The sequence below is a fragment of the Muscardinus avellanarius genome (assembly GCF_963383645.1).
Source record: "Muscardinus avellanarius genome assembly, chromosome: 10".
NCBI classification, from domain to species: domain Eukaryota; kingdom Metazoa; phylum Chordata; class Mammalia; order Rodentia; family Gliridae; genus Muscardinus; species Muscardinus avellanarius.
Genome location: NC_137796.1, coordinates 56,494,927 through 56,564,703, shown reverse-complemented (window position 1 = coordinate 56,564,703; position 69,777 = coordinate 56,494,927). Strand labels below are relative to the sequence as shown.

Here is a 69,777-nt window from a genome sequence, read left to right as displayed (position 1 = left end):
TTACATAACGCCGTGCATCCTGGGAAACAGCGTCCCGGGACCGGGCCAACTATTAAAGGGCCAGGAGCCCTCTGTTTTCAAAGTGAAAAGTCAGTTTTTTAAAGGAAAAGAGCCTCATAATTCGGCATCCAGAAGCCCCTTTATGGAAGAATCTCAATCCCTCTGCCGAAGAGTCAATGAGTTCCTGACCCGGCCTGCTTCAGCCAGGGCACAGACTCTGCCTGCACAGATGTGAGGGTGGGGCGACGCCTGCTGTTCTTTTCTGGAACTGCGGGGAACTCTGAAGCCTGGTGTGCATTCAAACTTGATCTACTGAGTCCCAGGCACTGTCCTAGGTACTGGGGATGATAGACATAGTTTCTTCTATACCTGCGTGTTATCGTCGGAGAAACCTAGGTCCAGAAACGGATAATACCATATCCCGGTTAACAGGACCCACACACCTGGCACAAATCTAACCTACGCCATTACAGTTATCATTATGAAAATGGTGGTCCATTGGAACCTAAATCAGTGATTCCTAGACAGCAATATTCTTCTCCTGCACGAAACCCTCCCATGATGTCCACCTCAGAGTAAAACTGAAAGTTCATTCTCTAGTTTATTTGTGTGTGTGTGGTACTGCGGATTGGACCCAAGGGCAATCTATCTCCAAACTACACCCCAACCCTACTAATTTATTAATTGCTTATTTATTTATTTATTTATTTATTTATTTCTGTATTGGGGATGGAACCCAGGGGCATTTTATCTTTGAGCAACACCCCCAGCCATATTTCTTATTCTTTATTCTGAAGCAGGGTATTGCCGAGTTGTAACGGCTTCACTTAGTAGCTGAGGCTGTCTGTGAACTGCAATCCTCTTGTTTCAGCCTCCTAAATGCTGGGATTACAAGCATGTGCTACCACGCCTGGCCCTATTTAAATTTTTTTTTTTCTGGCAGTACTGGGGATGGACCCCAAGGGCATTCTACCTCTGAGCGACACCCCTACGCCATTTTTTAGTATTTATTTTGAAATAGGGTCTCACTAAGTTGCAAAGGGCCTCACTACTTAAGTAGCTGAGGCTGTGCACGAACCGCGATCCTCCTGTCTCATCCCCCTAAATGCTGGGATTACAAGCGTGCGCCACCATGCCTGCTTTAATTTTTATTTTTGAAACAGGGTCTCACTACTTGCTGAGGCTGCCCTCGAACCTGTGATCCTCCTATCTCAGCCTCCCAAGTACTAGGATCACCACCCCAAACGTGGGTCACCACCCCAGTTTTTATTATTATTATTGTTATACAATATTGTTATACAATATTGTTATACAATATTGTTATATATACGTTCCCCCATTATCCTAATAAACCTCTTTGTCTCTGAAAAAATAAATAAGATAAAATAATAGCTCAGAGGTAGAATGCCCTTGATTTCAATCCCCAGTACCAAAAAATAAAAACTAAATAGTACTGGGGATATAGCTTGAAGGTAGAATGCCCCTGAGCTCAATCCCCAGTACCGAAAAAAATAAAAAAAGTAAATTCCTATAATCTAGCATTTTTCATATCTGGAAACAGACCATTCCAGACCATTTCTCTGGAACATTTATAATCCTTCTTTATCATGGCCTACTCTTAAACTACTCCCACTTCCCTAAATACACTCCTGATATTTCTTTAAAAGTCCCTGTAGGAGCCGGGCGTGGTGGCGCACGCTTGTGAACCCCGCTTGTGATCCCAGCATTCGGGAGGCTGAGACCTGAAGATCGCGGCTCGCGGACAGCCTCAGCTACTTAGTGAGGCCCGGTTTCAAAATAAAGAATAAAAACGTCGGGCGTGGTGGCGCACGCTTGTAATCCCCGCGCTTGGGAGACAGGAGGATTGCGCTGGTTCGAAGCCAGCCACGCTGGCTTAAGAGACCCTGTTTCCAAATTAAAAAAAAAAAAAAAAAAAAAAAAAATATATATATATATATATATATATATATATATATATATATATAATAGTCTGGGAGTGTAGCCCGGAGGTAGAAGAGTTTCCAGAAACCCCAGTACCACCAAAAAAAAACAAAAACAAAAAACAAAACAAAAAAAGGCCGGGGCTGTCTCTCGGAGGTAGAATGCCCCTGGGTTCCATCCCTAGTACTGAAAAATAAAAATAAAAGTCCCTATAATCTAGCTGTTCTCACTTCTCCAACTCCAACTCCAGCTCCCACTCCTCTCCCCTCGCTTAACTCCAGCTCCCACTCCTCTCCCCTCGCTTCAGGCACTCGGGTGTCCACTGCCCACACCAGGCATGTTCCCTCCCAGGGGTTCCGAGGTTGGTGACCCCGCCCAGCCGGTTCCTTTCCTCCACTGACTAAGACAGTAAGCCCTGTCAGCTGCCCCGCTCCCCTGGGCACTTCTCTCCATCGCCCTCATCACCACTTTATTCCATCTTTCTTACTGTCTGTCTGTTTCCAATTCAATAACAACTCCATGAATTATGGATGTGTGTGTGTGTGAGCCCGCATGTATGCATGTGTTTTACGGGGGATTGAACTCAGGGACATTCTACCTCTGAGCTATACCCCCAGCCCTATTTTTCCTTCCTTCTTCTTTTCCATCTATCTATCTATCTATCTATCCATCCATCCATCATCTATCCATCCATCCATCATCCATCTATCTATTCATCCATCCATCCATCCATCCATCCATCCATCCATCCAACTATCTATCATCTATCAGTACTGGGATTTAACCCAGAGGCAGTCTATATCCAAGCTACACCTGCAGCCCTTTTTACTTCTCATTTGGAAACAGGATCTCACAAGGTTGCTGAGAGCCACACGAAATTGCTGAGGCTGGCTTTGAACCTGCGATCCTCCTGTCTCAGCCTTCCAAGTACTAAGATTACATGCATGAGCCACCATGCCAGGCTCTTTTTTCCTTCCTTCCCCTTCCTTTCCTTTCCTTTTCCTTCCTTCCTTCCTTCCTTCCTTCCTTCCTTCCTTCCTTCCTTCCTTCTTTTCTCTTTCTTTTGTGGTGCTGGGGATGGAACCCAGGGGCGTTATTTTGAAACAGGGTTTCGCTAAATTGCAGAGGCCCTCACTAGGCAGCAAAGGCTGTCCGCAAACCTGCTAGCCTCAAGACTCAGCTTTCCAAGTACTGGGATTATAGGTGTGCATGGAGCCCAGCAAATGGGCCTTTGTTTATATTCACTACTATAACCCTAAGAATGCAAGCCTAAGAATGCTTGAACACATAGCAGATAGTATTTTTTAGGTTAACATTTGTAAGCTGAATGAAAAAAAAATCACTATTCTTTGATGTCCTATTTCCCCTTTGCTTTAAAAGGATGAGTATAAGCCGGGTGTGGTGGCGCACACTTGTAATCCCCGCGCTTGGGAGGCGGAGACAGGAGGATCATGCATGTTCAAAGCCAGCCTCGCTAGCTTAAGAGACTCTGTTTCCAAATAAAAATACATATATAAAATAGGTCTGGGAGTGTAGCCCGGAGGTAGAAGGGCTTCCAGGAACCCCAGTACCACCAAAAAAATTTGAATTTCTCGCTAGGTTGCTGAGGCTAGTGTCAAACCTGTCACCTTCCTATCATCATCTCAGCCTCCTAAGTACTGGGATTATAGGTGTGCACCACCACGTAATGGTAATCTGGTTTGACAAACTATATTTCAATTTTCGACCTGTATTTTGCATTCTTTTTGAAGTGCCAAGGATGCCTTTGGGGCTTTAGCTATTCTTGGACTCATAATTCAACCAGTCTTTTTTCCCCTACACTTTTTTTTTTTTTGGTGTGGTGATACTAGGACTGAACACAGAGGCATTCTAACTTCAAACTACACTCCCAGCCAGATTTTATTTCTTATTTGAAAACAGGGTCTCCCTAGTTGGTGAGAGTCTCACTACTTGCTGAGGCTGTCCTTGAACATGTGATCCTTTCGTCTCAGCTTCTCAGGTACAGGGATTACAGGCTGTGCCACCACACTGGGCTTTCCCTACACTTTTTTTTTCCCCCCGGTATTGGGAATCCAGGGGCATTCGACCTCTGAGCTATACCCATTGCCCAACTTTTTATTCTTTATTTTGAAACCGGGTCTCACTGAGTTGCAGAGGGCCTCACTAAGTAGCTGAGGCTGTCCGCGAACTGTGATCCTCCGGTCTCAGCCTCCTGAATGCTGGGATTACAAGCGTGCGCCACCGCGCCCGGTGATCCTCCTGTTTTAGCCTCCCAAGTACTGGGATTACAGACATGTGCCACCATGCTGGGTTCTGGTTTATTTTATATTTTGAAACAGAGGCTTGATATATTTTTAAGGATGGCTACAAGTCTGTGATCCTCCTGTCTCAGCCTCAAGTACTGGAATTACAGAAGCACGCTGCAACCAGCCTAATATAAAAAAAATTTTTGTGTTTATTTTTACTATTATTTCCCATTTCTGGCAAGCAATACTGACTTCCTTTCAAGGTGGGGAAATATGTGTGTGTGTGTGTGTGTGTGTGTGTGTGTGTGTGTGTGTGTATGTGGTGCTGGAGATTGAACTCGGGGCATTCTACCTCTGAGCTACACCCCCACCCTGATTTTTTATTCTCTATTTTGAAACAGGGTCTCACTAAATTGCTGAGTGCCTCATTAAGTAGCTGAGGCTGTCCGAGAACTCAGATCCTCCTGTCTCATCCTCCCAAATACTGGAATTACAAGCATGTGCCACCATGTTCAGTTGAAATAACATTTCTTTATAAAATATATTTGTAAACTGGGTGTGGTGGTGCACACCAGTAATCCTAGTACTTGGAAGATTGAGAAAGGAAGATTCAGGTTCCAGGACAGCCTCAGCAAGAAGTAAGACTCTCATCAACCTAGCCAGACCCTGTTTCAAAATAAGACATAATTATCCAGGTGTGGTGGCGCACGCTTGTAATCCCAGCATTTGGGAGGCTGAGACCAGAGGATTGCAGTTCAAGGACAGCCTCAGCTACTTAGTGAGGCCCTCTGCAACTTAGTGAGATCCTGTTTCAAAATAAAGAATTAAAAATAAGGCAGGGGGTGTAGCTCGGAGGTCGAATGCCCCTGGGTTCCATCCCCAGACCTGCAAAAAAAAAAAAAAAAAAAAAGAAGAAGAAGAAAGAAAGAAAGAATTGAGCTGGGTATGGTGGTACACACTTGTAATCCCAGGATTTGGGAGGCTGAGACTGGAGGATTTTTTTAAATTTACTTTTATTGGTGCATTGTAATCATACATCACATTGGAATACAAGACTTGAGAGGATATACAAGCACACATCATCCAATTAGCCCTCATCCAGTCCCCATCCCATTCCCTCCCCCTCCCTCAATCCTATGCTTGTTTGGTGATTAACTTTGATACATATGTTTATGTACCTCCTGCCTTTTAAAGAGGCTCCATCCTCCCCTATTCCACACCCTCTGATTGGTCACCTTAATTGCTTCACTATAGGGCCCTTTCTATAGTTCGACCATTTCCTGTTGCCCGTTTCCTCCTAGTTATTGCTGATTAGGGGAAGCATCTGGTTTTTATTTTCTGTGATATTTCTCTGTGCATGCCGCGTTGCAAGTACCGATCCCACTCTTGACGGCCCCAGTAGTGGCCTGGCTACCTGGTGGACTGCTCCAGACCTCGCTGGCTCAAGCAGCGGCCTTGCCTCATGGGAGGCCCCAATTCTGGTTTGCTGGCCCCTACACTGCCCTAACCCCTCAGCTGGCTCTGATCCCGGCCTCGGAGGCCCCAGCACCGGCCTTGCGTCATGGCAGGCAAGACTGGAGGATTTGGGTTTGCTGATAGCCTCAGCTACTTACTAAGGCCTTCTGCAACTCAGTGAGACCCTGTTACAAATATAAAGAATAAAAATTCGGGCTGAGGGTGTAGCTCGAAGGTAGAATGCCCCTGGGTTCTGTTAAGTAAAATAAAAAATAAGTGAGTACGGCGGAGTGTGAAAAACACGAGAGAGGTCCTGTACATGTGGCATGTAAAGTTTTAATGGCACGGCTCTCCCGGGGATCAGGGCGAGGCACCGTGGGGCCCGTGCGCCTGTCTGAAGCTAGAGGATGCGGCTCTCCTTTTCAAGGTATGCATCTTGTGAAATGGGGGTTTACTCACGGGAACGCTCTCGGGGGGGGGGGGGGGGGGGTTTGGCCCCTCCCTGCCCGTGCAGAGGTCTTGTGATGCAAAGTCACAGGAGTGCAGGACCCAACTTATCAGGTTCCATGCCTAGTACCACAAAAAGAAAGAAAGAGAGAAAGAAAGAAAGAAAGAAAGAAAGAAAGAAAGAAAGAAAGAAAGAAAGAGGGAGGGAGGGAGGGAGGGAGGGGGGAGGGAAGGAAGGAAGGAAGGAAGGAAGGAAGAAAAGAAAAGAAATAGTGCCTGGTGTGGTGGTGCATACTTGTAATTCAAGCACTTGAGAGGCTGAGACAGGATGATCACAGGTTTGAAGACAGCCTGGGCAATTTCGCGAGACTCTCTGCAACTTAGCCCTTGTTTCCATATAAGAAATAAAATCAAGAGCCGGTCATGGTGGTGCATGTTTGTAATCCCTGCACTTGGGAGGCTGAGACAGGAGGATCGCACAGGTTCCAAGCCAGCCTCAGCTACTTAGTGAGGCTCTCAGCAACTTAGTGAGACCTTGTTTCCAAATTAAAAAAAATTAGGTCTGGGAGTATAGCCCGGAGGTAGAAAGCCTATTATTTATTTATTTATTTTATTTTATTTTTTGGTGGTACTGAGGGTGGAACCCAGAGGTCTTCTACCTCTGGGCTATACTCCCAGACCTATTTTATATTTTTATTTTGAAAGAGGATCTCACTAAGTTGCTGAGAGCCTCACTAAGTAGCTGAGGCTGGCTTCCAATCTGTGTGATCCTCCTGTCTCAGCCTCCCAAGGGCAGGGATTACAAGTGTGCGCCACCATGCCTGGCTAGAAAGCCTATTTATTTATTTATTTATTTATTTATTTATTTATTTATTTATTGGTGGTACTGGGGTTCCTGGAAGCCCTTCTACGTCCGGGCTACACTACCAGTCCTATTTTTATATTTTTATTTGGAAACAGGGTCTCTTAAACCAGCGAGGCTGGCTCCGAACCAGTGTGATCCTCCTGTCTCCACCTCCCAAGCACGGGGATTACAAGCGTGCGCCACCACGCCCGGCTAGAAAGCCTCTTTAAAAAAAAAGAAAGAAAGAATAGCCAAGCATGGTGGCACCTGCTTATAATTCCCGCGCTTGGGAGGCAGAGACAGGAAACCAGCCTCACTGGTTTAGGAGACCCTGCTTCCAAATAAAAATATAAAAATAGGTCTGGGAGTGTAGCCCGGAGGTGGAAGGGTTTCCAGGAACCCCAGTACCACCAAGAAAAAAAAAAAAAAAAAAGAAGAATGAAAGAAAATCAATCAACCCAGTCCTGGTGGCGCACACTTATAATCCCAGCATTTGGGAGGCTGAAATAGGAGGATCACGGTTCAAGGACAGCCTCAGCTACTTAGTGAGGCCCTTTGTAACTCAGTGTAACCCTGTTTCAAAATAAATTAAAAAATAGGGCTAGGGGTGTAGTTTGGAGGTAGAATGCCCCTGAGTTCCATCTCCAGTACTGGAAAAAAAAAAATCAGGTTGGGGGTATAACTTGGAGGTAGAATGCCTCTGGGTTCAATCCTAAGTAAAAAAAAAAAGAAGAAGAAGAAAGAAAGAAAGAAAGAAAGAAAGAAAGAAAGAAAGAAAGAAAGAAAGAAAGAAAGAAAGGAAGGAAGAAACTTGGGTTGGGAGAGATGTAGTTCTTCTGGTCTTCTGGGTCTAATACCACAAAATAAATAAATAAAATATATTTCTGTTTTATTTATATATTTATTTTGCAGTCATGGTGATCAAACCCAGGGGCATTCTATTCTCCCTGTGAGCTACACTCCTAGACATATTTTTATTTTGAAACAGGGTCTTGCTAAGTTACCATATAGTAGCCACAAAGCTGCGATCCTCCTGTCTCAGCCTCCCAATTATTAAGAGTACAGGCATGTGCCACCATGTCCAGCTATTTATTTGTGGTGTTGAGGATGAAACACAGAGACATACATATAATAGACAAGTGCGGAACTGCCCAGTCCCATCTTTATTTTTTATTTTTTAGTGGCATTAGGGGTTGAACCCCATGAGTGTTCTACCACTGAGCTACACGCACAGCCCTGTTTTATTTTTATTTTTGTGGTACTAGGGATGGAACCCAGGGGCATTCTACCTTCGACTACACCCCCAGCCCTATTTTTTTTCTTTATTTTGAAACAGGGTCTGAGCTGCGCGTGGAGGCGCATGCTTGTAATCCCAGCATGCAGAGACCATAGGATCATGGTTCAAGGACAGCCTCAGCTACTTACTGAGGCCCTCGGCAACTTAGTGAGACCCTGTTTCAAAATAAAGAATACAAAATAGGGCAGGGGTTGTAGCTCAGAAGTTGAATGCCTCTGGGTAATTCTCCTGTCTCAGCCTCCCAAGTACTGGGATTACAAGTGTGGGCCACCATGCCTGCCTTTTTGTGTGTGGGGGGGGGGATGGGGATTGAACCCAGAGGCATTTGACCTCCGAGCTACACCCCCTGTCTTATTTTTTATTCTTTATTTTGAAACAGGGTCTCACTGAGTTGCAGAGGGCCTCACTAAGTAGCTGAGGCTGTCCACAAACCGCAATCCTCTAGGTCTCAGCCTCCCGAATGCTGGGATTACAAGTGTGTGCCACCACGCCCGGCCATGTCTGGCTTTTTATTAACCAATTTAAAGAAAAAAATTAGAGCCAGGCACGTGCCTATAATCCCTGTACTTCAGAGGCTGAGACAGAAGGATTGCAGATTCAAAGCCAGCTTTAGCAATTTGCTGAAACCCTGTTTAAAAAAAAAAAAAAAGCCGGGCGTGGTGGCGCATGCTTGTAATTCCTGCGCTTGGGAGGCAGAGGCAGGAGGATCAAGGCCAGCCGCTCTGGTTTAAGAGACCCTGTTTCAAAAATACAGAAAATAGGTCTGGGAGTGTAGCCCAGAGGTAGAAGGGCTTCCAGGAACCCCAGTACCACCAAAAAAAAAAAAAAGCAGTGCATGGTGGCACATGCTTGTAATCCCAGTACTGAGGCTGAGACAGGAAGATCGCAGGTTCAAAGCCATCCTTGGCAATGTAGAGGCTCTCAGAAACCTAGTGAGACTCTGTTTCCAAATTAAGAAATAAAATTGGGGTGGAGTAGAATGCCTCCAGGTTCAATTTCCAGTACCAAAAAATAAATAAAATAAAATAGAGACTAACACGGTAGCACAGGCCTGTAATCCTAGTACTTGGGAGGCTGAGACACGAGGATCACAGGATCCAGGACAGCCTCAGCATGTAGTGAGACTCTCAGCAACCTAGTGAGACCCTCTTTCAAAATAAAAATATAATTGGAATGGGATGTAGCTCAGAGGTAGAATCCCCTTGGGTTCAGTCCCAATGTCACAATACCAAAAAATAACAGCAAAACAGGTAAATAGAACAATTGGTAGAGGGTCATGAAGGAAACAGGAAGGTTATGACTGGCAACAGCAGCTTCTCTTAACTGAGAATTTATTGTGTGTCAGGCCCAGTGCCCAGGAATTTACAGGTAGGCATAGATAGGGGGACAGTTTTCCATTTGAGGGGTGAAGTCACTTGCTCAAGGTCACAGCCAAGATTCAATCCGGGGTCTGTGGGTTTTTAAGACTCCAGCCCTCCCTGCTACCTCCTCCCCAGTTTAGTTTTGGAACCTGGGGCCCACAGAGGTCAGGAGCTCTGTACTTGGTTTCCAGGCATTGGGAACAGAGAGCAGTGGGAGATGTGAGAGGTCCAGCAGAATAGACATGGCTTCCTGGCTCTTTGGGTGTGGGAGATGAAGGAGAAGGAGTCCAGGCTCTGGGTGTCGGGGCCTGGTGACAGTGGGAAATGGGGACATCCCTGAGTTGGAAGTCGGGAAGGATGAGGAAGAAGTCTGGATGTGTTTGGGGGATGAGGAAGTCTTCCAGAAGGTCACTGAACAGTTGGGTCTGGGTCTCAGATGAGCTGGCTGCGCAGCTGGCAGAGGGTGGAATCCATTAGTGACGTCTGCCTGGGATACAGGCGTGGAAAGTGGTTGCCATGGTTTGGCTAGCCCTGGGATGGTGATCTGTCAGCATCTTTCCCTCAACCATTTAATAATCTAAACAGATGATAGGGGGGCTTCTTGCGCAGAGATTGGGAAGGTTCTCCTGGAGTGTCGTTAAGTGCTTTTCAGTGCAGGAAGCTGAAAGCTGGAGGGCGCTCGAAGCACAGGAGGCCTTGGGTTTTCCACAGGAGTCTTTATTACAGTGTAAATCCAAGCTCAGGCCTACCTTGGGCCCCATGCAAAGCCCCTGCATTGGGGCTAGTGGCGTCGAGGAGACAACAACCCCTCACAGCGCCTTCAGCGGCGGGGCACGGAAGTGCAGGGCGGAGCCCTGCCTAGTCTACTACAAATCCCAGCAGGACCCGCGGCCAGGATGCCTTGATTTTGCTGGACTCTGAGAGAAGAGCCTCTTGGGAAATGTAGTCCTGGCGTTATGCCGCTTTGAACTGATTCCCTGGTGGAAGGGATCCTGACACCCACCGGGAAAATCTCGGGCTGGCGGAACTGAATCGGGAGAGGGTGGGGATGTACTGGAGATGGAGCGGGGCAGAGGGCTGCTGGGAGTGGGGACAGGCGTCCTGCGGGCAGAGAGGGCCCTCTCATTCAGCTTTGGCTTTGGATCCGGAGACTGTAGCTGCTGCTGAGGCCAGGGCTCCCGTGCCTGGGATCTTAGCTCTGATCCTGAGGGAGAATCGTTTGGGTCACCAAGTGGAGTGAGAGGTGGCGGGGGCACGGGAGGCTAAGGGAAAGCTGGATGGGGAACTAGCTTAGTACCCAGAGTCAGCCCCTGCCCTCCACCTAATGGCCTGCTGTTGGAATGGCCTCTAGCCCTGCTTTGAGAAGCAGGTATGTGGCCCCAGGAGATTTAGGGGCAAGAAATGCACAAAGAAAAAATTTCCAAAGAAAAAATGCCCCCTCCCTCCCTCCATCTCTTCCTCAAGCCCTTACTTGGCTTTGATGTGGCTCAACTGATTGGTCACCAATCCCACATACTGGTCGATCTGTGCCTGGGGAAAGAGAAGGAATCAGAGAGGTTTTTTTTTTTGTTTTGTTTTTTGTTTTTGTGGGTACTGGGGATGGAAGCCAGGGGCATTCTACCTCCAAGCTATACCCTCAGCCCCCACCCCGTTTTTTTAATTCTTTATTTTGAAACAGGGTCTTACTGAGTTGCAAAGGGCTGAGTTGCTAAGTAGCTGAAGCTGGCCGTGAACCTCCTGTCTCAGAGCCTCCCAGATGCTGGGATTACAAGAGTGCGCCACCATGCTTGGCTCAGAGAGGTTGTTAATTCAGTAGCTGGGGGCTACTTCTTCCCCCACCTCTAAATCTGAAGCTGGAGGAGTCGTCCACCTCTCCACTCTCCCCTCGAATAAAATTCCTTTCTTTCTTTCATTTTTCTTTTTTTCTTTTTTGTGGCACTAGGAGTTTGAACCTAGGGGTTACCTACACTCCACTGGGCTACAGTCCCAACTTTTTTTTTTTTTTCCTTTTGGTGCTGGGGATTGAATCAGGGACATTCCACCTCAGAGCTAAACCTCCAGCCCAATTTTTTTTATTCTTTAATTAGAAACAAGAGTCTCACTAAGTAGCAGAGGGCTTCACTAAGTAGCTAAGGCTGGCCTAGAACCCAGATCCTCCTGTCTGAGCCTCCAGAATACTGAGATTCCTTTTGGCCTGATTCACCAAGATCACAAAGTCAATTAACATTGTGAATCAGGCCAAAAGGAGTCACTTAGGTCAATTCCTCTAGCAGGCCCTCATTGTTTGGCTGTCAGCTGGGCTGAGAAGGGAGTGTTGGTCCATCAGACTGCCCCTGGATAGGATGGATATCAGGCAGTCCTGGCTATGTTAGTGTTCCACGCAATATCTACCCCTCCCAATTTTTTTTTTTTTTTCCTACAGGTGTTGAACCCAGGCAGGGCTCGCCACACTCACCTGGTGCTGCCGATATAGTAGAGGGATGGTAAACAGAGCGATCACGCCTGTGGGTCCAGAGATGGGGGTCAGGAGATTGACAGCTCCATCTGGAGCCCTGTCCCCCGCCAACCTCCACAACGCGCCTCTCCACCCTGCGTTTCTGGCCTCCCTGGCTCACCCAGAATGAGAAGAGTCAAGCCATTGAAGACGGCACCCACGAAGGTCAGGATGTAGAAGAGGAGAGCGAGCTGGGGGTGAGGGTCAGGGTCAGCGGGGCCCACAGGCTGCCGACCTGCCCAGCTGGGCTCCCACCCCCCAGGGGCACCGAGGTGAGTGTGGGGGGACCCAGGAGGACAGGGGGCTTCCGGTACCTTGAGGGAATCCACGAGGTCTTCTACCAGGAAGAAGTGCCGCAGCTGTGTGGCCGTAGAGACCACGCGGGAGGCGATCTGCTGAGACAGACGGTCCGACTGCTCCCGTGTCAGGGTCAGGTCCATGTCCAGGTAGGCCCTGAGGGACGAGGGGGTGTGGCAGTGGCCCAGCGTGTGGGTGGGGCTCAGGCTTGGGGGTGTGGCCGAAAGGAAGGCAAGAAATGGGGGTTAGGGAGGTCAGTTAGGATTGGGGGAAATGTCAGAGGGACCATGTGAAGAGGGCTAGGTCAAAGTCAGGGTCAGGGATCAGAGATTAGGGTTGGGGGGTCAGGGGTCAGAGTTGACTTTTTATGTGGTACTGGGTGTTCTAACTCTGAGCTACAACCTCAATCTTATTTTCTTTTTTATTCTTAAAACAGGGTCTCACAAAGTTGCTGACAGCCTTGCTAATTTGCTGAGGTTGGCCTTGCATTTGCGACCCTCCTGTCTCAGCCTCCCAAGTACTGGGATTACAGGTGTGCGCCACCACACCCGGCTCAGAATTTCCTTAAAGTCAGGGTCAGATTAGAGACTCAGATGTGAAACAGGACGAGTTGGGGTCGGGTCAGGGTGAGAGTTAGGGCCTGACAGAGGGTTGTGGGTCAGGTTTTAGGGTCAGTGCAGGGGGCGGACAGGGACTGGCTGGGGCGGGGATTCTCACTGGAAGGGGTTGGCTCCATCCCCCCGGTGCACAGCCTGCAGCACTTTGCGGTAAACCCTGAGAGAGATGGTGCCGCAGAGCAGCAACAGAGCCGCGTGGGCGGCCACCGACACGATGCTAAAGTGCAGGAGGCAGAGAAGGGAGACCATGAGGCCGGTGAAGACCACTCCCGACGTCCTCGTGTCCTTCCAGTAGAGCAGGTCCGCCACTGTGGAGGGGGAGGCATCAGGCTGGGGCTGGGACCCGGCCTGGCTGTCTTGGGTCCCCACTGCCCATCCCACAGCCGACCGCGCCTCTCAACCGCCCACCCGAGTTCTAACCCAATTTCCAAATTTGGAGAATCCCCTTTTCCGCATACTTTTTCTGCAAAACCCAAGTTAGACACCCAGTTAGTTCTTTAACCTTACACCTGCTCATACAGGTTTTTTTCTTTTCTTTTCTTCTTTCTACCTTTCACGGTATGAGAGATTGAATCCAGGGGCGTTCCAGGTCTGAAATACACCTCCAGCCCTATTTTATTTATTTATACTAGGGATTGAACCCAGGGGTATTCTACCTCTTAGCTATACCCCAGCCCTTTTTATATTTACTTACTTACTTATTTAACTATTTATTTAATTTTTGCGGGTCTGGGGATGGAACCCAGGGGCATTTGACCGATGAGCTGCACCCCCTGCCCTATTTTTTAGTCTTTATTTTGAAACAGGGTCTCACTAAGTTGTGGAGGGCCTCACTAAGTAGCTGAGGCTGTCTGCGAACCGCAATCCTCTGGTGTCAGCCTCCCAAATGCTGAGATTACAAGCGGGCGCCACCACGCCCGGCTTTATTTATTTATTTATACTGGGGATTGAACCCAGGAGCATTTTACCTCCAAGATCAGCCCTATTTTATTCTTATTTATTGATTTATTGATTTATTTTTTGTGGTGCTGGGGATGGAACCCAGAGGCTTTCTATCTTTGGGCTACACTCCCAGACCTATTTTCTATTTTATTTGGAAACAGGGTCTCACTAAGTTGCTGAGAGCCTCACTGAGTAGCTGAGGCTGGCTTCGAACCTGTGTGATCCTCCTGTCTCAGCCTCCCAAGCACTGGGATTACAAGCGTGCAGCACCACGCCCGGCCTTTTATTCTTATTTTGAAGCAGGGTCTTGCTAGGTTGCTGAGTCTCACCACGTTGCTGGCTGATCTTGAACCTGTTGACCTCCTGTTTCAGCCTTCCAAGCACTGGGATTACATGTGTACACCACTATGCCTGGCTCTAATTTTGTTTTTATTATTTATTTACTTTTGTAGTACTAGGGATGGAACCCAGGGGCTTTCTACCTCCAGGCTACACTCCTAGACCTATTTTTATATTTTATTTGGAAGTAAGAGTCTCACTAAGTAGCTGAGGCTGGCACGAACTTGCGATCCTTCTGTCTCAGCCTCCCAAATGCTGGGATTACCAGCATGCACCACCGCACCCGGCAATTTTGTTTTAAGACAGGTTCTCTCTAGGTTGTTCAGGCTGACCTCGAATTTGCAATCCTCCTGCCTCAGCCTCCCAAGTTGCCGAGATCACAGGCATTTAGCACTGCCCCCAGCCCTACCCTTATGTGTAAACACACAAATACATACCCACACTCTTTGGCCATTATTTTTGAAAAATGAAAAACATATTTCTGTAGGAGATATGTCTTGCTCCACTGTCTCTCCTAGTCAACTGAAATAGTTGTGTGTGTGTGTGTGTGTGTGTGTGTGTGTGTGTGTGTGTTGAATCCAGGGGCATTCTGCCTCTAAGCTATAACCCCAGCCCTTTTATTTTAAAATTTTAAAGTTTTTACTTTTTGTTTCAAAACAAGGTCTCAAGGGTTGCTCATTATATTGCTGAGGCTGGCCTTGAACCTTTGATCCTCCTGTCTCAGCCTCCCAAATTCTGGATTACAGGTGCACAGTTACTATTGAAATAGTTCTTAATTCATTCTCTTTTTTTTCCCCCCCCTTGGTACTGAGGATTGAACTCAGGGGCTTACAAACCCCCAGCTACACTCCCAGCCCAATTTTATTTTTTGTTTTGAAACAGGGTCTTACTAAATTGCAGAGGGCCTCACGAGCTTGCTAGGACTGACCACAAACCTGCCATCCTCCTGTCTCAGCCTCCTAAATACTGGGATTCCCAACATGTGCCATCATGCCTGGCTTAATCCATTCTTTTTAAGAGTCATGTGATATCCTCTGGTGTGGCTACCCCATCTTTTTTTTTTTTTTCACCCTGTACTGGGGATGAAACCCAGGAGCATTTTACCTGAGCTACACCCCTAGCCTTAGTTTTCTTTCTTCCTTCCTTCCTTTCTTCCTTCCTTTCTTTCTTTTTTCCTTCCTTCTTTTCCTTTCCTTTCCTTTCCTTTATTGCGGCACTGGGGATGGAACGCAGGGGCATTCTACCTCCGAGCTACACTCCCAGTCCCAGTTTTTATTCTTTATTTTGAAACAGGATCTCACAAAGTCGCAGAGGACCTCACTAAGTAGCTGAGGCTAGCCGTGAACCTGGATTCCCGAATGCTGGGATTACAAGTGTGTGCCACCATGCCCAGCTTGCCCCATCATTTTATTTCACTCTTTACTTATCTCTGGGTCCTAAATTTTGTTCCTAACCCCTCCCCCACCAAACAGTGTGGTAAGCAACATCCTACAGATAGTCTTACCTCCTGGAGCTTCTATTTCTAAGTAGGAATCCCAGGAGTGAAATTGCTGCTTGGACTGGTTGTTATTTATTTTTTCAGTACTGGGGATAGAACCTAGGGGCATTCTACCTCCGAGCTACACCCAGACCTATTTTTTTTAATCATTATTAGTCTTTATTTTGAAACAGGATCTCACTGAGTTGCAAAGGGCCTCACTAATTAGCTGAGGCTGTCTTCTAACTGCAATCCTATCGTCTCAGCCTCCCAAAAGCTGAGATTACATATTTCTTTTTTTTTTTTTTTTGGGGTACTGGGGATGGAACCCAGGGAACTTCTATCTCTGGGTTACACTCCCAGACCTATTTTATATTTTATTTGGAAACAGGGTCTCTTAAACCAGGCGAGGCTGGCTTCAAACCTGTGCGATCCTCCTGCCTCAGCCTCCCAAGCGCTGGGATTACAAGCATGCGCCACCACGCCCGTCTTATTTCTTTTTCTTTCTCTCTTTTTGTGGTACTGGGGATGGAACTCAGGGGCCTTTTACCTCTGGGCTGCACCTATAGATCTATTTTGTATTTTATTTTGAAACAGGGTCTCGCTAAGTTCCTGAGAGCCTCACCAAATAGCTGAGGCTGGCTTCGAACCTGCGCGATCCTCCTGTCTCTGCCTCCCAAGTGCGGGGATTACAAGCGTGCGCCACCACGCCTGGGCCATGTTTATTTCTAAAGGTCATAAATTTTGTCAGATGCTTATAACAACACTAACAATTCTTATCTTCAGGAGCAATCTAAGAGTGATCTTTTTCCAACATCCTGCCCTGAGATGGGTGATGTTGATTTTCATTTTTGCCAACAAGACGGTGTGTAGAGATTACTCTCTTGAGAGCCTTACTGGCACATTTTTCTATTGTACTGGGAATTGAACCCAACAAGGACATTCTACCTCTCAGCTACACTCCCAGCCCTATTTTATTTATTACTATTATTATTATTATTTTGTGTAGGAGGTACTTGGGACAAAACCCAGGGACCTTCTTCTTCCTGGCTACACCCTCAGACCTATTTTATCTTTTATTTGGAAACAGGGTCTTGCTATGTTGCTGAAAGCCTAAATCTCTGAGGCTGGCTTTGAACCGGCAATCCTCCTGTCCTGGCCTTCCAAGTACTGGGTTACAAGTGTGCACCACCTCGTCTGACTTGTTTACTTTCTTCTTATTTATTTATTCATTTATTTTGCAGTACTGGGGATGGAACCCAAGGCCATTCTACTTCCAAGCTACACCACCAGCCCTATTATTTATTCTTTATTTTGAAAGAGAGGCTCACTAAATTGCTGAGTCTGGCTGTGAATTTTGTAATCCTCCTGCCTCAGCCTCCCAATTACTGGGATTATAAGCATGTACCACCATGCCTGGCTCTGTTTTTTATTATTTATTTATTTGTGGTGTTAGGGATGGAACCCAGGGACATTCTACCTCCGAGCTACACCCCCAGCCCTATTTTTTATTCCTTATTTTGAAACAGGGTGTCACTGAGTTGCAAAGGGCATCACTAAGTAGTAGCTGAGACTGGCCTTGAACTGCGATCCTCCAGTCTCAGCCTCCCAAATGCTGGGATTACAAGCGTGCGCCACCACGCCGGGCTATTTTTTATATTGAAACAAGGTTTTGCTAAATTGCTAAGGCTGGCCTGGAACCTGTGATCCTCCTGTCTCAGACTCCCAAGTATTGAGATTACAGGTAAGCACCACCTTACCATGCTCCTTTTAAAACCCTAAGTGTGAGAGTGTGTGTGTGTGTGTGTGTGTGTGTGTGTGTGTTGCTGGGCATTGAACCCAGAGGCATTCTACCTCAGAGCTTCCCCTCCAGACCCGTTTTTTATTCTTTATTTTGAAACAGGGTCTCACTAAATTGCTAAGGGCCTCACTAAGCAGCTGAGGCTGGCCTGGAACCTGCCGTCCTCTGGTCTCAGCTTCCCAAGTACTGGGATTACAAGCGTGCGCCACCACTCCTGGCTCCTAACTCAATTTCTGACCCCTTTCAGGGCCCCTAAACTCACCCTCCAAGCCCAACTTGTGCCCTATCAGTGACCTCCAGACCCTGAGTCCTAACCAGAGCCCTCCAGACCCCATCATTTCATCACGTCCATCTAAACTATCAGTTCTCCCAATAATCCTGTCCTGGTTCCTTCCAGACCCTCCCATCTCCCCTCCAAAGAAACCGATCCGTCCCACCCACCGATCCTCCGGAGTCTCACCCTCTCACTCCTGTATCCTCCCAATGCACCTCCTCCCACGTACCCCTAAATAGGGGCAGCCCACCTCTCTCTCCAATGCAGGGCCCTCGGGGCAGGCTCCCCCAAGGAGATGCCAGCGGGTGGGGGAGGGGCCGGGTCGCCCGAGGCGGGGGCTAAGTTTAGGCACGCTGGGGGGAGGGGGCCTCCCCGCAGCTGTGCTGGCGCGTCCAGCCCTGAGTGACAGCGCTGCCTGGGCCCGAGGCTGGGGGAGGGGATCTCTCTGTTCCCAGGCCCCAAAGCCCTGGCTTGGGGATAACAGACCCCAAGTTCCGTCCACAGCCTCCCTAGACGCCCCCTCAAGCCCCCCAGCCCCAGGAAGCCGCACTGGTGAAACCAAGGCCAAGAGGAAACAGGCTCCGGATTGGAGGAGGATAAAGGCAAATCCGGACCCCGTTCTGCTGCCCCCCCCAGCCCCAGTCCCAGGCCAGCCGGCAAGCCCACCTTTACTCCCCATCTCGGCTCGGAGGGAGAGGCCGCGGACGCCGCTGCTTCTCGGGGGAGCTGGCTTCTCGGTGAAACCCACAGGAGCTGGAGAGGGGCGGGGCCCCTTTGTGCCCCGCCAATGGCTGTCCATAGAGGTGGGGACAAGTCCAAAACTAGAACTCTTGAAAACAGCCAAGAACAGCGAGGTCTACAACTAACCCAATGGCTGACCCAGGCTGGAGGCAGAGCGTATTTCAAAGTAAGGCTGAGTCTATTTGTAACTGGCCAGTAGCTATGGTAAGGGAGGAGAGCTCTTATTTATTTATTTATCTATCTATCTATTTATTTATTTTGCGGTACTGAACCCAGGGACATTCTACCTCTAAGCTACACCCCCAGCCCTATTTTATTCTTTATTTTGAAACAAGGTCTCATTAAGTTGAGAAGGGTCTCACAAAGTAGCTGAGGCTGGCCGGGAACCTGCTATCTCAGCCTCCCAAGTACTGGGCTTCAAGCATGCGCCACCATTCCCAAGGGAGAAGAGCTTTTATTTATTTATTTATTTATTTATTTATTTACTTATTTATTTTATATATTTGCGGCACTGAGGATTAAACCCAGGGGCATTCTACCTCAAAGCTACACCTCCATCTCTATTTCTCATTCTTTATTTTAATTAATTAATTAATTTTTTTTTTTTTTTTGGTGGTACTGGGGTTCCTGGAAGCCCTTCTATCTCCGGGCTACACTCCCACACCTATTTTTACATTTTTATTTGTAAACAGGGTCTCCTAAGCCAGCGCGCGCGAGGCTGGCTTCGAACCTGCACGATCCTCCTGTCTCAGCCTCCCAAGCGCGGGGATTACAAGCCTGCGCCACCACGCCCGGCGCTCATTCTTTATTTTAAAACAGGGTCTCCCCGAGTTGCAAAGGGCCTCACTAAGTAGCTGAGGCTGACATCGAACCTACGATCTTCCTGTCCTGGGATTATAAGTATGAACCACCACACCAAACTGGAATAGGGTTGTTAAAAGTTGTAGCACTGAATTATAAAAACCCTGGCCACATCTAGGGGAGCCTTGTATTATTTCAGATATTTGGCCTGTCCACAGATAGCATGTAGAGGAAATGCGCCAAAAGAGAAATAATTAATTTTTAGCAATCATCTGGTCCTAATGCTTTAAGGAGGGCAAACTATTTTTTTTTTCCCCCATTGGGTTACGGGGGATGGCATCCAGGGGCATTCTACCTCCGAGTTACACCCCCAGCCCTAGTTTTTAATCTTTTTTATTTTTGAAACAGGGTCTCACTGAGTGCAAAGGGCCTGGCTAAGTAACTAAGGCTGTCCAACAAGCTAGATCCTCTGGTCTCCGCCTCCCGAATGCTGGGATTACAAGCGTGCGCCACCACGCCCGGCCAAACTTCTTGATTGATTGAGGAACTGTATAGGAAAAGCCAATGGTAATCTCAGATGATGAGAAATTTTGCTGAAGGGCCGAGTTGATAATGTCTAGCCAATAGCAATACCTCTTTCTTTCTCCACAGTCAGTCCTCTGCGGAGAGGACAGAGGACACTGGTCCCTGTCCAGGTTGGTTTCTTTAAATTCCAATCCTCCAACCCTTTACCGATGGAATACCTGCACCCACACTGGGTTTTGTTTGTTTTTGTTTTTTGGAGTAAGAGGGAAGGTGGTTTGACCCTCTGAGCTACACTCCTTTTTATTTTGAACCACGGTCTTGCTAAGTTGCTGAAGCTGTCCTTAAACCTGTGATCCTCTAGTCTCAGCCTCCCAAGTACTGTGATTATTGACGGGTGCCATCATGCCTGGCCCAGGCTGCTTACCCAGAAGGTGTGATTCTAGTGTGAATTCTGATTGGTCTGTGCTATCGAGGTACTGTCCCGTGATTGGCTCATGCTCCGGTCCCCACAGCTCTTCCTCCTCGTCCAGCGAGGGCTCATCAGGCCCAGAGTTCGAATCTTGGGATCCAGGTGGGGACAGGATTCCAGCCTGGAGTGTTCCAGTGCCAGGGCTGGGCTGGGGAGTCAACACCTCGGGTGATGAGGACTGCACAAGTTGGAGTTGTAAGTCCAGTTCTGCCACAATAGAGAAAGCCGTGAGCTTCCTCCTTCGAGATGCCCTGAGACTACCCACCCCTCGTGGCTCTGGTCACAGCACCTCAGCCATCTCACCTTCCACAGCCTCTCCTGCCTCCAATCCCTCGGGTGTGGGTTCCTCGTCCTCCAGCGGGGTGGAGCTGCTCGTGGCAGAGTCCTCCCCGGACCCTGCTCCCCTGGCAGCCCAGCCCAGCTGGTCCAGCCTTAGCTTCAGGTCTTCCGGCGGTCGCTCAGCTGGAGGGGCCGCGTCAGGGTCACCACGGCGCCCAGGCTCCGGGGACTGGCTCAGGCTGGGGATGCTCTCCAGGCTGTCTCCCAGGCCTGGCTGAGGGGGTGGGTCTCGGGGTTCTGAGGCTGAGCGGCCCTGGGGTCTGGGGCGGCGGGCAGCTGAATCCCTTCGGCCCCCGGAGCCCACTACGCCATCGAAGGCGATGTAGGAGAAGGTCAGCTCCCGGGGGGTGCCCCAGTCCTGCGAAGTGGTCTCCTCGTCCTCGTCTTCAGAGAATTCCCGGGCTGTATGCAGCTCCCGAAAATCCGAGTCCTCGTTCCCTCCTGCAGTGCACAAAGGAGGGCCATGAGCTTCTCTGTGCAGAACCCTGATGGATCTAAGCAGGGCATGGTGGCGCACGCTTGTAATCCCCACACTTGGGAGGCTGAGACAGGAGGATCACGCAGGTTCAAAGCCAGCCTCAGCTACTTAGTGAGGCTCTTAGCAACCTAGTGAGACCCTGTTTCCAAATAAAATATATTTATTTATTTATTTATTTTTATTTATTTATTTTTTTTGGTGGTACTGGGGTTCCTGGAAGCCCTTCTACTCTGGGCTACACTCCCAGACCTATTTTTATACTTTTTTATTTGGAAACAGAGTCTCTTAAGCCAGTGCGGCTGGCTTCGAACCTGCGCGATCCTCCTGTCTCCGCCTCCCAAGCGCGGGGATTACAAGCGTGCGCCACCACGCCCGGCAAATAAAATATATTAAAAAAAAAAAAAAAGGTCTGGGAGTATAGCCCGGAGGTAGAAAGCCCCTGGGTTCCACCCCCAGTACCACCAAAAAAAAAAAAAAAAAAAAAGAACCTGACGGATCTAGCCGTGAACCCCTTCAAGTGCCTCTGTTACGTCTCCCCTGTGCTTACCTTCTGTGGAATCAGGTGTAGAGGAGGCCGTAGATGGAGCTTCTTCTGCAAGGGGGAAAGAATCAAAAGCTCTCAGATGCTTTAGACTGACTCACAGAAGTGTGCCAGTCCTGGAATTGTGCATAGTTCAAACTAAGGAATCTTAGCGTATTTGAATCATAGCCAGGGTGGTGGCACATTCTTGTAATCCCAGTACTTGGAAAGCTGAGACAGGAAGTTGCAGGTTCAAGGACAGCCTCAGCAAGTAGTGAAACTCTCATCAACCTAGGAAGACCCTGTTTCAAAATAAAATTTAAAAAAATATATATAGGACTGGGGGTATAGCTCAGAGGTAGAATGCCCCTGGGCTCAATCCCCAGTTACACGCGTGCGCCCAAACACACACACACACACACACACACAGAATATTTGAATCATGGGACCATTAGGACATTCTGAATATAGACTAAGACCTTATAAAGCCGTAGTGTCACTACCATCAGAAGCTCAGAGTCTTAGAAGTTATAACTAGGAACCTTACTCTTAGAGCCTTCAAAGGGATCTTGGGAGGTTTCAATTCTTTCAACAACCATTTTCTGAGCACCTACTATGTGCCAAGTACTGTTCTAGGTCCTGGGAGTACAACTCTGGACAAAACCTCTGCCCTCAATATGGTTTATACCCAATGAGAGAGACAATAAGCTATATTGTGCGGTATCTTAATAAGTATGGAGAGAAAAATAAAGCAGAATAAGGGTAGAGAAAGGAAAGTGATGCTGTTTCAGACAGCGTGTCCAGAAGCCTTCTTTAATCAGATGACATTTGGTCAGAGACCTGAATAAAGTGGGAAGCCGTGTGGCCTCCCAGGCAGAGGGGAAGCCAGTGCAAGTCCCCCGAGGCAGGCCCTCCGCTTGGTTGGCATCTGTGAGGAATAGAAGTTGTGCAGGTCTGCCGGGCGTGGTGGCGCACGCTTGTAATCCCCGCGCTTGGGAGGCAGAGACAGGAGGATCGCGCAGGTTCCAAGCCAGCCGCGCGCGCTGGCTTAGGAGACCCTGTTTCCAAATAAAAATGTAAAAATAGGTCTGGGAGTGTAGTCCGGAGATAGAAGGGCTTCCAGGAACCCCAGTACCACCAAAAAAAAAAAAATAAAATAAAATAAAAAAATAAATAAATAAAAAGTTGTGCAGGTGTGACCAGACCGAATTCCTACGTGGAATGGAGTGGGAGATAAGGGCAGGAGAGTGGAAGGAGGAGAAGCTAAAGCACTGAAATCGCCGATCCTTAGAATCCTGGACATTCAAAACATGCAAGTGGCTAGATGTGAGAGTGTTGCCATCTCTAGCTGTCTGAACCACACTGCGTGGGACAGAGGATGGTAAACACGGTCTGCTAGAGCCTTGGACTCAGAGATGGAACTAGGAGGATCAAACGAGGCGTTTTCCATCGGGAATCCAGCCCCTCTTAGCCAGCTTGGGAATCTGCACACAGATGCTCAACACAGTTTGGAAATTGGGGCCGGACACCTCCTGCCCCCACACTGTCTTCTCAGCTGGGGAATCAGAGGTCTGGAGCGGAGTGGGTCTTCCCTAGGATTACCACGAATGAGTGGAAAAGCCCGCTAAAGACCCAGAAGTCCTGGCGCCAACCCAGGGATGGCTATTCTCTGAGGACAGGGGATTGGACAATTTGGGTGAGGCTGAGGATAGGATGCCTCTTGGGTAGAAGGATGGGTGACGGGGAGTCAGACCCTTCTCCATGGCTTCTGGCTCTACCCTCTTCATACCAACCCCTTCCCGCCAGCTGCGGCCAGCACCAGGGCCCAGGGACAGCTCCCCGCGCGCCTCCCCATCCCCAGGCTGGGCGGGGCGACACATCCCGGCGCCCAGCGCGCCCCCGGCCAGGCCAGCGATCTCAGTGCCCCCACCTCCGCCCAGTCTCACCCAGGGCCCCCAGGCCAGGCTGCCCCCGCCGCCGAGCTCGCGGGGGGAGGGGAGAGCTTCCTTTGTCTCCTTCGCCTCCTCCCCCCACCCCGGCTCTCCTGCGGCCAGGCGTGGGAGCACACCGGGAGGACCCCACTCGGGCCTCCGGACCCACAGCAGGCCCCAGCCTCGCTCTACTCACTGCAGTGGGCGAAGACCGGCAGGACCTGCCCCATGGCCCCCCCCGGGCCTGCATCGGGACCCCAGCCCACTCCGGCCGCGCCGCCCTGGGCCCGGGGCCGCGGGCGCTCATCTCCACCGCGCCCAAGCCGCCGCGGCCATCCCCGCCGCCGCCTCCGACTCCCGGGCTGCCCCAGCAGCCGCCGCCGCCGCCGCCGCCGCCCTCTGCTCCGCTCGGCGCGGGCGGGCGGGGCAGCCGCGGGGAAGGCACTGCAGCGCGGGGCCGGGGGCGGGGTCTGAGGGCGGCGAGGGGCGGGGCAAACGAGGGCGGGGCGGGGCCTCCTTACTAGACGGGCGGGTCTTGATGGAATGAAACCAGTCTTAGGGGAGGGGCCTAGGCGGGAGCGGGCTCAGCCTTTAGACTAAGAGGGGCAGACTGGGTGGGGATGGGGTGGGGGTACCCAGGGCTAGAGGATGGGGACCTGCATCCCCGAGCGGGATGGGGCAGATCTAGGGTGGCTTTTTGGGAGGGATAGAAAGAGTCAAGTGCCCTGAAAGTCCGAACCTAGACGCACAGAGAGTGGAAAAGGGAAGGAAAGAAATTTTTTTTTTTTTACTTTTGGTACTCGGCTTTCTGTCTCTGAGCTACACCACCAGCCCTGTTTTATTTTTTCATTTAGAAACACAGTCTAAGCTACTGAGAGCCTCACTAAATTGCTGAGGCTTGCCGGGCGTGGTGGCGCACGCTTGTAATCCCAGCATTCGGGAGGCTGAGACCAGAGGATCGCAGTTCGCGGACAGCCTCAGCTACTAAGTGAGACCCTCTGCAACTCAGTGAGACTCGTTTTCAAAATAAAGAATAAAAAACAGGGCAGGGGATATAGCTCGGAGGTCGAATGGCCCTGGGTTCCATCCCCAGACCCGCCAAAAAAAAAAAAAAAAAAAAAGATTGCTGAGGCTGGCTTCGAATCTGTGATCCTTCTGTCTCAGCCTGCCAAGTACTGGTGTTACTGGCCACCACGCTCAGCTGTATTCAATTATTTATTTATTTATTTATTTATTTATTTATTTATTTTTGGTGGTGGTACTGGGGTTCCTGGAAACCCTTCTACCTCCGGGCTACACTCCCAGACCCATTTTTATATTTTTATTTGGAAACAGGGTCTCCTAAACCAGCTCGGCTGGCTTCTAACCTGCGCAATCCTCCTGTCTCCGCCTCCCAAACACGGGGATTACAAGCGTGCGCCACCACGCCCGGCTGTATTCAAATTTTTGAGGAAAGGGGGAGGAGCTTGTGTAGAGTGGGACTTATACCTATGTAGACTTATTTAAATAATTGGGCGGGATCAGCCGGCACAGCCCAGAAGGTTGCCACCACCTGGAAAGCTAGCCAACTTTGACCAGAGTCTGAAGGCTGCCCTGGAGTTGAGGGTAAATTGGAGGGGGATGCCAGAATTTGGAATATGGGAAGATTTGGAGAAGCTGGGCGTGGTGCCGCACGCTTTTAATCCCAGCATTTGGGAGGCTGAGACAGGAGGATCGCGGTTCACAGTCAGCCGCAGCTACTTAGTGAGGTCCTTTGCGACTCCGTGAGACCCTCTTTCAGACTAAAGAATAAAAAATAGGGCTGGGGGTGTAGCTCAGAGGTAGAATGCCCCTGGGTTCAATCCCCAGTCCAAACACACACACACACACACACACACACACACACACACAGGCTGTGGGCTAAAACTGATGAACGAGAAGAGAAAGAAAGGAGAATTCAGTTAAGTACTGTATTTAAAGGTTTTGAAACCAGGCACAAATCTGTAATCCCAGTACTTGGAAGGCTGACAAAGAAGGATCACAGTTTCAATACCAGCCTCAGCAATTTAGCGATACTCTCAGAAACCCTCCCCTCTTTCTTCCCCCCTCCTCCTCCTCCTCCTCCTCCTCCTCCTCCTCTTCCCCCTCCTCCTCCTCCTCCTCCTCCTCCTCCTCCTCCTCCTCCTCCTTCTTCCTGGGGATTGAACCCGGGAGTATTCTACCTCTGAGCTAAACACCCAGACGTATTTTTAACTCTTTATTTGGAAACAGGGTCTCACTAAGTAGCTGAGGCTGGCCATGAACATGAAATTCTTCTGTCTCAGCCTTCCAAGTCCTGGGATTACAAGGGTGCGCCACTAGGTTGGGCTAGGAACCCCGTTTCAAAACAAAAAATAAAAAGGGCTGAGGATGTATCTCCGAGGTAGAACGCGTCAGAGTTCGATAGCCTGTGCCATAAATAAATAAAGGTTTAGAGGCTGTGGGCTGAATCGCTGAGGTGGGTAAAGTTTGGGTTGAGTAGGGCCAAGAGTGTTCTGTTGAGAACAGATTCTCGAGCTAATTGTTAACACCACTTACTTTTTCTGCGACTTCGTTTCCTCTCCTGTGAGTTGGTGATGGTGACATAGAGTAGCGTGTGGAATATGGTAAATACCATGTAATCGTTTGCTACTTCTATTATTATTATCATCCCCTGACAGACCCCCACACCGCACTTTGAAGATGCAGGGGAAAGACTTCTCGTGAGCCGACCTGAGGGCAGGTCAAGGGGCAGGCAGGAAAGTAACTTAATGGGTTTAAAATCTCGCAGCCAAGGGATTAACATCGGGGAGGGGAGGTGCCGAGAGTGGAGTCTTCCTGATCCCCGGGGCGGGCGGAAGGATGGCGGCCCTCCATCGCCTGCTGGAGTGCCTCCTCTGGCCCGCTCGCCGGGAAGCGGAGGCTGGAGAGGACGGGGAGGAGGAGCAGGAGGAGGAGGAGGAGCGGGGCCGCGTCCCCGACGGGCCCCCGTCTCTGCTGGCTTCGCCGCGCTGCTTCCAGAGGCCGCACGGGGGCGCCGCCGCGTCGTGGGGCCTGCGCTTCGGCGCCAGCGCGGCGCAGGGCTGGCGAGCGCGCATGGAGGACGCCCACTGCGCGCGGCCGGCGCTGCCCGGGCTGCCCGCGGGCTGGGCTTTCTTCGGCGTCTTCGACGGCCACGGCGGCGCGCGGGCGGCCCGCTTCGGGGCGCGCCACCTGCCCGGCCTGGTGCTGGAGGCGCTGGGCGCGGCGCCCGGCGAGCCCGAGCCCGTGCGCGGGGCGCTGCGCGGCGCCTTCCTGGCCGCCGACCGCCGCCTGCGCGCGCTCTGGCCCCGCGGCGAGCCCGGGGGCTGCACGGCGCTGGCGCTGCTCGTGTCCCCGCGCTTCCTGTACGTGGCGCACTGCGGCGACTCCCGCGCCGCGCTCAGCCGCGCCGGGGCCGTGGCCTTCCGCACCGAGGACCACCGGCCCCTGCGGCCCCGGGAGCGCGCGCGCATCCTCGACGCGGGGGGCACGATCCGCCGCCGGCGCGTCGACGGCTCCCTGGCCGTGTCGCGCGCCCTGGGCGACTTCGCCTACAAGGAGGCGCCGGGGCGGCCCCCCGAGCTGCAGCTGGTGTCCGCCGAGCCCGAGGTGGTGGCGCTGGCCCGCCAGGCCGAGGACGAGTTCGTGCTCCTGGCCTCCGATGGCGTGTGGGACGTGATGTCCGGCGCCGGCCTGGCAGGGCTGGTGGCTTCGCGCCTCCGCCTGGGCCTCGCCCCGGAGCTCCTCTGCGCGCAGCTGCTGGACACGTGTCTGTGCAAGGTCCTGGGGCGGCGCGGGCCGGCCGGGGGGTGCGGGGCGCTCGTAGCTGCGGGGGACCTAGGGGCGGGGAAACTTGGCTGCAGAGACGGGAGGGGGGAGGGGCCACCTAGAGAGCGGGGATGGGATGGGAGGGGGCAAGATTCGGAGAGGACGGAGCCAGAGGAAGGCTTTAAGGCACTCGGGGAGTTTGCAGTGCTTAGCTAGGTAAAAGCGGAGAGATTTAAGATCCACGGCTTAGCGCCGGGCGTGGGGGCGCACGCTTGTGATCCCCGCGCTTGGGAGGCGGAGACAGGAGGATCGCACGGGTTCGAAGCCAGCCGCGCTGGCTTAAGAGACCCTGTTTCCCCCAAAAAATGTAAAATAGGTCTGGGAGTGAAGCCCGGAGGTAGAAGGGTTTCCAGGAACCCCAGTACCACCAAAAAAAGAAGAAGAAGAAGAAGAAGAAGAAGAAGAAGAAGAAGAAGAAGAAGAAGAAGAATCATCATCATCCAGGGCATATTTTCTTTCTTTTCTTTTTTTGTGTGTGTGGATTTAGGGGTGGAACCCAGGGGCATTCGACCTCCGAGCTACACCCCCCTGCCCAATTTTTGTATTCTTTATTTTGAAACAGCGTCTCACTAAGTTGCAGAGGGCCTCACTAAGTAGTAGCTGAGGCTGTCCGCGACCCGCAATCCTCCGGTTTCAGCCTCCCAAATGCTGGGATTACGAGCGTGCACCACCGCCATGTCCAGCTCAGGGCATGGTTTTTGGGAGTTGGTCTGTGCTAGGAAACAGAGGTCCAGCTCGAGGTATTAGTGTTAGAAGAAGCAAGAGCCCCTAGACAGCAAAGAGGCCAGAACTTCAGATAAAGGGCGTAGTTATCTTGACAGTGGAGCCAACAATGAAGGGGTGTGGTCTAAGATGCTGGTCCACGTGAGAAAGGGCTGGGTTCTTTCTTTCTTTCTTTCTTTCTTTCTTTCTTTCTTTCTTTCTTTCTTTCTTTCTTTCTTTTGCGGGTCTGAGGATGGAACCCAGGGGCATTCGACCTCCGAGCTACACCCCCTGCCCTATTTTTTTTTTCTTTTTTTGAAACCGGTCTCAGTGAGTTGCAGAGGGCCTCATTAAGTAGCTGAGGCTGTCCGTGAACAGTGATCCTCCAGTCCCAGCCTCCTAAATGGCTGGGATTACAAGAGCGAGCCACCACGCCAGGCTCTATTTTTTATTTTTTTTATTTTTGGTGGTACTGGGGTTCTTGGAAACCCTTCTACCTTTGGGCTATACTCCCAGACCCATTTTTATATTTTTACTTGGATACAGGGTCTCCTAAGCCAGTGAGGCTGGCTTCGAACCTGTGCTATCCTCCTGTCTCAGCCTCCCAAGCGCGGGATTATAAGCGTGTGCCACCACTCCCGGCTATTTTTTATGTTATTTATTATTTGTGGTACTTGTGATTTAGCCCAAGTACCTACACCCCCAGCCCTATTTTATTTTTATTTTAAAACAGGGTCTGTGTCAGTAGGTTGATGAGTTTCACTACATGCTGAGGTTGTCCTCAAACCTGCAATTCTCCTGTCTCAGCCTCCTGAGTACTAGGATTAATGGCTGATGCCATCACGCCCGGCTTTTTTTTTTTTTTTTTTGTACTCAGGATTGAACTCAGGGGCATTCGACCTCCTAGCTTTGCCCCTGGCCCTATATTTTATTCTTTTTTTTTTTTTTTTTTTTGGTGGTACTGGGGTTCCTGGAAGCCCTTCTACCTCCGGGCTACACTCCCAGACCTATTTTTGCATTTTTTTTTTTATTTGGAAACAGGGTCTCCTAAGCCAGCGCGCGGGGCTAGCTTCGAACCTGCGCGATCCTCCTGTCTCTGCCTCCCAAGCGCGGGGATTACAAGCGTGCGCCACCACGCCCGGCTTATTCTTTATTTTAAAACATGCTCTCACTGAGTTGCAAAGGACCTCACTGAATTGCTGAGGCTGGCTGAGAACCTGTGATTCTCCTGTCTCAGCCTCCCAAGTACTGGGATTACAAGTGTGCGCCACCACGCCCAGCTTTTTTTTAAGCTTTATTATAATTATTATTATCGTCGTTGTTGTCTTTTTTCTTTTGATACTGGGCATCGAACACAGGGCATTGTCCATACAAGGCAAGTGCCTTTGCCACGGAGCCACCTGTCAGCCCGTGAGGGGCTGGCTTTAGACCGTCAGATGGACAGCACTTGAGAGAGATGGGCATGACCAGATTGGGGAGGGGGACTTGAAATCACTAGGATTGTTGGGAAGGTGCGCTTCTAAGAGAATGAACCCTGTGTGTAGCCTTCAACCCTCTCCCACCAGGCTCTTTTCTCCATTATCCAGGGCAGCCTGGACAACATGACTTGCATCCTGGTCTGCTTCCCAGGGGCCCCCGGGGCCTGTGAGGAGGCCATCAGGCGGGAGCTGGCGCTGGATGCAGCCCTGGGCCGCAGAGTCGCTGGTGAGCAGGCACCCAGGTCCCACGGGAGGGGCACTGGCAAGTGGGGGGCCGCTCATAACCCTTCCCTCCTCTCAGAGCTGTGTGCCTGTGCTCAGGAGCCGCCCAGCCTAAGCAGGGTGTTCAGGACTCTGGCCTCAGAGGACATCCCAGACTTGCCTCCCGGGGGAGGGCTGCACAGCAAGTGAGTTGCGGTGGGATGAGGGGGTGGGGAGGGGTCATAGGAGGAGGATGCTGAGGGCCTTCCTCTTCCATCTAGGGCTGGGATCATCGCCGAAGCTTATTCTAAGCTCTCCAAGGCCGCAGAACTGTGCCGGGAGGTAAGACCTTTCTGGTTTTTGTTTTTTCTTTTGTGGCACTAGGTCTTGAACACAGTACCTTGTGCACGCTAAGCCAGTGCTCTACCACGAGCTATGACACTGTTCAGGCCCTGCACCCTTGAGTGTTTGCCTCAAGATCCTATGACCTAGCTTAGGATGGGGAATTGGAAGCCAATAAGGGAAAGGAACTTGCCTGACTTTCTATTTTCTTTCTCTCTCTCTCTCTCTCTCTCTCTCTCTCTCTCTTTTGCGGTACTGGGGATTGAACCCAGGGGCATTCTACCTCCGAGCTACACCCCCAGCCCTAGTTTTTATTATTTATTTGGAAGCAGGGTCTCACTAAGTTGCGAGGGCCTCACTAAGTAGCTGAGGATGGCCTTGAACCTGTGATTTTTCTGTCTCCGCCTCCCAATTATTGGGATTACGAGTGTGCACCAAGCCTGGCTTCTTTCTCTTTCTTTTCTTCCTTCCTTTTTTCCTTTGATACTGAAGATTTAATCCAGGGGTATTCTACCACTCAGCTATACTCCTCCCCTTCTTTTAATACTGGCAATGGAACCCAGGGGTATTCTACTTCTGAGCTGTACCCCCAGCCCTTTTTATTTTGAATTTAGGATCTTGCTAAGTTGTTGAGGGTCTCACTAAGCTGCTGAGGCTGGCCTTGAACCTGCAATCCTCTTCTCTCAGCCTCCCAATTTCTGGAATTACAGGCCTGTGCCTCATACCTGCCTGATGGAGCGCGCGCGCGTGTGTGTGTGTGTGTGTGTGTGTGTGTGTGTGTGTGTGTGTGTGTGTTACTAAGGATTTAGCCCAGGGGCATTCTGCCCCCAAACTACACCCCCCAGCTCTATTTTATTTTTATTTTTGAAACGGTCTCACTAGGTTGATGAGAGTCCCACTACTTGCTGAGGCTGGCCTGGATGTGTGATCCTCCTTTCTCAGCCTCCCAAGCCCTAGGATTCCAGGCAGGCATGCATCACCACACCCAGCTTTGCCTGATGTGTTAACACATGCTCCCTCCTGGCCCTGAAACAATGTGCTAGGCATGATGGCAGATACACATGCAGAGAGAGTTGTGCTTGCCTGCCAAGAAATCCAACCTGCACTGGGCCCAGTGGTGCACAGCTGTAATCCCAGTTCTTGGGAGGCTGAGACAGGAGGATCGCGCAGGTTCGAAGCCAGCCTCAGCTACTTAGTGAGGCTCTCAGCAACCTAGTGAGACCCTGTTTCCAAATAAAATATAAATTAGATCTCGGAGTGTAGCCTGGAGGTAGAAAGCCCCTGGGTTCCATCCCAGTACCCCCCCCAACAAAAATATCCTGGGATTGTGGCTCAGAGGGTCTCGCTAATCTCTCCTGGGTTCGATCCTCAGTAACAGAGGAAGAGAAGGGAGGGAGGGAAGGAGAAACAAAGAGGGGAAATGGCTCCCACCACACTCTGTAAAGTCCCGTCAACCCAAGTACCATCTTCTCCATCCAGGAATAAGGCAAAAGAATTCAGGGAAGGTTAATGACCAATTCCAAGGCACAGCAGACACCAGCAGGATATTTTTGAGAGTGGCCCAGATATTTTCCCGGAAGTGAAGGAGAATTTGGCGATGTACAAAGAGATTGGAGGGGACTAAGTCCTGGGGTACGAGGGTCAAGGGGGTTAGTGTGAGGAGGGAAGGCGGGGCCAGAGCCCCAAGGCATGGGGCTTCTCTGCTTGGTGGATAAGGGAGTTTGATCTGCTCCCAGATGATGATGGTTGATAATTTTTCAACATCAGGAATTTTTTTTTTTTTTTTGGCAGTACTGGGGTTGAACTCAGGGGCATTCTACCTCTGCACAACATTCCCCCAGCCCTAATTTTTATTCTTTTTAAATTTTTATTTATTTATTATTATTATTACTTTTTGTGGTACCAGAGATGAAACCCAGAGGCATTCTACCTCAGAGCTACACCCCCAGTCCTATTTTTAATTAATTAATTTTTTTTTCGGGTCTGGGGATGGAACCCAGGGGCATTCGACCTCCGAGCTACACCCCCTGCTCTATTTTTTTATTCTTTATTTTGAAACAGGGTCTCACTGAGTTTGATTGGGCCTTGCTAAGTAGCTGAGGCCGTCAGTGTAACCACAATCCTCCCGTCTCAGCCTCCCACATGCTAAAATTACAAGCATGCGCCACCACACCCGGCTTATCAGGAGTTATTTATTTTTTGTACTACTGGTTGATGGAACTCAAGGGTATTTTACCTCCGAGATCTACCCCCAGCCCTATTTTTTATTCTTTATTTTGAAACAGAATCTCACTGAGTTGCAAAGGACCTCACTAAGTAGCTGAGGCTGGCCACGAACCCGGATCCTCCTGTCTTAGCCTCCAAAATGCTGGGATTACAAGCGTGCGCCACCACGCCTGGCTTATTTTATTGCTTTAACTATACTTTTATTGGTGCATTGTAGTCTTACATCATAATATAGTTCAGAGTGATAGGGACATGCATCCACACGGCACCTGGTGAGCTGCACCTTGGCTCCCTCTTTCCCCAGACATGATATTGAGATTGTAATTGATAATTTCACATATGTACTTAACATCAATAGAAGTGGCTCTGTCATTAATTCTCTTTCCTCCCCAAGAGAGAGTTATTAGCAGCCAGACATGGTGGCGCAGATTTGTAATCCCCGCGCTTGGGAGGCTGAGACAGGAGGATGGCGCAGGTTTGAAGCCAGCCTCAGCTACTTAGTGAGGCTCTCAGCAACTTAGTGAGACCCTGTTTCTAAATAAAGTATAAAATAGGTCTGGGAGTGCAGCCCGGAGGTAGAAAGCCCCTGGGTTCCACCCCTAGTATCTCACAAAAAAAAAAAAAAAAAAAAAAAAGAGTTATTAGCCAGGGTGCTTTGAGTTGTGAGTGACAGAAACCCAATTCAACCAGGGAAAGCACAGTGGGGAATTTACCAGGCATGTAATTGATGAGTTCAGGGATTTCAGGCATGGCTGCATCCAGCTGTCAGATGATGTCATTAGGAACCATCTCTCTTTTCTTTTCTTTTCTTTTCTTTTCTTTTCTTTTCTTTTCTCTTCTTTCTTTCTTTTCTGGTTTTTGTTTGTTTGTTTGTTTTCTCCTGCTTTTCAGAATTGGCTTCAGTCCCATGCAAAGTCTCCTCGGTAGGTAGCAGAGAGTCACAGGCCCAGACTCCTACGCCCCCAGCCTACTGCCCCCAATGGAGAGAGCTTGCCAATTTCCCAGTAGTTGCAGCTGCTCTCAGAGCTGCTTCTCTTGACCAGTCAGGTGCCTGATTGGCCATCCTGGGGTCATATGCCCAACCCTTCAGGTTGGGGTCCACTCCACCCAAATCGGATGGATTAAAGATAGGGTAGGGCAGTCCTCAAAAGAAAGTAGGAAAGCCGGGCATGGTGGCGCACAATTGTTATCCCAGCATTTGGGAGGCTGAGACTGGAGGATTGCAGTTCACGGACAGCCTCAACTGCTTAGTGAGGCCCTTTGCAACCCAGTGAGACCCTGTTTCAAATAAAGAATAAGCCAGCCATGGTGGCTCATGCTTGTAATCCCAGCACTTGGGAGTCTGAGACAGGAGGATCGCACAGGTTCAAAGCCAGCCTCAGCTACTTAGTGAGGCTCTCAGCAACTTAGTGAGACCCTGTTTCCAATTAAAGTATAAAATAGGGAGGCTAGCCGGGCATGGTGGCGCATGCTTGTAATCCCAGCATTTGGGAGGCTGAGACCAGAGGATCGCGGTTCACAGACAGCCTCAGCTACTTAGTGAGGCCCTCTGCAACTCAGTGAGACCAGGTTTCAAAATAAAGAATAAAAAATAGGGCAGGGGGTGTAGCTCAGAGGTAGAATGCCCCTGAGTTCCATCCCCAGACCCGCAAAAAAAAAAAAAATAAAAATAGGGAGGCTGAGACAGGAGGATCGCACAGGTTCAAAGCCAGCCTACTTAGTGAGGCTCTCAGCAACTTAGTGAGACCCTGTTTCCAAATAAAGTATTTAAAAATAGGTCTGGGAGTGTAGCCCGGAGGTAGAAAAGCCCCTGGGTTCCACCCCTAGTACCACACACACACACACACACACACACACACACACACACACACACAATAAATTTTTTAAAAAAGAATAAGAAATAGGGTTGGGGGTATAGCTCGGAGGTAGAATGCCCCAGGGTTCCATCCCCAGTACTAAAAAAAAAAAAAAAGTAGGAGTGGTGCTTCCAGAAAACAGGGGAGGAGGTACAGAGAAACAAGAAGGGGTGGTTATTTATTCTCTCTCACATTTTGTGTTACCAAAGGGACAGGATGGGGCCGGGAAGCCCAGCAGCGCCTGCTTGAACCCTGCCTTGAACTCAGAGGCCTGAAAGCTGTTGTCCTTTGGGAACCTCTGCGCAGCTGGGGCCCCAGCAGAAGCCAGGACGAACGCTGCCCCTTTCTCAGCTCTGCGAACCAGAGGAAGGAAAACCAGCCCATGGAGGGAGGAACCCTAGAATACTTATTTCCCCTTTTCCTACTTCCCCCTCACAGAAAAGTCTTATGGGGGGGGGGATTCCACCACCAACCAGGCCAAAAGTAAAAATAAAAATAAACACCCAACCAAATATATATCTTTTTAATATTTAGAGCTGATCAGGGTGATTGCCCAGCTCAGGGGAGTTTTGATTATTAAATTTTAATTACAAGCCAGGCGTGGTGGTACATACCTGTAATCCCAGTACTTGGGAGGCTGAGACAGGAGAATCCCAGTTTTGAGGACAGCCTCAGCAACTTAGTGAGGCCCTCTGCACCTTAGTGAGACTGTTTCAAAACAAAGAATAAAAAATAGGGCTAGGAGCTGGGCATGGTGGCGCACACTTGTAATCCCAGCATTCAGGAGGCTGAGACAGGAGAATAGTGGTTTTGGACAGCCTCAGCTACTTAGTGAGGCCTTCTGCAACTCAGTGAGACCCTGTTTCAATATAAAGAATAAAAAATAGGGCTGGGGATATAACTCGGAGGTAGAATGCCCCTGGATTCCATCCTTAGTATTGTCAAAACAAGCAAGCAAACAAACAAACAAACAAAAAAACCCCAAAATAATAAAATAGGGCCGGACGTGGTGGCGCACACTTATAATCCCAGCTTTTGGGAGGCTGAGACATGAGGATCATGGTTCACTGCCAGCCTCAGCTACTTAGTGAGGCCCTTTACAACTCAGTGAGACCCTGTTTCAAAATAAAGAATAAAAAATCGATCTGGGCTGTTAGTTGGAGGTAGAATGCCCCTAGGTTCCAGCCACAGTACTGCAACAAACAAACAAACAAAACAAAACAAAACAAAATAATAAAATAGGGTTGGGAGTATACCTCAGAAGTAGAATGCCCCTGGGTTGAATCTCCAGTATCATTGCTCCCCAATTTTTAAAAATTACATAATACCAAATACATTTTATTTTCTATTTTTTTTCTTTTTGTGATACTGGAGATTGAACTTAGGGGTGTTCTACCTCTGAACTATATGCCCAGCCCTATTTTTTTTTTTTTTTTTTTTTTTTGGTGGTACTAGGGATGGAACCCAGGGGGCTTTTACCTCTGGGCTACACTCCCAGACCTATTTTATATTTTATTTGGAAACCGGGTGTCTTAAACCAACTGAGGCTGGCTTCGAACCTGTGTGATCCTCCTGTCTCAGCCTCCCAAGCACGGGGATTACAAGCGTGAGCCACCATGCCCGGCTCCCCAGCCCCATTTTTTATTCATTATTATTATTATTACTACTACTATTATTATTATTATTATTATTATTATTATTATTGTGGTACTGGGGTTCCTGGAAGCCCTTCTACCTCTGGGCTACACTCCCAGATCTATTTTATAATTTTGAAACAGGGTCTCTTACGCCAGAGCAGCTGGCCTCGAACCTGTGCAATCCTCCTGTCTCCGCCTCCCAAGCATGGGGATTACAAGCGTGCGCCACCACGCCCGGCTACTTTTTTTTTTATTTATTTTTTTGGTGGTACTGGAGTTCCTGGAAACTCTTCTACCTCCGGGCTACACTCCCAGATCTATTTTATGTTTTTTTTTTTATTTTTTTATTTGGAAAGAGGGTCTTTTAAGCCAGCAAGGCTGGCTTCGAACCTGCAAGATCCTCCTGTCTCTGCCTTCCAAGTGCAGGGATTACAAGCGTGCGCCACCATGCCCGGCTTTATTCTTTATTTTATTTATTTATTTATTTATTTATTTATTTATTTTTGTGGTACTGGGGTGGAACCCAGAGGCTTTCTACCTCCAGGCTATACTCTCAGACCCATTTATATTTTGTTTGGAAACAGAGTCTCACTAAGTTGCTGAGAGCCTCATTAAGTAGCTGAGGCTGGCTTCGAACCTGTGGATCCTCCTGTCTCAGCCTCCTAAGCACAAGGATTACAAGCATGGTCCACCACGCCCGGCTTTTATTCTTTATTTTAAAACAAGGTCTCAATAAGTTGCAGAGAGCTTCACTAAGTAGATGAGACTGATCATAAACCTGAGATCCTCCTGTCTCAGCCTCCCAAGTACTAGGATTATAAGCCTGTGCCACCATGCCAGGCTCTGTTTTTGTATGTATGTATGTATGTATTTTTGCGGCACTGGGGACTGAACCACCTGAGATACACCCCCTGCCCTATTTTTTATTCTTTATTTTGAAACAGGGTCTCATAAGTTGCCAGAGGGCCTCACTAAGTAATTGAGGCTGTCCTCAAACTGGGATCCTCCAGTGTCAACCTTCTGAATGCTCTGATTACAGGTGTTCACCACCAAGCCGACTTTATTCTTTATTTTGAAACAGGGTCTCACTAAATTGTAGAGGGCCTCATTAAGTAGCTGAGGCTGACATCGAACCTGCGATCCTCCTATTTCAGCCTCCCAAGTACTGGGATTACAAGAGTGCACCACCACGTCCGGCTTATGTTTTTATTTGAAACAGGGTTTGCTAAATTGCTGAGGACCTTGCTAATTCACTGAGGGTGGCTGCAAACCTGCAATCCTTCTGTCTCAGCCATTTTTTTCTCCTCCTCCTCCCCCTCCTTCTTTTTCGAAGGTACTAGGAATTGAACCCAGAGTGCTCTACCACTGAGTACACCCCCATTTTTTTTTTTTTTTTTTTACTATTTATTTTAAAACAGGGCTGGGCTAAGTTACTGTGCACTGGCCGAACCTGCAATCTTTCTGTCCCAGCCTCCCAGGTACTGGGACACACATGTACCAGGGTCTCTTGTTAAGTTACTGAGGGTCTCACTAAATTGCCCAGGCTGTCTTAGAGGCTGAGATCCTCCTGCCTCAGCTTCCCTGGTACTGCAATTGCAGGCATGCACCAAGGTGCCTAGTGGACTTTTTTTTTGGGGGGGGGGGCAATGAACCCAGGGACATTCTATCTCTGAGCTACAAGTATTCAGCCCTATTTTACTTTGCAGTATTATCTCATTAAATTGCTAAAGGCCTCGCTAAATTCCTGAGGCTGCCCTCCACCTGTGATTCTCCTGTCTCAGCCTCCCAAATACTGGGATTATAGGTATGTGCCACCAGTCTTGGAATGCTACTTGGTTACATACGAATTAATGTCAGAGCGTGGCCTGGAAGGATGAGGTGTCCCTCAGGGAAAAGTGGTAGGAGGGCATCCAGAAAAGGACTGGGTTCTGCGAAGGCTGGCAAAGTTGATTTGCCTAGTAAGCAGGGGCTACAGATTTGGTTTTACACCCAGACCTTGCTCTTCGGGTTTCTGGAGGTTTGGACAATAGATAGGGTCTTAGGCCAAGGTGTGATTCCTTGCCTCCAGCCTCAGTTTACCGACTTGTCAAATTGGAACTGGTGATTTCCCAGGGCCAGGGCTCTCACCTAGACCAGGTGGCGCTCTTCGGAGGGCGTGGCGTGTGGTGACGTCACGAGGGGCGGGGCTTGCTGCTGCTGCTGTGGGGGGGTGCGGGCTCCTCCTCGAGCCGGAGTTGGGAGGGCGGGGGCTGCTGGGAGCCGACCCCGGGGAGGGTCTCCCAGCCCTTGTGCCCGCCCGATTGCTGAGACAGTCCTGCCCTCGATTGGCGGAACTAAGTCCTAAAGGGGCGTGGAGGGGAGGGGGTCCGGGCTTTATTCACGCGGAACCAGAACCAGCCCCAACCCGGGCAAGCACAACGCCCCCCTCCCCGCCCATCCCCACCTCCAGCCCCGACCCCGCGGCTGTGAGTCAGCGGCCGGCCGCGCCCCCTCGGCCCACTTCCTCACCTACCCCGGCGGCCGCGGGCTCGGAGGGGTGGGGCCCCGCCCGCCCCCCTCCACGTGCCGGAGGAAGGGCTCACCCCTAAGTAACCCCTCAATATTTGGGGGCGATGGGAGGTATGAGGGTGTACAGAAGTGGGGTTTAGGGGAGAAAATTTTACAGGCCACTTTGCTTAGCCAGAGGGTCTTCCTCGCCCCCTCCCCCGCTCCAAACTGAGGACGATATTAAGAAATGTTGAAGTGGATGGGGAGAGTGGGACGGGGGTGGGGGGGGAACGGTCCCCACTGGGATCCCGCTAGGAAGTCCCCTAGTGGGAGGGAACCGCAGATCGAGGAAGCGCCCCTTCTCCTCGGCAAGCTGGCCCCCAGCTCTGGGGTAAGGCCAGGCGCACCCCTGTGCAGCAACGTTGAGGAAGGAGGGAAATTGCGGAAGCCTGGGGTTCCGCGTCGCCCTTTTAAGCATCCTCCATCCCCCGCCGGGAGGTGCGCGCGGCCCCTTTAAGGCGCGGGGCATTGTGGGTGTGGGGAGTGGAATTTTGGAACGAAATGTAGCGAAGAGAAGTACAGTAGTAAGAGTAACAGTGTGGCCGCCGGCGGCGCGGGGGGCGCGCCCGGAGGGACCCTCGCCAGCTCCCGGAGAGGGAGGCGCCGGCAGCCGCGGCCGGCCCGCGTCCCCAGGAAGCCGGACTTCATGGGGCGGGAGCCGGGGGGAGCCTGAGCCGCCGAGCGCCGTGGGCGTGCCGCCGCCGCAGCCATGAGGTGAGCCGCCCGCCCGCCCGCCCGCCCGCCCGCGCCCCCGGGGCTCCGCTCCCCCGACGGCCGGCGCCGGGCCTCCCGGGCGGGGCGCTCCGCGGGCGCCCTGAACCTGCAGGCTCTTCCCGGGGACCCCCAAGTTGGCGGACACTGCCGGAGGACTGCCCGCTCTGAGCCGGGCTCAGCCCGCCCCGGACCCCCGGCCGCGGCCCCGGAGGGGTGGGGGCTGCGGGGGCCCCGGGACCCGGGGGACACCGAGGCACCCCCTGATTTGCACGGCCCCGGCTTCTGCGGCGCCGGGAAAAGTCCCCGGGCGGGACCGCGCGCCCCAACTTAGGGGTACTTCCCGGTCCCCGCGTCCGGGGGCCCTGGGACCCGGGGTGGGGGGGTTGTGCACCGGCCCTGGCGCAGCCCCCGGGGGCTCGCGCAGACTCCCCTCCCCCGCGGCTCCGCACGCCGGGTCCGCCCGAACCCGCCGAGCCTAGGGCCGAGCGGTGCCGGGGCGGCTCCCCGGCCCCAGCCCCGAGGGCGGCCCGCTCCCACCTGCCGGCCCGGGAGGGCGGGGGCGCGGCAGCTGGGGGAGGGGGCCTTTGTCTTCCTGACTCACCTGTCGAGACAGCTGGTGTGGGGGGCGGGCCGGGAGCGCCCGGCCGCCGCCTGTCCCACCACGTCCCCTCCCCCTGGGCTCCGCACCCCCCTCCCCAGCCTCCCCGAGCCCCGGGATTGGAGGAAGGGGCGCTGGAAGGCTTCAAGGTCATAGCCTGCTCCCCCAGGGACTCAGGCTTGCCAGACAGATCCAGCTAGCTTCCCAGGAATTTAATCCTGGGGTGAGGGACCCAGGGATTTTGTCTTACCCGGGCCTCTCCCAAACTCCTGGGCTCACCTGAGGGCGGGGCCAGCGCCAGCTGGGCCCCCCTCCTCCCTCCTGATCCCCCCTAATCTCTCCCTGGGGGCCGGAGCCTGACAATACTATCTCCCTTCCTCCACTCTCTCTGGGACTTCCTGCCCCCTAGCCCCCGGCCTGAGGAGGAGGCCTCTGGGGATGCCTGCGATTAACCCCTGGATGCCCACATCCTCCTTCCCGCTCGTCCCCGCCCCTGCCCTCCGACATGGGGTAACATTCCTTTTTGGGACCACTAGTGAACTCTCCTCCTGGGTGGGGAGATTCTTTTGCGAAAGGGATCGTGGGATGATTTGGGGCCAGCGGACACCCACCGCCGCCCTCCAGGCTTCCTGCCCGGCCTGCCCCCCCCCCCCCCGAGCGGCGTCCCTGGGGAGGGGGGCGGTGGCGCGGGCCGGCCCTCCGCCTCACCCTCTTCCCCGGGGACGCCGCGCTCCCACTCCCCCAGCCCCCGCCCGTTTCCGGTCCCAGGCACCGTGGAAGGCGGATGGCGGATGTCCGAGTGAGTGCCGCTTCACTCACTGCGAGACCGTAAAAGGGCAGGAGCGGTGTCTGGGCGGCCCGCCCTGCCCCCAGCCCCGCGGCCCGGCCAGCCCACCGGCCGTCCTGCAGTGGCCGGCCTCGTGGGGTGGGGAGAAGACTCCAGTTCCGCCCACCGGAAGGTTATGCCCACCTTCTGAGGGGTCTCCCTCCCCCGTGGTCACAGCGAACTTCTTAGGGTGTGTTCCTTCTCCCAGGACAGCTCGGGTTCTAAACGACCCTTACCCCTGTTTTCAACTAGGGAAACTGAGGCTCAGAGAGAGGAATGGCCTGGGGCAAGATCCCTCAAACTCTTAGGCAGTGTTGGGGGAGGGGAGGGAGCCAGGATCATGCTCTTTTATGGCTCTTTGGCTGGGGACAGCCTTGGGGGCAGTTGGGAAGAGAGGATGTTAAGATGGAAAATTACAAGATAGAGTTCTTTTTCCTCCCCGTTTGACAAATATTTGTTGAGGGTTTGCTGTATCCGGGAGCTGGGCTTCTGGGAAGGCAAGGGATGGGGGCAGAGGTCTGAGAATTCCCGCACAAGGGATTTAGGAAGAATTAGGGTCTATTTCTTTCTCCTTAGGATAATAGTAGAAATTATTGCTCTTATTTCATTTTTAATGATGAGATCATTTGTTTATACATGTACTTTGGACCAGGTATTGTATGAGGTGTCTGATTAGGTTTAACCCCACAACAATTCTAAGATCATGACTATTAAAACCTTGCATCCCTGTCCCACTCCACAGCAAACAGATGGGGGAAAAATGAGCCACAGGAGTCGTTAAACATATTTTCCATTATGTTATATATGTTTCCATATTTTCCATTAAAGTTAGTTTGGAAGTGGCCGAGCTTGAACTTGAACCCAGGACTCTCCCTATCATGCTTTTAAAGAAAAAGGAGAGCCGAGCACTTAGAATACCAGTCCTTGGGAGGCTGAGACAGGTGGATTTCAGATTCCTGCACAGCCTCAGCATATATATATATATTAAGACCCTGCTTCAAAATAAAAAGTGCTGGGGGTATCACTCAGGTAAAATGCCAAAAAAAATTAAAGTTAAAAAAAAGGGAGAACGAGAAAGAAATGAATAAAAAGGACCCAGGTGGTAGTAAAACGCCTGCCATCCTAGCTACTTATGAGGCTGAGGCAGGAGGATAGAAAGTTAAAGGCCAGCCTGGGCAACCTAGTGAGAACGGCTCAAAAACTAAAAAGAGTTTGACTAGCCGGCGTGGTGGTGCACACTTGTAATCCCAGCATTCAGGAGGATCACGGTTCGCAGACAGCCTCAGCTACTTAGTGAGGCCCTTTGCAACTCAGTGAGACCCTGTTTCAAAAGAAAGAAGAAAAAGTAGGGCTGGGGTATAGCTCAGAGGTAGAATGCCCCTGGGTTCCATCCCCAGTACCTCAAAATAAATAAATAAATAAATAAATAAATAAATAAATAGGTTTGGTTAGGGTTCAATCCACTATATGGAGGGGGGTGGAGAAAACCTTTAGTGATTAAGTATAAAGTAACATACTTTCTGTGAAACATACACAAGATAATTCAGGTAAGAAAAAAAAAAAAAACCCAAGTAGGAACTTTTGCCCTCCTGCCCCTGTATGGGAAACTAAGGCCCACTAGAAAGGAGGGACCAGAGAGAAACCCACAAGCCACACACATTTTAGGCTGATTCTTTACCCAGGAGTGTGTCAAAAATTTAAAGTCTGGGGAGGTTTTTTGTGTGTATCACAATTTTTTAAATTAATTAATTAATTAATTAATTTAACTTATTTATTTATTTGTGGGTTTGGGGATGGAATCCAGGGGCATTTGACCTCCGAGATACACCCCCTGCCCTATTTTTTTTTTTTTTTTTTTTTTTTTTAGTCTTTATTTTGAAACCGGGTCTCACTGAGTTGCAGAGGGACTCACTAAGTAGCTGAGGCTGTCCAAGAACTGCGATCCTCCAGGTCTCAGCCTCCCGAATGCTGGGATTACAAGCGTGCGCCCCCACGCCCGGCTTGTATCACAAGTTTTCTGGTGTAAGGAGGCTGTGGGTAAGTCTTGGGGGAGAGAGTAATGAAGGGCGAGACTGGAATCACTGCCTGGTTGCCTCCAGCCATGGGAAGCACCTCTCCGGTTCTGACTCAGCTGCTCAGTTTCCAGGTTCTGAGTTTAGGGCTCTGTGTCCATGTCTCTCCATTTTTACAACAACCTCAGGACTGGAAACTGAGGCTCGGAGAAGTGGAGCTGCACAGCAAGAGGATGGCTTGCTGGAGCCGAGGGTCCTGGGCCGGCTGCTCAGTGCGGGGAGGGCGTCAGAACCCAGGTGGCTGCTGGAATCAGTCTCCTCCTCACAACATACTCTCTCGCTGTGGGATTTTCCATGAATGCCTAGTTTAGGTTTTTTGTGTGTTTTTTAACTTGAGTAATGAGGTTTCTACAGATAATTCTAGCCTTTGATAGAAAGAAGAAAAGAGAGTGAGAGAAAGAAAGAAAGAAAAGAGCCTGGTGTGGTGGTGCATGTCTGTAATCCCAGTATTTGGGAGGCTGAGACAGGAGGATCTCAGGTTTGAGGGTAGTCTCAGCAATTCATTTAGACTCTTAACAACCTAGCAAGACCCTGTTTCAAAATGAAATAAAGGGCCTGGAGTATAGCTCAGAGGTAGAATGCCCCTGCGTTCACTCCCCCCCACACACACACAAGATAAGAACTCATGAAGCCATTCAGAAGGGTAAAAGGTGTGGAATGTCTGTTTTTTCCTTCCCTAGGTCCCATCCTGCCTTCAGGCAGCCACAGTTAGTCTCTTGATAAGCCTGTGCATGTATCACCACCCTGGGTGCAGATATATTTATATCCTTTCCACCTTTTTTTTTTCTTTAAAAAAAAAAAACACCTCTGATCTGCTTGTACCTTGTTTTTTAAAAAAAATCAGCTTAGCCATGTTTTCATCTTTAAAGGAGGTTAAGAACTTGGGTGGAGCTGGGTTCAGCACGGGACCCTGTACTTACTCCATGTGTGATCTGTAGCATCTTCATTCACCTCTCCCTGCCTGTACATTATCTGTTAAAAGAGTAAGCGAGCAAGCCGCGGCACAGGCCCATAGCTCCAGTCCTCAGGAGGGTTACCGGTTCGAGGACAGCTTGTGGTAATTTCATGAGACCTTGTTTCAAAATAAAATAGAGCTGGGGGCGTGGCTTGGAGGTAGTAGCTCCCTGGGTTCTGTCCCCAGCATCAGAAAAGGGGATGTGGGGGGAAAGCTTCAGAGTCTGACCCAGGGAGTTCCAGAGCTGTGCGGGGTAGAAATAGGATCCTCTGTCTAGAACACTGTCTGGCACCTAAGCTAACTGATAAATGTCAGCTGTCACGGTCAGGAGTTTGCCTTTTTAACTGGCTGTTTATTGCCTATAATCCCAGTACTGGGGAGGCTGAGGCAGGAGGATGGCAGGTTCGAGGACAGCCTCAGCAAATAGTGAATCATCTAGCGAGACCCTGTTTCCAAACAAAAAGTAAAACAGAGCTGGGATGTGCCCAGAGGTAGAATGCCTCTAGGTTTCATCCTCAGTACCACATACACACAAATAGTTTGCCTTATTTGCAGATGTGTTTAACAACTGTTGAGTGCCTACTGAGTGCTGGGCACTATTCAAGGTTCTGGGGACACAGCACTGGTCAAAAAGGAGAAAAGCCCCCGTCCTCCTGGACCTGATATTTTGGGTGAAGAGACAGCAGGTAAATATTGTCAGGCAGAGATGCTGGCCCGCTCTGAGGTGCACAGGAGATGGAAGACGAGCTTTTCCAGGCCGAGGAGTGCAGGAGGGCCTCTCAGCAGAGGTGACATCTAGGCAGAGCCCCAAGGACGGGAGGACCCAGGCTCCAGGAGGAATGAGTGTGCAGGCCTGCTGCAGGAATGTCCCTGCCGGGTGAGGAAGGGGCTGGGACCAAGGGGGCCAGAGAGCTCAGGGACGGAGAGGACAGGCGAGATCTGAGAACACAGCGCACCCTCTGATGCAGGCGAGGACTGGGCCTTCCTTCTGCGGGAGCCAGAGTGTCTTAAGAAAAGGGACTCTGCCCCATGTTTTGACAGGATCCTTCTGCTCTGGTGGGGATGTTAGGCCTGGAGAAGGGCGGGGCCAGCCCAGGTCACCCTTCAGCTCGCAGACCAGGGCCCAGCCACCTGGGAGAGCAAAGTACAGCCAGGGTGGAGCCACGCCAGCCCCGGGCTCCTGGCCAGTCTGCTCTGGGTGTGGGTGGCAGGTGTGGGTGAGGCCTTAACCCTGCCCTGCCAGGGGCACGGGAGCCAGAAACAGCCCTTGAGGCTGCGCTTGTCTGGAAATGGCACCTGGCTTTTAGGGAGGGCCCACGCAGGCCCCTGTGGTTAAGACTGTGGCCTCTGGAGCCTGGTGGCCTGGTTCGGAACCCCTCTCTGGGGCTAGGGATGTGGCTCAGTGGTGGAGGGCTTGTATAGGCTGCGGAGCCCTGAGCTCCCTCCCCAGGGCTGCAAAAATAAGTTTCGCCTATTTATTTTGCTTCTGGGAATCGAACCCAAGCATTCTACCTCTGGGCCACACCTTTAGCCCCTTTCCCTTTTTTCATGGTACTGGGGATTGAACCAAGGTGATCCTTTCCCTCTGAATTATATACCCCAACCCTTTTTATTTTTTTATTTTGAAACAAGGTAGCGCTAAATTCCTAAGGCAGGTTTCAAATCTGCAACCCTCTTGTCTCAGCCTCCCAAGTGTTGGGGCTATAGACTTGAATCCCCATGCTCAGCTACCCCCCAGCCCTTCTTATATGTTTATTTTGAGGAAGTCTCACGAGATGCCGAGGCTCTCACTAAGTTGCTAAAGCTGGTTTTGAACCTGAGACCCTCGTGTTTCAGTCTGCCAAGCATGGTGCCCAGCTCCAAAGAAAGTTTTTTTTTTTTTCTTTTTTTTTTCTTTTCTTGTGGTACTGGGCATTGATTTCACGGGTATTCTACCTCTGAATTACACACCCAGCCCTATTTTTATTTTTATTTTTGAAACAGGGTCTTGCTAGGTTGATGAGAGTCTTGCTAAGTTGCTCAGGCTGTCCTGGAACCTGTGATCCTCTCGTCTCAGCCTCCCGAGTACTGAGATTACAGATGTGTGCCACCATGCCTGGCTCCAAAGAAAGGGTTTAAATTGTCACTCTGCCATGCCATAACTGTGTGACTCTAGGCAGCTCACGTGACCTCTCTGGGCCTCTGTTGTCAGTCTAACCTGCAAAATGAGGAGGAAATGGGGTTCACCCTGAAGGGCTGCAGTGGGAACATGACTAGGGGCTCTGGGCAGCTGACCCGTCTGAAGGGTCTATAAGAGCTGCCACTCTTAGCAGAGCTGAGGCACCAGGCTCTGTCCCTGGCCCGGGGACCTTCTCCGGGCCTGCAGCAAGGGGCTTTCCCTGCACACACTGTATCGCATCACGCCCCAGCCCCACAGACACAGAGCTACTGTAGGATGTAATTTTTCTCCCCGGAAACCTCTGACCACCAACTTCTTCATTTTTGGAAAAACCAGCTGGGGCGGGGTGGGGAGTACCCCCCTCACTTCCCGTCTCTGTGTGACCTTGGCCAAGTCACTTCCTGTCTGGAAACCTGAGTTCCCTCATTGGGGGAGGGGGACTGAACCTCCTAGAAGGACCCACAGTAGCCCCCAAAAGGGGTAGAGCTGCCCAGGGCCTCGAGGGCTCCTGCTTCACGGTCCCGCAAGACTGCTGCCGCCGGGCGCCGTGCCAAGCGCTCCAAGTGCCTGGGCTCATTTGCTGTCACCCACTGCCCTGGAGGCCGGGCGGGGCCAGCCAGTTTCCCCGTTGGCAGGCGAGGAAGATGAGGACCGGAGGCTGGTCACTTGCTTGAGTCATGCAGGGGGGTGTGGGGCATCAGGATTTGAACCCAGATCTGTGTGATGTTGGATCCAGAGCTTGGAACTGACCCTTGTCCTGCGGCCCCCTGAGGCCAAGTCAGAGGAGGTCACTCCAGGAAGTCCTGCCTGACCCTGGGCGGGGCGCCTTGGTCCTAGCCTGAGTGGTCAACCTCTGTCCATGCCCCCCACACACACACGCACACACTTGCACTGGACTGTGAGCTCTGAGCGGGTGGTGCCCCGGCCTCTGTCTGGGGCTATCAGAGTCACTGCCGTGTTGTCCCCAGCCCCACCCAGCATGGGTCTGACCCTGTGCAGGGAGTGACTGCAGTGTGGCCGTCCACTCAAGCCCTGGGAGCCTGCCTTAGGGGGTGGCAGCAGGAGCACCCTCGGGGAGGAGCCTGGGGGCTGGGAGCAGGCCTCTGCCTTCCCCTTCCTGAGCCTCAGCTTCCTCGTCTGAGCTGGGTGTGGGGGCCGTCCATGCGCGCTCCGAGCTGGGGAAATGGTGGGCAGGGGCTGGTCCCTGGGGCCGCCTGGCGCCTCCCTCAGCTCTGTAATCACCTGAATCTCCTGCTGTCTCTGGCTCATTCTTTTTTTAAGTATATGTGCTGAAAGAAGCAAGCACTGCCCTCTCTTCCATCTTTATCCTTTATGCCTATCTGTCCTTCTCTTTGTCTATTCTTATTGTCTTTCGTGCCCCTTGCCTTTGTCCATATTCCCCTCCCCCCTCTCTCTTTCTCTCTCTCTGGGTACTAGAAATTGTACTCCAGGGGTGTTCTGACTCTGGGTTACACCCCAACCCCAATTTATTTTATTTATTTATTTATTTATTTTTTGCCATACTAGGGATGGAACCCAGGGGCATTCTATCTCTGAGCTACACCCCCAGCCCTATTTTTTATTCTTTATTTGGAAACAGGGTCTCACTGAGTTGCAGAGGGCCTAAGTTGCTGAGGCTGTCCGCGAACCGCGATGCTCTGGTCTCAGCCTCTCTAATGCTGGGGTTACAAGCGTGCGCCACCACACCCAGCTCTCAGCTTTATTTTTTTTTAAATAGTGTCTTGCTAAGTTGCAGAGGGCCTCTCTAAGTAGCTGAGGCTGGCTGTGAACCTACGATCCTCCTGTCTCAGCCTCCCGAATGCTGGGATTACAAGCGCACGCCACCATGTCTGGCTCCAATTTATTTTTTATTTGGAAACAGGGTCTTGCTAAGTTGCTGAAGCTGGCCTCAAAACTGTGATCCTCCTGTCTCAGCCTCCCCAGTGCTGGGATGGCCGGTACTGTGCCTGGCTTCGCCTGTGTCTTCCCAGCACCTCTTCGGTTTCTGTCTCCACTCTCTGTCTTACTCTGCCTTCTCAACTCTCTCCACATCCGTGTGTCAGTCTCTTCCTCTTCCTGCTTCTTTCTGTGCTCTGCTTTCCCCATCTGTCCGTCTTACCTCCCCTGGCTGTGTCTTCCTCCCTCTCCTCATCCACCTGTCTTTCTCTCCTCATCTCTGGTGTCCTGGAACACACCGTGCACCCTCACTCCCTGCCTCCCTGGTGAGCCTCACTGAGCTGTGCGGGACCTAGATGGAGAAGGTGGCCGTGCTAGCCGGGCGTGGTGGCGCACGCTTGTAATCCCAGCATTTGGGAGGCTTAGACAAGAGGATCGTGGTTCACGGACAGCCTCAGCTACTTAGTGAGGCCCTGTGCAACTCAGTGAGACCCGGTTTCAAAATAAAGAAAAATAGGGTCGAATGCCCCTGGGTTCCATCCCCAGACCCGCAAAAAAAAAAAAAAAAAAAAAAAAAAAAGAAGGTGGCCACGCCCTCTCACTTTTCTCCCCCTTGCAGCGAGACAGTCATCTGCTCCAGCCGGGCCACCGTGATGCTGTATGATGACGGCAACAAGCGATGGCTTCCCGCCGGCGCGGGTCCCCAGGTCTTCAGCCGCGTCCAGATCTACCACAACCCCGTGGCCAACTCCTTCCGGGTGGTCGGCCGCAAGATGCAGCCGGACCAGCAGGTGCAGGCTCCCCCCACCCTCTCTGCAGGCCGAGCCCCCGCTCCGCCCCCCTCACCTGCTCCTCCCCTCCTGCCAGGTGGTCATCAACTGTGCCATCGTCCGGGGTGTCAAGTACAACCAGGCCACCCCCAACTTCCATCAGTGGCGCGACGCCCGCCAGGTCTGGGGCCTCAACTTTGGCAGCAAGGAGGATGCGGTGCAGTTTGCCGCCGGCATGGCCAGCGCGCTAGAGGCCCTGGAAGGTGGGTGTGGGCAGCAAAGGGAGCGCTGACCCGGCCCTGGGTCACCCCGTGGCTCGCCTGCGCTGGGCCTCAGCTTATTCAATCGCAAAGCTAAACTCATTCATGGCTCTTCTGGAAAAGTATGGCAGGAATTTGATGGGCTCCTGTGGGCGCCCAGGGTGCCCATGTGTAAAATACACACAATCCCTAGCTGGGCATGGTGGCAAACACTTATAATCCCAGTACTTGGGAGGCTGAGGCAGGAGGATCACAGGTTCAAGGTCATTTATTTATTCCAGGGACATTCTACCTCCAAGTTATACTCCAGCCCTATTTTTTATTCTTTATTTGGAAACAGGATCTCATTAAGTTGTGGAAGGCCTCACTAAGTAGCTGAGGTTGGCCACATTACCTGCAATCCTCCTATTTCTGCCTCCCAAGTACTGGGATTACAAGGGTATACCACTATACCCAAATTTATATATATATATATATTTTTTTAATTAACTGTGTGTGTGTGTGTGTGTGTGTGTGTGTGTGTGCATGCGCGCACACGCACGCACACACATACGTGTTTGATACTGGAGATGGAACCCAGAGGCCTTCTACGTCTGGGCTATAGCCCCAGACCTTACTATAGTTTATTTGGGAACAGAGTCTCACAAAGTGGCTGAGGCTGGCTTCAAACCTGTGATCTTCCTGTCTCAGCCTCCCAAGTATTTGGTACAAGCATGCACCACCATGCCTGGCTTACTTTATTCTTTTATTTTGAAACAAGGTCTCATTAAGTTGTAGAGGGTCTCACTAAGTAGCCGAGGCTGGCCACGAACCTGCAATTCTCCCGTCTCAGCCTCCCAAGCAGTAGGATTACAAGTGTCCGCCACTACGCCCAGCAATGCACAATTCTTAGACAGTATGCCAAGAACGTGCAGTGTGCGCATTCTGTGTGACCGCCCGGATCAAGACATACTGCCTCCAGCTCCAGGAGGCTCCCTGTGCCCTCCCCCTAGGTGGCTGTGTGCTGGCTTAAGTTATCAAGTCCTTTTCAGGCATTAATATTAAAAATCAGCCGGATATGGTGGTGCACACTTGTAATCCTAGTACCTAAAAAGTAAAAACAAAGAGTCTCCAGTTAGGCTGAGTCCCTTGGTGTTCACCTTTGATTTCAGTGACTCTGGAGGCCAAGGCAGAAGGATCCCAAGCCTGAGGCTAGTCTGAGCAATTTAGTGAGACCATGTCTCAGAACAAAAAAAATTAAAAGGACTGGGGGTAGTGGGGTGTGGTGGTGCATGCCTGTGATCCTAGTGCATAAGAGGCTGAGAAAAGAGGATCGCAGGGTTGAGGCCAGCCTCAGCAACTTGACAAGGCCCTGAGGAACTTGGTGAGACCCTGTTTCAGAATAAAAAATAAATCCGGGTGTGGTGACACACACTTGTAATCCCAGTACTTGGGAGGCTGAGATAGGAGGATTGCAGGTTCGTGGCCACCCCGGCTACTTGGTGAGGCTTTCTGCAACTTCATGAGACCCCGTTTCAAAAATAAAAAAGAAAGCCGGGCGTGGTGGCGCAGGCTTGTAAATCCCAGCATTCGGGAGGCTGAGACGAGGATCGTGGTTCCCGGACAGCCTCAGCTACTTAGTGAGGCCCTCTGCAACTCAGTGAGACCCGGTTTCAAAATAAAGAATGAAAACTAGGGCAGGGGAGGTAGCTCGGAGGTCGAATGCCCCTGGGTTCCATCCCCAGACCCACAAAAAATAAATAAATAAATAGGCTAAATAAATAAAAAAGAATAAAAAATGGGGCTGGGGGGGGATGTAGTTCAGAGTTGGAATGCCTCTGGGTTTAATCTCCAGCTACCACAAAAATAAATAAATAAATAAATAAATAAATAAATAAATAAATAAATAAATGGTAGGGCAGCTTCTAGGTAGAATACCCCTAGATTCAATCTGCAGTATCACAAGAACAAAAAAAGGGGGGGGGGGAGGAAAAGCCTGGCGTGGTGGTGCATGCCTATAATCCCAGTGTGTAGGAAGCCAAGACAGGAGGAACACAGGTTCTAGAAACAGCCTCAACACCACTGGCCCGCTTTTAAATTTTTTGTTTGGAAACAGGGTCTTATTAGGTTCTGAGATTCTCACTGTGTTGCTGAGCCTGTCCTCAAACCTGGGATCCTCCTGTCTGAGCCTCCCAAGCGCTAGACTTATAGGCATACAGTACCAAAGCCCATTTCCAGTGGGTATTTCTTTCTTTTTTGTTCCTGTGGTACTGGAATTGAACTCAGGGGCATCATACCTCTGAGCTCCACTCCCAGCCCTCTTTTAATTATTTATTTATTTATTTATTTATTTATTTATTTATTTATTTATGGTGGTACTGGGGGTGGAACCCAGAGGCTTTCTACCTCCAGGATATACTCCCAGACCTTTTTTTTAATATTTTATTTGGAAACCGGGTCTCAATAAGTTGCTGAGAGCCTCACTAAGTAGCTGAGGCTGGCTTCGAACCCGTGCGATCCTCCTGTCTCAGCCTCCCAAGTGCAGGGATTACAAGCATGCGCCACCACGCCCAGCCTCTTTTATTTGTTAAATTGAAACAGGGTCTCACTAAGTTGCAGAAGGCCTCACTAAGTTGTTAAGCCGGCCCCTACACCAGGGATTCTCCTGTCTCGGCTTCCCAAGTGCTTGGATGACAGGCATGCACCGCCATGCTCAACAGTTGGGTTTTTTTTTTTTTTTAACTAATGCAGCCCCCCATGATGGTACATGCTTATAATCTCAGTAACTTGGAAGGCTGAGACAGAAGGATCACAGATTCAAGGTCAGCCTCGACAACTTAAATGCACACTTGAATTGCCTGGGCATCTGGGTTGAGTGCAGCCTCTGATGTCGGGGGACAGGGTGGCCCCAAACTCTGAATTTTTAGCAAGTTCCCCAGTGATGCCCGGGCACAGTCCCCGGCTGAGACGTCAAGTGGCCAGGCTTTAGGGTGGCTGTTTATCTGGTGTCTGGAAGGGTTACTGCTGCTGTAGGACTGGAGGTCACCACACAGCAAAGGTGTTTGCTTCTAGGGAAACTTGGGTCCTCGTAGGGAAGGGCTGGCTCATCCCCAGGTGCACAGAGGAACACCATAAGTGGCAGTGTCTGTGGGGGCCGGAGGCCTGGAGTAGGTGACGAAGAGCCCTTTAGCCTTCCCGGGTCCTGGACAGGGTCCTGTGACCCGTGTTTAAGAGCCCGCAGGCTGGGGCCAGCCTCAGTTCCGGCTTGTCCCTGCAGATTCCAGCCTGCCCAGCTTCGCAGCTAAGGACTGCCCTTAGGTCAGAAGGTCCCTATTTCTTAGGTATTAAAGCGGCATCCAGGTTATGGCAGCTCAGGCCAGGGGAGCCTGGACTTGCCCTTTCCTCAGGGTGACACCATCTGGCCCTAGAGCAAGAAGGAAGCGAGGGACGGGTGCTTGGGTGACCTGAGGGAAACTGCCGAGGGGCAGGGCGCAGAGGTTGACTCACTCCTTTCTGCTCTCTCCTTCCAGGAGGAGGGCCGCCCGCACCCCCAGCGCCGCCTGCCTGGTCGGTCCAGAACGGCCCCTCCCCAGAGGAGGCGGAGCAGCAGAAAAGGTGGGGCTGGTCCCTGGACGGGAACCTGACTCCTGAGCCTCTGGCTCCTGGATTTTGGGATCCTTCCAAGTTTTCGGTGTCTAGAAGGGTCCATCTCCCAGGGGACTAGAAGTGAGCAGCTTTTGCCTCCACCTCCTGGGGTGCAGGGAATTCCTCCTAGTAGTACATGGTGCAGGTCTGTAATCCAGGGCTTGGGAGGCTGAGACAGGAGGGCTGTAGGCTCAGCAATTTATCAAGGCCCTCAGCAATTTAAGTGAGACCCTGTTTCTAAATTAAAAAATATCATAGGGCTGGGGGCATAGCTCAGTAGTAAAAATGCCCCTCGGGGGTCAATCCTCAGTACCCTCCTCCCCAGAAAAGAATCTTCCACATTAGTAATTCAGCTGCTCTTGACAATTTAAGGACTAGAGTGGTTGCATCCTGGTCTCCCACCTTCTTGCTTGCCCCCCACCCCCACCTGCCCCTCAGGCCCCTGGGGAAGGAAGGCTTGGGGTGGGGATTGGAAGCCTGAGGTCTCTGTCCCTTACTGGCCACTCTGGGGGCCCTGACTGAGGGCAGCTCCTTCCCCTCCGCAGGCCCGCCCAGCTGGAGCACATGGAACGCCGCGCCTCTAACGCTGGTGAGTGACCAGGCGGCCTGGGAGTTGGGGGCCCCCCCGGAAGATGGGGTAATTGGCTGGACAATGAAGAATAAGGCTTCTCTCTCTCAGCAACCCCCTTTCTGTGTTTGTTTCAGGAGCCCCACCTGCCCCCCCAGCTGGGGGGCCACCCCCACCTCCAGGACCTCCCCCTCCTCCAGGCCCACCCCCACCCCCCGGCCTGCCCCCCTCGGGGGTCTCAGCTGCCGGGTATGGAGCAGGGGGAGGCCCACCCCCAGCACCCCCTCTCCCTGCGGCACAGGGCCCCGGCAGTGGGGGGGCTGGTGCCCCCGGCCTGGCTGCTGCCATTGCTGGAGCCAAACTCAGGAAAGTCAGCAAGGTGAGGGGCCGCGGCAGGGGGGCCCCGGGCGAGGCCAGAGCCACCCCAGGTGTCCTAGAGGGGCCACCCTCCACGCCCTCAGCCCTTTTTAACTTTCAGCAGGAGGAAGCCTCTGGAGGACCCTTGGCCCCCAAAGCTGAGGCCAGTCGAAGCACAGGCGGGGGGCTCATGGAGGAGATGAACGCCATGCTGGCCCGGAGGCGAGTCACCCGGGGATGGAAGTTTTAAGGGGCTGGACGTGGGGCGGGCTCTGTCTTTGGGTAAAAGTCCCCACTTTGACAGCCAGGTTTGGGATGTAATGCTGGAGATGATAGTCTATAGAAGTGGCTGATGGCATGTAGAATGTTCTAGACTTTTTGCAGATCCTGCCTAAATAAATAGTGCTAGGGGAGTGGGGGTGGCTCAGAGGTAAAATGCCCCCGTGTTTAATTCCCAGCAAGACACACACACGCACGTGCACACGCACGCGCGCGCGCGCACATGAAAAAACCCTCCATTCTTAGATTTTTTTCCCCCAGTACTGGGGATGGAACCCAAAGGCATTCTACATCCGAGTTACACCCCCAGTCCTATTTTTTAGTCTATTTATTTATTTGGTGGCACTGGGGGTGGAACCCAGAGGCTTCCTACCTTTGGGCTATACTCCCAGACCTTTTTTCTATTTTATTCGGAAACAGGGTCTCACTAAGTTGCTGAGAGCCCCACTAAGTAGCTGAGGCTGGATTCAAACCCGTGCGATCCTCCTGTCTCCACCTCCCAAGCGCGGGATTACAAGCGTGCACCACCACGCCCAGCTAGTCTTTTTATTTTTGAGACAGGGTCTCACTGAGTTGTGAAGGGCCTTGCTCAGTAGCTGAGGCTGTCTGGAACTTTGATCCTCTAGTCTCCACCTCCAGAATGCTGGGCTTACAAGCGTGTGCCACCACGCCCGGCCCCATTCTTAGAATTTTATGATTCCCAAATGTGAGGATCTTAGATCCTCCCACCCTAATATTAGAAGAGCGATCTCTTTAACTTCTAAAACTAGAGTTTCCTTTAGCCTTCACGAATTCCAGAACTCTGCACCCTAGAATCTAGAATTCGCATTTCTACAACAACTGGAAGGAGGACTGTTGGGTGGGTGGCTGAGAGAGGGCTGAAGTGTCTGTCCTCGTTTCCGTTCTGCAGAAGAAAAGCCACGCTGGTTGGGGAGAAGCCCCCCAAGGAAGAATCTGTCAGTGTAAGTTGGGGGCTCTTCTTGCACCTGCACTGGAGAGGGGAAGGCTGAGCTGGGAGAGGAAAGGAGGTGTGGCAGGGATGGCTCATGGCAATTTTACTTCTCACCGGCAGGAGGAGCCAGAGGCCAGAGTCCCAACCCAGAGCAGTGGTGAGCGCCCGTCTAACCACAAAACTACAAATCCCAGCATGCCCTCCTCTCACAAAGTACCCTCAGGGAGAGTCTGTAGAAATACGGCTGGGGGTTGTCATCTCCTAAGATATTGTTGATCAGGGGCTCTTGAGGCTGAGGGGGCAAAGACTGGGATCAATTCTTGTCCACAATCTTTCTCATTTGTTGTCTGTGCCCCAGAACCTGTGCGGAGACCGTGGGAGAAGAACAGCACAACCTTGCCGAGGTGGGCCATCAATACCGGGGCTCTGCCCCAGCACAGTTTAACTTTGCCCGGTTTATGGGAGGCAGATCCTCTCTTTAACTTCATTTACCTTGAACCAATCCAACCCTTCCAGGATGAAGTCTTCTAATTTCATGACTGCTTCCGAGGCCCAGCCCTCTGCCTCCAGCTCCCGGGATGAGTCAGACCTGGAGAGGGTGAAACAGGTAGCGTGGGGCAGAGGCTGGGGGTAGGCAGGGCTGGAGCTAGACAGGAGCCATCACAGGAGAGTGGATCTGGCTCTAGAGCCTGTCCACCGTGTGCCCCATGGTTCTGCAGAAGGCCTTGGGAACCTTGGTTTCCAGTCTGAAAGAAGAAACCGGGTTGGGTCAGAGATGACAAGACACCATCCCCCCCACTCCCCATGCCCGGGGCAGACCTCATGAATCGATCGCCACATTCATTCCTGCTGAATCCTTCTCAGCCCAGTGACTCCAGCCATCGATCACCAGTTGGAGTTGGCAGGACACTGGAGTGCACTTGCCAAGCCTGGGACTGGATGTTCTCCAGTACTTTTCTTTTGGCTCCAAGGATCTCACATTTTCCTATAGAATACTTGAGTCATCCTATAACCTTGGTGGCGGGCAGCGTGTGAGGGTGGGTGGGGGTCTCTTAACTTTCTGTTTCTGGCTCTTCAGTCAGTGTAAAGGGGGGAGGGGCCTGCGGTGTGGCCAAGAAGGTAGAGCTCTCCCCGGCTGAAGCCCAGGGTGCCAGCCCTGGAAAAAATTAAAAATTAAAATGTATTTAAGTCTTGCAAGTCCAGGTCCCCTCTTGACTGGCTGCACCCCATTGTTTTCAGGAACTTCTGGAAGAGGTGAGGAAGGAACTGCAGAAAGTAAAGGAGGAAATCATTGAAGGTGAGGCATTTTGGTTTTGATTGAACATTTATTTATCTGGGACCCATCACGTCCCTCAGAAAGCCTTGACTTGGAAAGGAAGGAGGAAGAGACTAGCCCTGACCCCTGCCTCTTGTTTCCTTCCAGCCTTTGTCCAGGAGCTGAGGAAGCGGGGTTCCCCCTGACCACAGGGACCCAGAAGACCTGGTTCTCCTTCCCCACACCCCGCCTGTCACCCTGCTCTCCCTGCCTCTACTGGTCCTGGAATTGGCTGAAGACTATACAGGAATGCATCTTCCCCCCTCCCTACCCCACTTGGAAAATTCCAAGGAGTGTGGCTTCCCGGGCACCTGCCCACACCCATGCGGCTGCTGATTGGCTGGGGAGGCCCCCACCCTTTGCTCCCTTTGGTCCTTCCCCTCTGCCCTCCCCTTGGGGCTGGTTCCTCTGCTGGGGATGTACCAATTACCCCACAGTAAGGGGGAAGGAAGGAGGGAATTTCACATTCCCTTGTTCTAGGTTCACTTTAACGCTTAATGCCTTCGAATTTTTGTTTTTTTAAGAAAAATAAATAATATATATATATATATATATTTGGGTTTGGGGGGAAGGGAAATTTTTTTTCTCTTTGGTTTTGATAAAATGGGGTGTGGAATTTTTAAATGCTATAGCCCCAGTCTAGCCCAATTTGGGGCAGCTGTTTAAGGGGGGGTGTCCCACCAGGCTGGGGTGCTTCTCCCCACCCCAGACACTCCCCTTTTCCTCTGGCTCCTTCCCCTTTTCTATGAGGAATTAAGATGCTGTAACTTTTTGGAACCTCAGTTTTTGGTTTTTTTTTTTTTTGGGGGGGTTTTTTTTTTTTTTGGTTTTTTATTTGGGTAGGTTTCAGGGTCTATACCATTTTCCCCCCTGGGGGAGAGTATGTGAGGGGGGAGGGGGAAACCTTTCCTCTCCCATCTTTACCTTCTGCTCCTTGAAAGTGGACCCTTGCTGAATAAATTTGCAGTTTTTATAAGTGCTAAGACCTCTGGAGTGATTTGAAGGGTTGTTGCAGAGGACTGAGACGCCCTGCCCTTGGTGCCCCTCCCAGAAAGCCTGGGTCTTCTCGGAGTCCACCTTCCCCTCTCCCCATGGCCCATCCGCACACCCTGCCTCCGTTCCTCTCCCTCCTGCCCTGCCCCAGTCGCTTCACCACCCTGATGAAAGGCAGGGCAGTCCTGTGAGCCACAAGGCCCTGGTAAGCCCCGTAGCCAACTCTGGGCTTGTTTCCCCATTTGGGAAAGTTCCTCAGAATGACTGTCCCCTCCTCCTGGACCCTCTCAGCATCTTCCCTAAATCCCCACCCCTGTGAATTTAACCCATGATGCTCTTGTTATACCCCGTCCCTAATTTTGTGTGTGTGTGTGTGTGTGTGTGTGTGTGTGTGTGTGTGTGTGTGTGTTACTGGGGATGGAACCCGGGGGCATTCTACCTCTGAGTAACACCTTCAGCCCTATTTTTTAATACATTATTTTGAAACAGGGTCTCACTGAGTTGCAAAGGGCCTCACTAAATAGCTGAAGCTGTCTGAGAACCGTGATCCTCCTGTGTCAGCGTCCCAAATACTGGGATTACAAGTGTGTACCACCACACCCAGTACTGTTTATTCATTTATTTATTTATTGTTTGGTGGTACGGGGTTTCCTGGAAGCCCTACCTCCGGGCTACACTCCCAGACCTTTTTTTTTTTTTTTTTGAAACAGGGTCTCTTAAGCCAGCGAGGCTGGCTCCGAACCAACGGGATCCTCCTGTCTCCGCCTCCCAAACGCAGGGATTACAAGCGTGTGCCACCACGCCCAGCAGTACTGTTTATTTTTTTATTTTTATTTTTTGGTGGTACTGGGTTTCCTGGAAGCCCTTCTACCTCCAGGCTACACTCCCAGACCTATTTTTACATTTTTATTTGGAAACAGGATCTCCTAAGCCCTCACGTGCGGCTGGCTTCGAACCTGCATGATCCTCCTGTCTCTGCCTCCCAAGCGCGGGGATTACAAGCGTGCGCCACCACGCCTGGCAGTACTGTTTATTTTTAAAGCTTAATTTTTTAGCTGGGCATGGTACTGCAACCCCCCCATACACACACATAAGTTTATCTATTTACGGTGGTATTGAGGATTGAACCCAGGGGTGTTCTGCATCTGAGATACATCCCTAGCCCTTTTAAGTCTTTGTTCTGAAACTGGGTCCCACTAGGTTGCTGTGAGTCTTGCTAAGCTGCTGAGGCTGTCCTTGAACCTGTGACCTTCCTGTCTCAGACTCTCAGGCAGTACTGGAGTCACAGGCCTGTGTCACTGTGCCAGACTGCATCTTTCCTAGTTTTTTTTTATTTGTTTTTTTGGTGGCACTGGGGACGGAACCCAAGGGCATTCTACCGCCAAGCTACATCCCCAGCCCAATTTTGTATTCTTTCTCTTGAAACAAGGTCTAAATTGCAGAGGATCTCACTAAGCTGAGGCTGACTGAGAACCATGATCCTCAGCCTCCCAAGTACTAGGATTGCAAGCATGCACCACCATGCCCGGCTCTTAGCTAGTTTTAATGATGCTTGTGCCCACTTTGCAGTTGCAAATAATGGTCCTCAGACACATGACTTACTTACTCCAAATCCCCTTTAATTAGAAAACTTGCAGTCTAAAAATATGTAAGTCAGAGGCTCAAATGCATCCCCTTGAGTGGGTCAGCAGGGGTGGTGGAGTGTCCATGTGGGTGGGGGTCAGGCCCTCGGGGCCAAAGGGCAAGCAGCACCATTGGCGGAGCCTTTACATGAGGGGCTGGAAGGGCCGGGAGCAAAGGCTGGACTGGTCATGGGTCCTGACTGCTGGAGGAGCAGATCAGGATGGATCTGTCCCATGTATTACAGGGACTTGTGGGCCATTGGGCCACTGCAGAGGACCTCCTTAGAGGGCAAGTGAAGAGTAGGTCCAGGACTTGGAACGGGTAGACAGGGCTGAGACAGCCTGGATGGGTTAGCCCTAGGCCTGGTTTCCCTTCCCCTGAAGCCATGTAAGCGGCTCTGAGTGGCTCTGCCAGGAGACCCTGCCCAGCGGTGCCATAGCATAAAGGAAGAGGGGGCCGTTGGGACCATGTGCCCAGGGGCAGGATTCCAGGTGAAGGCACCAGGTGGACTAGGGGCAGACGCCACAGGGTGACTGTTGAGTTAACGCAGAGCAAGATCCATCCCATTCTTTAGTCCCCTAAAAGTGAGGTAGATGGTGGGTGATGGGTCTGAGAGTCTTTGGGAACTTTCTGCATGAGACCGGGCGTCGGGTGCGGTGGGAGAAGGGTCCAGCCTCAGGTAGTGGGAGTAGGAGTGACAGAAAGAGGCTGCTGGGACTCAAGTGCAGAATCCAGGTTGTTTTGCCCTGCTGGCCCAGGTAGTGGCTCCATTAAACCTCCTTTCCTGTCCACAGCAAGCGGCGTGTGCCAGCCCCGGGTCCTGGGGACGGGAGGGTCGGTTTGGAAGGTTCCACGGGTGGGAGGGAGACCGGCGGGAAGTACCACTGGGCAGGCCGGCGGGGGTGCTCAGCTGGATCACATGCTCCCAGCCCGGCCCTTCTGTCCCCAAAGAGAACTGGGTGGCGTCACCTGGGCTGCTGGAGGGTGGGCCACCCGAGACGTCGCGGCTCACACAGCAGTCACGCCCAACACCGGGCCCTGCGTCCTCCTACTCCTGGGACTCCGGCGGCGCCAAGGCGCAGAGCTGGGCGCGCACCTGCTGCAGCTCGGCCCGCAGCTCCTGCAGGGCGCCCGGCGGCGGCGCCGCCTGCACCTGCGCCTGCAGCGCCTCCAGCGCCAGCGCCAGGTGGCCCACCTCGTCCTTCAGCGCGTCCCAGGAGACGCGCCGCTCCGTCTCCTTGCGGTGCCGCTGCCCCTGCTGGCGCCAGTACTCCAGCATCAGGCAGACGCCGCCCACGATGAAGATGGTGGCTTCGCCCAGCAGCTCGGCGCCCAGCTCGGCGGCCGCACCCTCGTTCAGCGGCTTGATGGACTCGTTGTTGAAGCCCATGATACGCATCTTGGTCCGCATCTCCACCCAGTGGTACACTGCGGGGGAAGAAGAGAGGGGCGAGGAGTCTTTTGTAGGGGGGCCCCCTGCAATTCGGCACCTCGAGGTTGGGGTCTGAGGAATGGGAACACCCCACCCAGAATCACTGGCATTATGAGTGCTCCCCTTCCGTAAGAGAATCCCAGACCAGATGATCTCAGGTTGGAGGATGGCCTAGGCTTATAAAAATAATAATAATAACCAAGCAGGGTGGCGCACACTTGTAATCCCAGTACTTGGGAGACTGAGACAGGAGGATTGCAGTTTAGAAGCCAACCTCAGCAACTTGGTGAGAACTTGTTTCCAAATAAAATTAAGATAGAGCCAAGGCACACATGTAATCCCAGTACTTGGGAGGCTGAGACAGGAGGATCTTAAATTGGAAGCCAGCCCCGACAATTTAGGCCTTCCGCAACTTAGTTTCCAAATAAGAAATAAAATTAGACTGAGGGTTTAGGTCAGAGGTAGAATGCCTCTGGGTTCTATCCATAGTGCCACAATAAAATAAGATGAAATAAAATGGGTCTGGGCCTGTGGCTCAGTGGTAGAAAGCCCCTGGGTTCCATCTCCAGTAACACACACACACACACATACAAATATATTTATGGAGGCTGAGGCAGGAAGATTGCAGGTTCAACACCAGCCTCAGCAATTTTAGCGAGACCTCTTTTTAAAATAACCTGGGCATAGTGGCACAGGCTTGTAATTCTAGTATTTGGGAGACAGGAGGATCAAAGGTTCACAGCCAGCCTCAACAATTCAGAAAGGCCCTCCGCAACTTGGTGAGAGCCTGTTTCAAAATAAAAGAACAGCCGAGCATAATGGCACACTTATAATCTCAGTACTTGGGAGGTTGAGACTGGAGGATCACAGGTTCGCAGCCAGCCTCTGCAACGTAGCAAGGCTCTCAGAAACCTAGTAAGACCCTGTTTCCAAGAAATAAAATTGGACTGGGGTATAGCTTGGAGGTAGAATGCCTCTAGGTTCAATCCTCAGTACCAAAGAAAACCAATAAATAAAACAAAAATAAAAGAATAAGCTGGGTGTGGTGCACATGCTTGTAATCCCAGTACTTGGAAGGCTGAGACAGGAGGATCACAAGTTCAAGGACAGCTTCAGCAAGTAGTGATACTCTCATCAATCTAGAGAGACCCTGTTTCAAAATTAAAATAGGGCTGGGGTGTAGCTCAGAGGTAGAACACCCCTGGGTTTAATCCCCAGCATCATAAAGAAGAAGAAGGGGGGGGAGGAAGAGGAGGAGGAGGAAGAGGACGAGGAGGAGGAGGAAGAAGAGAAGAAATAAGTAAAAGGCACCCAGCTCCATACTCAGACCTGATGGTATTTTTATTTTATATATGTATAATATAAAAGCCAGGCATAGTGGCGCATGCTTGTAATCCTAGCATTTGGGAGGCTGAGACCAGAGGATTGTGGTTCTTGGACAGCCTCAGCTACTTAATGAGGCCTCTGCAGCTTAGTGAGACCGTTTCAAAATAAAGAATGAAAAATAGGGCTGGGGGTATAGCTTGGAGGTAGAATGCCTCTGGGTTCCATCCCCAGACCCACAAAAAATAAATAAATAAAAGAATAGATATGCCGGGTGGGGTGGCGCATGCTTGTAATCCCAGCATTGGGGAGGCTGAGACAGGAGGATTGCGGTTCGCAGACAGGCTCTGCTACTTAGTGAGGCCCTCTGCAACTTAGAGACCCTGTTTCAAAATAAAGAATAAAAAATTGGGCATGGGTATAGCTCGGAGGTCAAATGCCCCTGGGTTTCATCCCCAGACCTGCAAAAAAAAAAAGAAAAAAAGAAAAAAAGAAAAAGAAAAAGAATATATATATTCTTTTAAATGCTTTTGGTACTGGGGGTTGAACCCAAGGGCATTCTACCTCTGAGCTACAACCCTGGCCCTATTGCATTATTTATTTATTTATTTATTTATTTATTTATTTATTTAGCGGGTCTGAGGATGGAACCCAGGGGCATTTGACCTCCGAGCTACACCCCCTGCCCTATGTTTTTTATTCTTTATTTTGAATCCAGGTCTCACTGAGTTGCAGAGGGCCTAACAAGCTGAGGCTGTCTCGAACCACGATTCTCCAGTCTCAGCCTCCGGAATGCTGGGATTACAAGCATGTGCCACCACGCCTGGAGCATTTTAATTCTGAAACAGGGTTCACTAGGTTGATGACTCTGGTGGTATTTTTAAAGCACCCAGAAGGGGAGATCCCAGCCTTTCAGAAGACTGAGATTGGAGATCACAAACTCAAAGCAAGACCCTGTCTCAAAACAAAAAGAGCTAACAGAAGCCGGGAGTGGTGGCACATGTTTGTAATCCCAGCATTTGGGAGGCTGAGACAGGAGGATCGCAGTTCGCAGACAGCCTCAGCTACTACTTAGTGAGGCCCTTTGCAGCTAAAATAAATAAAGAATAAAATAAAGAATAAAAAATATCCGGGCCTAGTGGTGCACGCTTGTAATTTCCACACTTGGGAGGTGGAGACAGGAGGATCGCACAGGTTCCAAGCCATCCTCACTGGCTTAAGAGACCCTGTTTCCAAATAAAATATAAAATAGGTCTGGGAGTATAGCCCAGAGGTAGAAGGGTTCCATCCCCAGTACTACAAAAAAAAAAAAAAATAGGGCTGGGGGTGTAGCTTGGAGGTAGAATGCCTCTGGGTTCCATCCCTAGTACTGAAAGAAAAAAAAAAAAAAAGGCTATCAGGGCATGATGGCATATGTCTGTAATCCCAATACTTGGGGGGGCTGAGACAGGAGGATCACAGGTTCAAAGCCAGCCTCAGCAACTTAGACACTGTTTCCAAATAAAAAATAAGAAAAATAAGTATCTCAACAGAATGCCCCTGGGCTTGATTCCCAGTACCAAATAATAAATAAATGAAAGCTTGGAGGTAGAACCTAGAACCCCCGCCCAGTTCAATCCCCAGTACCACAAGGAATAAGAAAGATGAGGAGGAGGAGGAGGAGGAGGAGGAGGAGGAGGAGGAGGAGGAGGAGGAGGACAAAAAGAGAAAAAAGAAAAAAACTGGTGCCCTGGCAATCGTGATGGTGGTGATGGTAGGATTCTTCAAACTGGAGGCCACTGGGGTCCTTTGGAGGATGGGTCGCAGGAGGTCCCAAGCACAGAGCCTACAGCCAGGGTAAAGCTTGCAGCTCTGCACCCTCCATAGCCACCCCTGCGCAGCCAGGCTCTTGCCCTCTGCAAAGGTGGGGTGACAGTTCTGAGTTCCTGGTGTCTGCACTGGGGGTTTGGGGCATGTTTTCTCCGGAGCTCTAGGTTTTAGGGGTGCTGTTCTGGGGAATACTCCTTGCCCGCCCAATCACTTCTGCGTGTGGACGCGGATTGTCAGCCTCCGCATCACGGTGAGCACAACTCGAGGGCAGAGCTGGGGCCCAGCTCTCTAGCCCCAGCAGTGATTCATATCCACGCACGGGCACGGAGCTGGGTGGGAAAGCAAGCCTCCCCCTGCTCCTTAGAAGACGGAGGCTGAAAACAGTTCACACAGTGCCCCGTTCCAGCCACTCTCCACTGCAGCCAGACTAATCTGCTTAAATAATTCCCTTTTCTTCCTTTTAGTTGGAGAAATAAAGATTAGACTCAGAGTGGTATACTGAAAGACACAGTCCATCTTCTCATCCCCTCCTGTGCTAGTCCCATCCCTTAAAGGGTGATTTACTTTTGATCCTTTCTGCATTTATTTCTTCTCCGTTAAACTTATGATGCCAAGCCACGCATGGTGGCGCCCGCTGTAATCCCCGCGCTTGGGAGGCTGAGACAGGAGGATCGCACAGGTTGGAAGCCAGCCTCAGCTACTTAGTGAGGCTCTCAGCAACTCAGTGAGACCCTGTTTCCAAATAAAATATAAAATAGGTCTGGGAGTACAGCCCGGAGGTAGAAAAGTCCCTGGGTTCCACCCCCAGTACCACAAACAAAACAAAACAATAACAACAACAACAACAACAAACTTATGATGCCAGATAAAAGCCAATGCCTCAGTGCCTCTATTTCCTGATCTCATGTAGTGTGTGTGTGTGTGTGTGTGTGTGTGTGTGTGTGTGTGCGCGCGCGCATGCGTGCATGTGCACTGCTGGGTATTAAAACCAGTGCACAGCATGTGCTAGACAAGCGCTCTGCCTCTGAGCTACATCCCAGCCCTGCCTGCTGTATTATTTTTATGTTATCAAGGTGCTTTTCTGGGGTTATAAGTCTTTGGTGCTTTGTGCATAGACTAAGTTTGAGGGTGAAAATACAGAGCTTGTATAATATTAAGGTTATGTTAACACTAATCCCTGTGGCTCCACAATGAAGATATAATTTTATGTCACAAAGCCAGTGCCACGTAAAGCAGTAACGTTAAGTGGCAGCTTTAATGTCAGAATGCACTTTTGTTTTTTCATATTTCAACCTTGATTCTTGATTTGACTGTATGAAGTTTTTTATTTTAATTTTTATTATTTTTTTGTATTGGGGATTGAACCTAGGAGCAATCTGCCTCTGATCTACACCACCCCCTTTTTAATTAATTAATTAATTAATTTTTTACTTTGAAAAAGGGTCTCACTCAGCTGCTTAGGCTGGTTTCAAACCTGCAATCCTGCCTCAGCCTCCCAGGTACTGGAATTATAGATATGTACCACCACATCCGGCCTGTGTTACTTTTCTTTCTTTCTTTCCTTCTTTCTCTCTCTTTCCTTCTTTCTTTCTTCCTTCCTTCCTTCCTTCCCTCCCTCCTTCCTTCCTTCCTTCCTTTTTTTGTGATACTGGGGGTGGAACCCAGGGGCCTTCTAACTCTGGGCTACACTCCCAGACCTATTTTATACTTTATTTGGAAACAAGGTCTCACTACATTAGCTGAGGCTGGCTTCGAACCTGTGTGATCCTCCTGTCTCAGCCTCCCAAGCGCGGGGATTACAAGCGTGGGCCACCATGCCCAGCTCTGCGTTACTTTTGCTGGAGTATATCCCTAAGTCCTTTTTGCAGAAAGGGTGTTTGGTAGGTAAGTATTTTGCATCCTTGCATATCTGAAATATCTTTTTCCACCTTCATTGCTAGAATAACTGGTTCAAAATAGTCCATGGTTGGTCCCAGCACAGTGCTTTCAACTAATTGATCACAAAATAGTCCTTTGCAAGGCAGCCTGGGTTTATCTGTGATGGCAGAGGGGCCTTTTGTCCATTCTCACTGACACTGCAGCAAGATAGGGCTGTGAGTGATTTTCTTTTCTCTCCCTACTTTATACTGGTCTTCTTTCTTTTTTGGGGGGGGGGCACTGGGGATTTGGGGATTGAACCCAGGGACATTCTACCTCTGAGCTATACCCCCAGCCCTATTTTTTATTCATTATTATTATTATTATTATTATTATTATTATTACTATACTGGGGTTGAAATCCAGGGGCATTCTATCTCTGATCTGAGCTATACCCCCAATCTTTTTTATTATTATTATTATTATTATTATTATTATTATTATTATTATTATTATTTACAATTCTGGGGTTAGAACCCAGGGGCATTCTACCTCTGAGCTACACTCCCAGCCCTATTTTTTGTTCTTTATTTTGAAACAGGGTCTCACTGAGTTGAGGAAGGCCTCACTAAGCAGCTGAGGCTGGCCACAAACCCAAGATCCTCCTGTCTCAGCCTCCCAAAACTGGAATTACAAGTGTGCGGCACCACACTCAGCTTACTCGTCTTTTTTTGTGTGTATGTGTGGCACTGGGGTTCCTGGAAGCCCTTCTACCTCCGGGTTACACTCCCAGACCTACTTTTTTTATACTTTTTTATTTGGAAACAGGGTCTCTTAAGCCAGCGTGCGCGGCTGGCTTGGAACCTGCTAGATCCTCCTGTCTCTGCCTCCCAAGCGCGGGGATTACAAGCGTGCGCCACCACGCCCGGCCTTGCTCGGCTATCTTTTATCAGAACTTTATTTCTTTAGTCCTGGGAATTTTGCAGTCAAGGATTAACCTTACCAAATAGAAGTCTTGCCTTTGCCTTCTGGATACTAATCTTTAAATCCTTGGAATGTCTGGTATGACTAGCCTGTCTTTGTCTAGGCCTGGGAGGCTGGGACCACACCGGCGAGGTTTTGTAACTGTGAGTTTCTTGATGGGGATCTGGGCCAGGTGATCAACTCAGCCTCTGGAGGGCTCGAAGCTAGCCTCAGTCCCATGACTGATGGCACTTGGCACTCTCCAGGCCGTGCCCTGCACCTCGTGATGGATTTCCTCTGTGCCTTCTGCTGCTCTCGACCTTGCCTCTGGGGGTAACAGGTGTCCTAGCAAATTGAGCCTGAGGTGGCCTTGAGGACCCCACACTGTCTCCTCGCCAGTTCCTCCTCTGCTTTCTCTTTCTGCTCTGCTGCAACATGGCAGTCTGTTACAGGGACCAGCGCGCCCCCTCCACATCTGGACTTCCTGGGTTTTCACTGCTCCGTGTTCTTCCACAGCTGGGCACTTTTATTGGCTTTTCTGTTCAGATCTTCTGTCTATTCCCCCCAAATTTCAGTGTTTCTTTATATAAAAAAATTTATTGTAGAACAGCCAAACATACGGCTTATTAAGAATATTCATTCAAGCTGGACGTCGTGGTGCACACCTGTAGTCCCAGTACTTAGGAGGCTGAGACAGAAGGATCGCAGGTTCAAGACCAGCCTCAGCAATTTAGTGAGACCCTCAGAAACTTAGTGAGACCCCCCTTGTTTTAAAATTAAAAATAAAATACGGTTAGGGGTGTAGCTCAGAGGTAGAAAGAATCCCTCATACTAAAAAAAAAAAAAAAAAAAAAAGAAGAAGAAGAAGAAAAAAGAGCGCCCACTGGGCCTTGAGGTGGTATAGAGAGTGTGGCCTTGCCTCATGTGGCCATGATGACACTTGCCTCATGTGGCCATGATGACACTGAGCAGAACTGACCTGCGGCGACTGGAGGAGGTGTCTCTTGAGGCTGGCTTTCCCTCTGTTCACCTTCATTCCTGCTCCCCGCCCACCGAGGGGAAACCCAGCTCCAGCCCACCAGAGGTCTGTCTCTTTTTTAAATTTCTCTTGCTCTTTCGTGTGTGTGTGTGTGTGTGTGTGTGTGTGTGTGTGTGTGTGTGTGTATTGTGTGTGTTGGGATTAAACCCAGGGAATTCTGCCTCTCAGGGTAAAGACCAATATCCTTTTTTTTTTTTCTGCACTAGGGATGGAACCCAGGGCCATTCGACCTCTGAGCTACACCCCCAGCCCTATTTTTTATTCTTTATTTTGAAACAGGCTCTCACTGAGTTGCGGAGGGCCTCACTAAGTAGCTGAGGCTGTCCGTGAACTGCAATCCTCCTGTCTCAGCCTCCCAGATGCTGGGATTACAGCGTGCACCACCACGGGCTTCCTTTTGGTTTTGATACTAAGGATTGAGCCCAGGGGCAGTCTACCTTGGAGCTACAATCCCAGCCCTATTTAATTTTTATTTTTTAAAACAGAGTCTTAGGCCGGGTGTGGTGGCGCATGCCTGTAATCCCCGTGCTTGGGAGGCAGAGACAGGAGGATCGTGCGGGTTCGAAGCCAGCCGTGCGTGCTGGCTTAGGAGACCCTGTTTCCAAATTTAAAAAAATATATATATATATATATAAAAGTTCTGGGAGTGTAGCCCAGAGGTAGAAGGGCTTCCAGGAACCCCAGTACCACCAAAACAACAACAACAACAACAAAAAAAAAACAGTCTTGCTGTTGTGCCGAGCGTGGTGGCGCACGCCTGTAATCATCACTCTTGGGAGGCAGAGACAGGAGGATCGCGCAGGTTCGAAGCCAGCCTCGCTGGTTTAAGAGACCCTGTTTCCAAATAAAATATAAAATAGGTCTGGGAGTGTAGCCCGGAGGTAGAAGGGTTTCCAGGAACACCAGTACCACCAAAACAAAACAAAACAAAACAAAAAACAGAGTCTTGCTAAGTTGATGAGTCTCACTTATCACTTGCTGAGGCTGTCCTCAAACCTGCGATCCTCCTGTCTCAGTCTCTCAAATACTGGGATTATAGGTGTGTACTACCACACCCACAGGGACCAATATCTTTAGCATCTCCAGGATGATTTTCTCACCACTGTCATCTTCATACGTGTGTATGTGTGTGTGTGTGTGTGGTGTGTGTGTGTGTGTGTGTGTGTGTGTGTGTGTGTGTGTTGCTAGGCCAGGGGCATTCTACCTCTGAGCTATACCCCAACCCTTTTATTTTATTATTTTATCTTATTTTATTTGCGGTACTGGGGATGGAACCCAAGGCCACTCTACCTCCAAGCTACACCCCAGCCCTAATTTTTTTTTTAGTCTTTTTATTTTTGAAACAGGGTCTCACTGAGTTGTAAAGGGCTTCACTATGTAGCTGAGGCTCCCTGCAAACCACAATCCTCCTGTCTCAGCCTCCCAAATGCGGGGATTACAAGTGTGTGCCACTGCAACTGGCTTTTAAATTTTTTTATTGGTGCATTGCAGTCATACATCTTAGTGAAGCATAAGATGGTATTGTTTCTCAACCATTTTATTTTATTTTATTTTATTTTATTTTATTTATTTTTGAGGTACTGGGGATGGAACCCAGGGGCATTCTACCTCCAAGCTACACCCCCAGCAATATTTTTTATTTTGAAACAGGGTCTCTGCCAGGCGTGGTGGTGCACGCTTGTAATCCCAGCATTTGGAAGGCTCAGACAGGAGGATCGTGGTTCGCAGACAGACCCAGCTATTTAGTGAGGCTCTTTACAACTCCATGAGACCCTGTTTCAAAATAAAGAATAAAAAAATAGAGCTGGGGTGTAGCTTGGAGTTAGAATGCCCTTGGGTTCCATCTCCAGTACCGTAAAAATAAATAAATAAATAAATTAATTAATTAATTAATTAAAATAGGGTTAGAAGTTTAGCTTAGAGGTAGAATACCTCTGTGTTTAATCCTCAGGACCAAAAAAGAAAAAAAAAAAAGCTTAATCTGCTGGGTATGGTATTTATACACAAGTAATCCCAGCTACTCAAGATTGAGGCAGACGGATTGCATATTCAAGGCCACCCTGGGCAACTTAGTGACACTCGGTCTCAAAATAAACAATTTAAAAAGAGTTGGGCATGGTAGCGCTCACCTGTAAGTCCAAAAGGGAGGCTGAGACAGGAAGATTGGAGCTTTGGAGTCAGCCTCAGCAATTTAGCAAGATCCTGTTTCAAAAAAGAAGGAACAAAAAGGGCTGGGAAGAGCCAGGCATGGTGGTGCACGCTTGTAACCCCATGATTTGGGAGGCTGAGACCTGAGGATCGTGGTTGACGGCCAGCCTCAGCTGCTTAGAGAGGCCTTCCACAACTTAGTGAGACCCTGTTTCAAAACAAAGAATAAAAAATAGAGCTGGAGGTGTAGCTCAGAGGCAGAATGCCCCTGGGCTCAATCCCTAGCACCTCACACACACAAATAAAGGGCTAGGGGTTGCAGCAGGCTTGCCTAACACGCACGCGGCCCTGGTTTCAAGCCCCAGAACCACAAAAACCAAAAAGATTAATTTTATATTGTGTGAATTTCACATCAATAGAAAAATAAACATGGCAAGACCACACAGTACTGGAGATTTGTTACCTAGCCTGGGTGTTAGTGAGAATGGACAGACACTGGCACCCTATGTGCTCCTGGCGGCTTGGGACATTGGTGTCGTTGCTGTGGGAAAGTGGAAGTCCTTCAGTGAAAAACAGTTCTCACCTGACCCGCCCTCCTGCTCCTAGGCGTAGCCAAGGGGCTCAGTGGTACACGCCGCAATCCCAGCGCTTGGGAGGCTGAGACGGGAGGATCTCGGGTTCCCAACCAGCCTTAGCAATTCAGCAAGACTCTTAGCAACCTAGCAAGACCCTGTTTACAAACAAAAAAATAAAGTAGGGCTGGGGATGTATACAT

The 69,777-nt window shown here is 50.7% G+C and overlaps 3 protein-coding genes across 3 annotated transcripts; 2 read left to right on the top strand and 1 right to left on the bottom strand.

Annotated features, from left to right (window-relative positions):
• Nucleotides 1–10,713: 10,713 nt before the first annotated feature.
• On the bottom strand, nucleotides 10,714–23,997 carry RTN2 (reticulon 2; the record flags this gene model as incomplete). The annotated part of the gene is made up of 10 exons (XM_080702464.1): nucleotides 23,833–23,997; nucleotides 21,733–21,777; nucleotides 20,672–21,148; nucleotides 20,324–20,575; nucleotides 13,100–13,307; nucleotides 12,400–12,538; nucleotides 12,207–12,276; nucleotides 12,047–12,093; nucleotides 11,063–11,121; nucleotides 10,714–10,795 (listed from the first exon to the last, which is right to left on the bottom strand). The coding sequence occupies exons 1-10, from the start codon at nucleotides 23,864–23,866 to the stop codon at nucleotides 10,714–10,716; spliced, it is 1,413 nt and encodes a 470-aa protein (XP_080558590.1). The 5' UTR covers nucleotides 23,867–23,997.
• A 2,498-nt stretch (nucleotides 23,998–26,495) lies between these two features.
• PPM1N (protein phosphatase, Mg2+/Mn2+ dependent 1N (putative)) lies at nucleotides 26,496–39,144 on the top strand (the record flags this gene model as incomplete). Its single annotated transcript, XM_080703617.1, has 7 exons — nucleotides 26,496–27,434; nucleotides 29,771–29,888; nucleotides 29,964–30,069; nucleotides 30,145–30,205; nucleotides 38,374–38,543; nucleotides 38,727–38,802; nucleotides 38,956–39,144. The coding sequence occupies 7 exons, from the start codon at nucleotides 26,496–26,498 to the stop codon at nucleotides 39,142–39,144; spliced, it is 1,659 nt and encodes a 552-aa protein (XP_080559743.1).
• Nucleotides 39,145–39,180: 36 nt separating this feature from the next.
• Nucleotides 39,181–56,021, top strand: VASP (vasodilator stimulated phosphoprotein; the record flags this gene model as incomplete). Its single annotated transcript, XM_080703616.1, has 16 exons — nucleotides 39,181–39,185; nucleotides 39,298–39,518; nucleotides 39,610–39,801; nucleotides 40,408–40,582; nucleotides 48,310–48,481; nucleotides 48,558–48,723; nucleotides 52,230–52,314; nucleotides 52,890–52,933; nucleotides 53,050–53,291; nucleotides 53,391–53,491; nucleotides 54,459–54,510; nucleotides 54,621–54,654; nucleotides 54,859–54,904; nucleotides 55,017–55,107; nucleotides 55,740–55,797; nucleotides 55,924–56,021. 16 exons carry the CDS (start codon nucleotides 39,181–39,183, stop codon nucleotides 55,959–55,961), a joined length of 1,722 nt encoding a protein of 573 aa, XP_080559742.1. The 3' UTR covers nucleotides 55,962–56,021.
• Between the last annotated feature and the right edge of the window lie 13,756 nt (nucleotides 56,022–69,777).